Source organism: Quercus robur, chromosome 9 (assembly GCF_932294415.1).
Source record: "Quercus robur chromosome 9, dhQueRobu3.1, whole genome shotgun sequence".
Classification (NCBI taxonomy): Eukaryota; Viridiplantae; Streptophyta; class Magnoliopsida; order Fagales; family Fagaceae; genus Quercus; species Quercus robur.
The window spans coordinates 26,980,930-27,053,018 of NC_065542.1; the positions used below are offsets into that span (position 1 = coordinate 26,980,930).

General features: G+C 37.1%; 4 protein-coding genes, 1 long non-coding RNA gene and 1 pseudogene across 6 annotated transcripts; 3 read left to right on the top strand and 3 right to left on the bottom strand.

The window, feature by feature from the left end:
• Positions 1 to 25,025: 25,025 nt before the first annotated feature.
• LOC126700224 (protein MOR1-like) lies at positions 25,026 to 25,927 on the bottom strand. 2 transcript variants are annotated; one of them, XM_050398258.1, is made up of 3 exons: positions 25,599 to 25,923; positions 25,403 to 25,508; positions 25,026 to 25,316 (listed from the first exon to the last, which is right to left on the bottom strand). In XM_050398258.1, exons 1-3 carry the CDS (start codon positions 25,756 to 25,758, stop codon positions 25,313 to 25,315), a joined length of 270 nt encoding a protein of 89 aa, XP_050254215.1. In that variant the 5' UTR covers positions 25,759 to 25,923; the 3' UTR covers positions 25,026 to 25,312. The 2 variants fall into 2 exon arrangements, with proteins under 2 accessions (XP_050254215.1, XP_050254214.1); XM_050398257.1 differs by having other exon boundaries at positions 25,026 to 25,508; positions 25,599 to 25,927.
• Positions 25,928 to 26,696: 769 nt separating this feature from the next.
• Positions 26,697 to 27,872, bottom strand: LOC126700908 (aspartic proteinase CDR1-like). The gene has a single exon (XM_050399073.1). The coding sequence runs from the start codon at positions 27,870 to 27,872 to the stop codon at positions 26,697 to 26,699; it is 1,176 nt and encodes a 391-aa protein (XP_050255030.1).
• A 15,406-nt stretch (positions 27,873 to 43,278) lies between these two features.
• LOC126700909 (aspartic proteinase CDR1-like) lies at positions 43,279 to 44,090 on the bottom strand. Its single transcript, XM_050399074.1, has 2 exons — positions 43,703 to 44,090; positions 43,279 to 43,607 (listed from the first exon to the last, which is right to left on the bottom strand). Exons 1-2 carry the CDS (start codon positions 44,088 to 44,090, stop codon positions 43,279 to 43,281), a joined length of 717 nt encoding a protein of 238 aa, XP_050255031.1.
• Positions 44,091 to 47,753: 3,663 nt separating this feature from the next.
• On the top strand, positions 47,754 to 49,828 carry LOC126700910 (serine/threonine-protein phosphatase 7 long form homolog). Its single transcript, XM_050399075.1, has 6 exons — positions 47,754 to 47,852; positions 47,949 to 48,471; positions 48,586 to 48,722; positions 48,808 to 48,918; positions 49,092 to 49,463; positions 49,556 to 49,828. Exons 1-6 carry the CDS (start codon positions 47,754 to 47,756, stop codon positions 49,826 to 49,828), a joined length of 1,515 nt encoding a protein of 504 aa, XP_050255032.1.
• A 1,039-nt stretch (positions 49,829 to 50,867) lies between these two features.
• LOC126700911 (sialyltransferase-like protein 2) lies at positions 50,868 to 56,355 on the top strand (annotated as a pseudogene).
• Positions 56,356 to 63,647: 7,292 nt separating this feature from the next.
• LOC126700230 (uncharacterized) lies at positions 63,648 to 64,331 on the top strand. Its single transcript, XR_007647083.1, has 2 exons — positions 63,648 to 63,766; positions 63,845 to 64,331. It is a non-coding gene; the product is annotated as an uncharacterized LOC126700230 (long non-coding RNA).
• Positions 64,332 to 72,089: the final 7,758 nt, after the last annotated feature.

The following is a 72,089-nucleotide window of genomic DNA, read 5'->3' on the forward strand; positions in this document are numbered from 1 at the left end:
ACCCTATCATATGCCTTACTCATGTCTAGTTTCAACATCATCTCCCCAATTTTCCCAGTCCTTTTCTGACTAATATGGTGCATAGTCTCATAAGCTACTAGAATATTATCAGTTATGAACAAACCCTTAGTGAAAGCACTTTGGTTTCACTTACAATGCTAGACAAGACAATCTTAAGCCTATTAGCCACAGTCTTTGAAGCTAGTTTATAAATGACATTACAAAGGCTTATAGGTCTATACTCAATAATCTTACAGGGATTTTTAACCTTTGGTATAAGGACAACGTGGGTGTCATTAAAGTCTAGGGGGACTATCCCATGATTCAAAAAATCCAAAACTGCCTATGTTACACAATCACTAGAAAGAGACCAAAATTTTTTATAAAAGAGAAGGGGCATACCATTTGGGCTTGGTGCCGTTGTCGAGTGCATTTGTTTAAATACTTAATGCACTTCCAATGCTTGAAAGTCATGGCCTAGAAGATAATTCATGGGCTTAGAGACCATAGCTTGGACAATGTCAGTGACCCTCTCAATCTTAGCCGGGTTGGAAGTGGTGAAAAGCAACAAGAAGTACTCTGTAACAATAGCTTCAATTGTTTCCGGTGTTTCCTGCCAAGTACCAGTGCTATCCTCCATACCTTCTAGAAATTTTTATGGTTTCTATTTGAAGCTTTGACATGGAAAAACTGAGTATTTCGGTCACCAGCCACCAGATACATATTTCTAGAGTGTTGCTGCCACATAACCTCCTCGGTGTCCAGCCATGAACTCAACTCTTTTCGCACACTTCGAATTTCCTCACCATGTAATTCGGGGTGTTGTTCTAGCCGTTGGAGTTGGGTTCTTAAATTCGAAATATGGCGCCCCACATGGCCAAACTCCACCTTGTTCCAACGTTTTAATGCCTCCCTTCATGACTGTAAGCAATTTTGGATTGGAAAATTTGTTGAAAATGAAAGCCCAAACGAGCCCATACACTGTCTCCATTCTCAAAATGTCTTGTCCAAGTATACCTCCCACTCGAGTACCCCAAGTCCCTAAACTAGCATAAATCCACAATCTCACGAAACATGTACATTTGTCTTTCCGGTCTAAGCTGCCCTCCTAATTTTTCTGAGCTACTAAGAATTTCATTGTAGTCATTGATACAAAGCCAAAGCAATTTATCACAACGACCAAAAGCTTCTAGAATCTGCCAAGTTTCTTCTCATTTGCTAGTATCTTGTTGGCCATAAAAGCTTGTAAAATGCCAACTCCCTTGAATATTACTACTAACAACCTTGGTGTCAATATACCATTTTGAATAGCCCTCAATGTTAACAAAATTTTCTGGTTTCTAAAGAAGGGCTAGACCCCCACTTCTACTCTCACTTGGAACAATTAATCCTTGAGTAAAACCAATAGAGTTATGGATTTCTTTCATCTTATGTTGTCATTTTCTCGGAATCTTAGGCCCTGTTTGGATTAGGGGTGTTTTGAGTCATATGACTGAGTTCTCATAACTGAGTTTGAGAATTATGTGGGACCCACACAATTTTGAGTGTTTGGCTTGATTTTCTCTCCCTATTTTCATCACTCAAACTCAGTTTGGGTTGAGTGAGAGTGATGAAAATCGGAAACAACAAAATGTTGTTTTTTTGTTTCTGAGTTACATAACTCAGTGGCACTACGGTAAATTTTCGGACTCTGTGGGACCCATTTCTTCTATGTTGTCAAGTCAGTTCAGAGCTGCTATTTGATATTACCGTTGCTCCCTCAAAAACCATTTCTCACTTCCCTCAAAATATTTGTAAGGTTGAATTTAATCAACCACGTGTTGGCTTTATTTCGTGAAAAATTTACTTGTAATACAGCACTTAGAAACCCTGTATTTAGGTGGGAATCATGTAAGGGTAGTGTGTGAGAGAGTGTGAGGAAATGCTCAAGACAGTGCAATGAAGCAGAGACTCGCGGCTGGGACTCGCGGGAGGCTCGCGGCTTGCAAGCTGCCAAAAGTTGCACACGCGCAGAGCATGCAGGGGAGCTGAACAGTCATGCCACCTGGAGCACTACAAGACAAAAAATCCAGACTGGCCATTAAGTTAGCTCGCGGCTTGAACTCGCGACTCAGTCAAGTCGCGAGGTCAAGTCACCAACCAGCCCTGTTTTTGGAAAAACTGACTCTTCGCATTCCATTCTTACACCAGTATAAATACCCCTCATTCCCACAAAATATGTGTGGCTATGCAGAAAGAAAAACCCTAAGAGAGGTTTCTTCAAAACACCCACCCAATTAGAGAGAGCTACTCATTCTTAGAGAGAAACCTTCTCATTCCCTCTCTCATTGTCATACCTATTGAGAGGAGATTTCTATCCAAACACTACCCACACCAATTTAGAGTGTTGAGTGTTTTTGGAACTTTGGGAAGCATTGGAAGATGCCAAGGATGGTGAATGCTATGGTCTAGTAGCGGAATCCGGTAAGCTAGAAAAGAAAAAGGTTCGGCGCAACCTCATTGGAGCAAGAAGCTTGGAGGGCTTAGGTACATCGGGTAGATTAGGCTTGGAGGGTCTATTGCTGTTCATGTATCCCAACTACATTTTCTAGTGGATTATTGACCGCTTGGAGGGCGGCGGAGAGATTTTACGCCGAGGGCTTCGGTTTCCTCTTCGATAACACATCGTGTGTTGTCCTTGTGTTTACATCTCTCTTCCCTTTATCTTTGCCTTTTATTTTCTGCTGTGGATGTAATTTTAATTGGCATAGATTGTTTACCAATTCTATATTATAGCTTATGTTCATTTTCCGCACACTAGTTGTTTGACATAAAGCTTGAATTGGTTAAGTTGTAATTTGGGGGTCTAAACATTCAAGGGTGTTTATACACATATTTGAACTTTCAATATTTTAGCCAAAATTTTCCCCCTTTTTGCTTCCCTCTCTCCGTTTTCTCTCACATTTCATTACTCCATCAAATCTTAGCCTCCAGCAATCTAAACCGAAGCACGAAGTGGGTTTGAAGTCATTTCTTTGTCCGTTGCAAAAACCATTTGAAAGCATTTCTATGATCTTCTCCTAGGTGCGGTGTATATCTCTATCTCCCTCTCTATTGTCAATGACCATTGTATGATTTGGGCATTGTGGTATAATTTTTGTTTTATTGATTTCTGCCCGCGGGTATTTGCCTTATTGTTGTTGAAGTGGGTTTTTCTCCATGGACTTATCTTCGATCTTTCTTTCTTTTTATAATTTATGTTTTATTGATCTGCACCTGGGTCTTTCTTTTCATTATTTGTGTTTTATTGAAGTAGGTCTTTCTTTCCACAGCTGTGGTATGAAATTAATGTGACCTATTTGTTTAATTGATGAACAAATTTGGTGTTAAATTGCAAAAAAAAAAAAAAAAAAAAAAAAAAAAAAAACCATTTTGCTTCTGGATCAAAAAAAGAAAAAAAGAAAAACCATTTTGCTTCATAATTGGTTGTAAATTAAGTAAAAACTGCCCATTTTCCCCTTGCTTTGCCTCGTTGGTATATAGTTTTTACCTTCAGTCCACAAAGCACAGTCCTTTCTGGTGTGTGTGCATGTCGGCATGTGCTTTGCCAGAACAAACCACATTGCAAAGCACAGCCATGAGTCACCCATGCCTTGGCTCTCCATTCTCCCAACCATACCTTTGCTGCAATAGCTTAAGATTACGTTTCAAATTCATTTGGTTATATCAAACTGCCATTTGTTTAATTTATTTTCCTACCTTTAGAGATTCTTTCACCATCTACAACAAATAAGATATTAAACCTTGATTTGATGGCAACTCAAGTATGACAAAGCTTACTTAGCTCGCAGAAGTTTGTGGTTCTATTACTCTGATTGTGTCTAATGTGTATAGAAGACAAAAAGGATGAGGTTTTTCTCTCTCACATTTCAGATCATTAATTTGTGTTGTATATTGAAAAAATTGATATGCAATTTCATCAAGTGCAACCTTTATTCTTGTAGTATCTCTTGTTTCCTATTATTATAGTAACTTGTGAAGAACATCCTGGTTTTGGCAATTTAACAATTACCAAAATTTTGTTGGTTTCACTCACTTCATGTTTGGGTGGTCTTTTGATGGTTTGGTCTCTTGATTTTCATACACATATGATAAAAGGAAAATGTCTAAGTTTTAACTTAATTTTTGAGGTTTTGGATTAATTAGGAATATGGTTTTTTTCTTTGTTATTAAGAATACTGTTTTCATTCCTTTGTTTGGAATTAACTAATAAGTGATGACTTGATCTTAGATATTGACACTGTATGATAGTAAGCATTAAATAAATAAAAAACAGATAGAGCACTGCATATTGCACTATTTACATTTCTTAGCTTTATTTGTCCATCCATTAGTTTTCTGTTTTTCAAAGTAACATAAACATTTATCAAAATTACGTTAAGAAATGAAAACTTCAGTAAAATACTGTCTCGGTTCCTCTTCCAATAGAAATGAAGTGACCAATTCAAGGAACTATATATATATATATATATATATTAACATCTCCGCAATTGTGTTGGGATATTTGTATTAGATGGCACAAGAATCTCAAAATGCTGAGGAGCCAAAGTGGCCTTCCCACATTGAAAAAATCTTCATTGATATTATGGTGGATGAACAACAAAAAGGGAATATGGAACATGGTATTTTTAAGGTTACAACTTGGCTATCAATTACGAATGCCCTAAATGAGCAAACGGGAAGGAGTTTTCGCATTAAGCAAGTGCAACAAAAGCATAATAGGCTTAGGCAAAAGCAGAGAAAGTGGAGCCAGCTTTTGAGCCATATCGGGTTGGGGTGGGATGAGACAACCCAAATGGTTACTGCTTCTGAGGAGGTGTGGGCGAATGTGGTTGCGGTATGTTAGATTTACTACCCTAATTCCTTGGTAAAATGTTTGTAATTTTCTATTTTGTATTAGTATGATTTTGATGTACATCTTGTCATCTCAGGCTAATTCTAAAGCAAATGCATTACGGAAGAGTGGATGTCCTAGTTATGACAAACTACGACAACTATTTGCTTCTAATGCTGCAACCGATGCTTATCAAATTTCATCAAACACACCAGCCCCAGTAGTGATGAAGAGCGTGCCTAAGAGGAGGAAATTGCCAATGAGGCTCGTCATACCCAGTTAGGTATCGATGACTACTACAATCCTGACATGGAGGGCATAACCCAAGATGATCCCTTTGCTATGGAGCAAACCCAATGTGCGGACAAACATCCCATTGAAGAGCCTACTGGCAAAGGGAAGAAGGTTGCCAAGAAAGCGGATAAGGCTAATGAGATGACCATTGCTCTTCAAGAGTACACTACATTGGCAAGGGAACGGTTTAACAAGAAAATGGGCAAGTTTATGGGTAGCTCCGACCATGTTGCACAATCTGCTACTGGTGGTGATCCTTGCTCCCTTGAGAGGGCTTTAGATGTGCTGAACCAGTACAATGATCTTGATGATGACACCTATATCAACATCTCCGAGGTTCTCCAAAAAAAAGAGAGACGAGTGGTGTTCATGGGCATGCCAGAACATAGGAGGAGGAGGTGGATGGAGTGCTATGCTCACAACCCAGAAAATTAATGGAGACTTCTTATTTCTATTTTGTATGGATTATTGTGATTCGGATGTGAATCACTTATGTAGCTTGTGAGGACTTTATGTGTGTGCGTAGACGATCTTGGACTTTTGGTTGTATTTGCCTTGTTCAGCTGAACACTTTTACTTAAAGTTTTTTTTGTTGTAATGGTAATTGTTATGAACTATGCATGTGGATTAGACATGATTAGCATATGTTAGTATGTGAGCTTTCTCACTTGGTGATCTCTACTTGATGCAATTTACATTAGTATGTGGGTTTGGTAATTGATGTTATGTACTTGGTGTTTTTTTTTTAGTATTGTATCATTTTTATGGTAATTGTTTTTTAGTACTTACATTATAAGGAGAGTTGTGCTAACATTATTGCAGCATCTTCAATACCACTTATTATTCCTTTTGTTAGTTTACATATTGCAATGAATTGGTACTGATGCTTTGGTTTTTGTAGGGTATAGGGTAGAATGGTCTCTACCAATGATCCATTATGGACCTTCGATTTTGACAATGCTTACTTTGACTTTGACGATGATGACATGGAGAGTTCTGGATGCGGTGATAATATGGATGTCAATGACTGTGATCATGACATGGATGTCAATGACTGTGATGATAACATGGAAATTGGTGTAGACACAGATTCAGACTATGACAGCGAGGAGGAAGAGTTTTGGATTGTATTTCCATTTGTTGGTGAGATGGTGGCTTATTTCCAGCAGCATTATGACAAGTGCCCAATGCGTACTAGCATTTTGAGTGGGAAAGACTACATGGCTGAAGTGAGGGATGGCAATCCTACCAATTGTCATGACATGTTCCGCATGACATTGGACTTGTTCTATCATTTGGTGGATGAGCTGAAACAGCATGGGTACTTGAAGGAAGGGAAGGGGCGTGTGGACGTGCAGGAGGCTGTTGCCATATTCTTTTACATTGTCGGCCATAATACTCGGATGCGACCTATGGGTGACAGATTCCAACATTCCACTAAAGCTGTCAGCCGCAAGTTCCGTAGGGTGTTGTGGGCTGTCCACACCTATGGCCAACATTTAATTAAGCCCGATCCGAATGTGGTAGGCCTTCCAGAGCATATGCGGTCGAATAACAAATACTACCCTTGGTTTGAGGTAAATCAATTCATAATACAAGTTCTTTCAATGAGTATGTTCACACATATTACTATTTTGTATTCCTTCATTCACATATAGAGATGTTGTTTACAAATAATTGGCTCTCTTCAATATAGAGAAGCATAGGAGCTATTGATGGAACACATATTAGTGCTCGGCCTCCAAGTGAGAAAACCCAACCTTGTAGGAGTCGCAAGAGCTTGATTACAACCAACGTTATGTGCGCATGTGACCATGATATGAAGTTCACTTATGTACACTCTGGTTGGGAGGGAAGTGCCCACGACTCAAAGGTCTTCAAAGAAGCTATTAAAGATCCGAAGCATGGATTCCCATGGCCACCGGAAGGTATGCGTCTTCATGGTGATGATCTATTATGTTTTGATCTAATTCTAAATTCTGTTCATATTGCTGTTTTGTCCTAATTTTTTTTGTGCCGAATTCTGTTCTGTTCTAGTTTTATTTGCTGTTTGCTATTTTTTCATTCTGCTCTGTTGTAATTCTGAATTCTAGTATGTTTTCTATTCTGTTCTGATCTAATTTTGAATTTTGTTCATATTGCTGTTCTGTCCTAATTTTTTCTATGCTGAATTCTGTTCTGTTCTAGTTCTGAATTCTATTTGCTATTTTTTCATTCTGTTTTCTGTTTTTTTTTGTTCTAATTCTGCATTCTGTTCTGTTTTGTACTAATTCTGCATTCTGTTCTGTTTTGTACTAATTCTGCATTTTTACACATGTGCCTAATCTGCTCACAACAAATTTTGCATTCTGCATTCTGCACTATAATTCTATATTATAAGGTTTTGTTTACTAGTGTGTTTCTATTTTGCCTTTTGTTTTGTCCTAAATAATGAATAGCTTTTGATATAAAGTTTTATTTTTTTTATTTTTTCATATTCCTTTACCATCTGTCATTTAATTTATATGGGGATTTATTATTTCAATATGTCATTTACTCCAAATTCTTTCCTCCAGTTAAGCATTTCAGCCCACATATAGAGAGTTTTATCCATGTCAAACTTCCTTGCCTTTAGAAACCTTCAGCAAAATATCATTAAGTAGAATAAAAATGCGAAGAGAGTAATACAAACTCTCTATTAAAGGTAAAATTTCAGACATTCTTGTCACAGTCCTCACTATTCAATGAGAAATTTGGCCTTGTGATTAAAAAAAAAAGTCAAGTTTGTGTGTGTTATACAAATTCTATTACTGTTTTGGGAGTAATACAAACTCTCATTTGGAATTGAGTTCAAGTTGGTGGTGTTGTGTTCATAGATTGTTAATTTCTATTGACAGTCAAAGTCTGAGTACCAAAACCACTAGATTTATAGTTTAGCGGTTCTCTCCTTTATAAAAAGGGGTGTGTGAGGTATAATCGATACTGTATTAGTGAGAAAGAGAGGAGTTCCATGTATTTTAGAAGTACTCAATGACATTTGTCCTAAATTATAGCACGTAAGAAACTGTGTGAAATAGTTATCTAAAGCAATGACATTGTTGTCTTTAAAACAACCAAATAGTAGAGCTACTACAAATCTTGAAGTCTTTTGTGAGGATACGTGGGAGGCTAATCTTGCTATGCAGAATATTGGAATGCAGAGCACTATATGTTTGGCATCACATAGAATTGTGAGATTGCAGTTGAAGAGGGACGTTTCACATGATGTGGCTCGTTCCTCTTGGATATTGCATGTCACCTACTTTGCTTTAATATCTTTGTGTAATTCATTTGTTGCCTTTGCTGTGTCGGAGTTTATTCCTATTGTACAGTGCAAAATGCTTGAAGATTTTAATTTTTATTTGCCATCTTCAATTATGCTAGTTTTTAGTAAGCATGTTTTCAATTCAGGAATTTCCCCCTTGGTATAGCATATACTTGCTGATTTCTTGTTCTCCCTAAGCTTTTTTTTTTTTTTTTTTTTTTCCTTTTTAATTTTCAAGCATACTTGCTGATTCCATGTTCTCCCTGATGTGATCATGTTAGTATATTGGATTTTGTAGAAATTACCACAATGTGTGCTACTAGAATGTTTGTTTGGCTGTTTGCACTTGAAGTAGCAAAGTTGTTATTCCCATCACTGATTGAAGTTATTAGGATTAGAGAAATGGTACTTTTCTGTCCTGCATAATCTATGTATGTTGCTTTTGTTTATGCAGTTTTAGTAAAAGTTAGAACTTTCATAGATATTTGATAATGAGAATTAGTACAATACTGCACTCTATTTCGGTCTAGTTTATTGTCACGTTATTTGTTTCCTATTTTTCTGCAGAAGAAGTGATGTTAACTAGCCTTGTTTTGCCATAGGAAGTAAAGTTTTCATACAATTATGCATATCTAGGTTGATTACTGATATAAGGATTTATTTGTTGCTTCACTTTTTTAAACTGTGGTTTGATCGGTTCTGTCTTGATGTCCTAATATTATGTGCTATTTTGAATGTTGTTGCTATTGTCTTATTAAAATCAAATATTATGTGCTGGTTTTGAATGTAATGCTAATGCCATTTAGTAATTCCTGTATATGTATATAAAACATGCACCTATTACTAATTGAGATATGCTATTCTTGTAGGGTCCTATTACTTGGTTGATTCGGGGTACCCCATTGGTGCATCGTTTCTTCCACCACACAAGGCCACCCGATATCATGCTCAGGAATTCAGGAGGAGCAATAGGCAACCGGCATCGAGGAAAGAGTTGTTTAACTATAGACACTCTTCATTGCACATGGTAATTGAGAGGAGCTTTGGAGTCCTTAAGGCTCGCTTTCCCATCTTGAGTTGTATGGCAAACTATAAGGAATCTCGGCAACGTTTGGTTGTTTCTACTTGTTGTGCATTACACAATTTTATACGTATCAATAATTGTAGAGATGAAATGTTTAACTCATGGGAGAACCTTGACATTAATATAGATGATGTACAAGTTGGGAACAATGGGAATTCTCCTGAGTCAAGTGCAAGTGCTGAAATGAGGCATGTGAGGGAGATGTATGATGCGGTGAAGAGGGCAATGGGTGAGTTTAGGGATGATGTGACTGCTCGCATGTGGGAGGAGTACGCACGACAACGAGGTTGATGGTGGGCACGTATACAGATTCACTGCTTTTTGTTGGGACTTGTTGTATAGAGTTATTACCTCCGCCTATGACTTTTTGTGGCGACTTTTGTATAAAGTTAGGTACTGTGACTAGAAGTCCCTTAGATACATGATGCATTCTTTTAGATATTATGATGAATCTTTTTGTAAATTTACATTAATTATGAACAATCGTTACATGTTATGGCTTAATGTCAATAACCCATTGGCATTTCCGATGTAATTCCTTTTGGCAATGTAAAAATAGGTGTATCTAATACCTATTGGTAATGTAAGTATAGGTAAACATGCTTATATGCAATTGTATGTACTTCCTTTTCACAATATTTTGGAAAAGTTGGATTTCAAGAATCTCAACTATTAGCTACAAGGTCAATGAATATCATGTTAATTTTTTTATAAACAAATTTATTTATATTCAATGACACAAAAGATGACACAAAATAATTTATATTTAAATCTGTGCATGAGTGCATCTAAGATGAATGGATAATGCACATAATAAAATAATTTAAATCCTTCCTATCCCCTAAGCTTCTACTAGTCCCACTAAATAATTTCTCTTAATCTTCCCACCTGTAAGGCAGGGATGTTGCCATTGTTCTTCCCTGACTCACAGCAGTTAAAGTGATAAATTGAAATTTGCTACAGCTTATATCAGCCACCATCTGTTTTCAATTATCCAATCAAAAGCACTAAAACTACAGCTAAATGCATCCAAAATACAAAAAAAAAGGTAGGCAATAGAGAATCAATACAAGAATATATATATATATATATATATATAAATCAATGGATAAAAGCATTGTGAGACTTCCATGGCATAGGGTAAAATAATTGAGCATAGGAAAAACTTGGAAGGAAGATTTATAAAAGTACAATGTCATACATACCATAAATGTTTATACTTACAATACAAAAACTGGTACACGAAGTTGTACCATTATAATACAAATAATCTCCAATTTTCACAATACAATTCTAGCTTATTACGCACATAACCAACTCATCCAGGCAAATACATTTGCCTGCTTCTAACATCCTTAAACCTAGTAGACAAAATAAGCAGTACTCCAAACATCACCCATGATATTGGCTCTTTCAGCCTTTCGTTTTGCAGCTTCTCCCATTGCACATGCTTGCTTCAACTCTTCATTAGCAAGTTCCACCTCGTTCTCCAATCTTCGGAATTTTGCTAACACAATAGGTGCTGTTACTGCGCCACACATGCAAGTTTTGGTGTCCAACCATTTGAAGAACTTACATGCATGGTCATCACCTTGTACAATCAAATAAAGCAATTAAATAGGGTTTCAACAAATTGGTGACTTAATGCACATAATCAATGTTTTACTAATTTTGGATGTGGTACTTACTGGTGACCAGTAGTGACAGCCATAAAACCTCCTACCAAAAGTATGAAGTTTCAGGGATGTCCTAAGGGTGCAATGGTCTAGGTCACACAGATGCCCACTAGTACTGGAGTAATAATTACTTGTTTCCGACATTGGTAAGAACCTGCCACTATATCAATCACGAATACAAGAATACTTGAAACATTCTATACAAACATTCTATACAAGCATGAGTAAAGCAATCCAAATCCACAATAATAGGTTCTCCAAGTAGTTTATGTAAATCAAAAGAGAATGGGAGTTTGGGCTTAAGGAGGATAAAATATGTTAATAAAGACAATGTATATCCAAAAGACAATGTACATCCAAAATTACCACTCCATCCTCCTCCTCACCTCTCAAAATTCCTTTGGACAAAAAAAACAAGCTTGTTAGAGGATACATTGATCTCATTATATGCCAAATCAAATTTAACTCTTACAAGCTATTACTAAAATGAAATGCATATCACAGAACAATGCATAGAAATTTGATAGAAGATCCATCCAACTCACATTGCATATAACAGAACAATGCATTTCACAGAACAATGCATAGAAACAGACAATGGGTTCCCTTTTTTTGACAAAATACAAGATAGAAATTTAATTTGCTTGATATACATGATTCAATGATTTAACCATATATCAACAGTTCAACCCACCAACACAAAAAGGCGTAAAAAACAAAAAATCAAACCCATAGAACAAAAAGAGCATTTAACAAAATGGATTACCTGGTGTTTTACAAGCTTCTAAAAATTGTGGGTTTCAGTATGGGTAGCGGGATTTAGTGAGGCAGAGTGGCCGATGTGTTTGGGTGAGTGTGTGGATTTAGGGTTTGATTTAGGGGGAAGAACTGAGGGTGAATCTGTGGACGAGTTTGCGTATCAGACTAGTTCCAAATCATGGAAAAGTTTTAATATTAATAATATGTGCATAATTACCACTAGGTTGCTAGTAACACCTCTAACACCACTTGCAATTAGAGGAAGTAGATCTGTAACAGGCCAACAGAGGTTATCATACCATGGACTCTGCCCTTCCTTCTCATAGAGATCATGAAGAACTGTTCTCTTCACTGGAGTTCCATTTCCATCAGCATTGGAACACTTGACACTGTAAGAACAACTAATATATAAGAATCCAAAGTTTACAATTCAAGATTAAGAGGACTACCATGCAACAACCACAGATTAAAATTACATCAAAAAAAAAAAATTATAGCAATCTAAGATTTCAAAAACTAACGAACATAATATAGAATTAATGTCAAAATATTATGTAACGCTGAGTATCAATATTTGGATGATATCTAGTAATCAAGAACCATGAGCGCATACAGAATTAAGCCTTACAAATGATGCATTTATTTGAATGGTACATATTATGCATCGTAAGCAGGTAATCATTCACAATTCTCTCAGAACTTGAAAGGAAATCAATATTTATAAATTTTTTGAACCAAAAGAGCGACCAGTCCACAAATAGAGTGCACGTTGAAAGTTTGAGACATTAAACAAACAGATGGAGATTGTCACTCTTAGTATCTCTAAAAAATGTCACCTTTCAAGAGAATAACAAAGAACCCTCTTTTGTTCTAATAGTAAATCAAAGATCCCAACTCATTTTCCCTTGAAAAAATGAATTGAAAAAAATGGGTGATTGTTAAATTGCAAAATATGCACAATATGATTGTAAATCAGATCATTACCATAATAAAAGTTTCAAATCACAATCGCCACAAAGACATGCACAAAAAACTCACGATAACAATATTACCAGCTAAGAAAATAACAAGTAAAAGAGCAAACATACACCAAAGGGCCCCTCAAAGCTAGGTTGCTCTTCACGGCTAATTTGGAAGATGAAACTTTGGCATTGAAATCACTGCTCCTGTAGAAACCAATCAAGATCTTATTAAATCACTGGGCGTCAAGATTTGTTAGAGGAAATTTTTATTGGAAAGTTGTGTTAGGTATATGATTTGATATTATCCTTCAACTTACGAGAAGAGCTATAGTTTTTGTGTAAAAAGAAAAACAATCTCTCAAAAATTGACAAAAGCAAGAGACGATAAAATGGATCGAAACAGAGCAGGGGAGACAGAGAGACGAAGCGAAGAGCATTAGAGAAAATACCTGCTTTGATGTTGGCATGCATCGATGTAGGAGGCGAGAGGCAAGAGGCAAGAGGCAGAACACGATGACTCTTTCAGTCTGGAGAAGTAAAGAAGAAGAAGTGGGAGAAAGTAAAGTAGAACTGAGAAAAAGTAGAAGAAGTGGGGTTTTGCATTAATAACGAGACATGGGTAGCAACAAACGCAACATTGGGTAGTGTCAGTGGTGGGGCCCACGGGTTTGGGGAAAAGTGGTAGAAATAGGTAATTGAGAACTGAGTCCAAACATTATTTTGCAAATTTTGAGTGAAAATGGGGTTTGAAAATTGAGTTATAAGTTTTGGGTTTGAGTTATGAGAACTGAAAACTGAGAACTGAGAATTGAGTTAGCTCTAAACCAAACGGGGCCCTAGTCTCCATGAGAAAAACTAAGTTGGGAACTTCTTTCTCAACTACGCTTTGGAGAGACTAAACTATGCGGTGGTTCCCAACCTCCCAACAGTTCCAACTAAGAGTACTCATTGCTCTCGGCAGTGCTGCATTGTAGCCATTGCCGATCCAAATTCATTTTTCAAAAGGTTACTCACCTCAAGGACTTCAACTTCTCCCTGCCTCTTCCTTGTCTTTGTGTTCTCATTCAACTTAGGTGTTGGCTTATTTTTACGTCTGGAGCCCACCTCCACATCTTCCACGTTCTAGTACTCTACCTAGATAAAATAAGGTTGTCCCGTCCACTAATTGGTTGGCCCAAGCCCACTGTTTGTATCTATGTCCTCTGCCGATCCTTTCCCTCCCAACATGTTTGGCTAACTAGATGTCCTTCCTCCTTTTTCTTATTTGGAATTATCCTAGTTAAGTCCACCTCAGTTTGAGGTGAAGACCCCACCACATCCGAATTTGTGTTTACTAAGATTGACTCTTCCACCATAATTATTGCTTTACCCTGAATTTTGGCCCCACCCACTTTCGAAAAGTTTGATTCTGTTGTTCCCTTCACAGTGTTCGTGTGTCCCTCTAACTCCATATCAATTTCCTTTAAATGGTTTTGGGAAGCATCCTCATTCCTCAAAATTTTCGAGAGTTCCACAACTATTGGTGTAATTTCCCCCATTCCACACTTAGCTTCCAAATTTGCCTCAAACACCCTTTGCTCTCCCTATTGCACATCGGCATGGCTAGTCAACTCGATATTGGCTTCCCTGGCTTCTCTCTACCGACCCGACGCTACCTTAGGTGCACCTATTCCACACACCCGTACCACTTTTTTCCGACGCAGACTTGGAGGGTCAGCCCTCAACCATGACCCATATTCTTGGTCCTCCGTACTCAATTCTCCTTTACTTTGAAGCCACAGATCACACTCCTTAGAATCATGGTTCAGGATCCCACACCAATGGCAGAATATAGGTAATCGTTCATAGCGAAACGACACCCATCCCTCCTTGTTCGGACTGAATCTACTCGTTTGTCCTCTGCATAAAGGTTTGTGAACATCTATCTCCACCCTCACTCACATGAAATCACCACACTCCGTCTTATACCTATCATTGGAATGGATCACCCAACCAACAAACTTGCACAGACTTTCTGCCGTTTCCGTGACCATCTTCCGTAATGGTAAGTCATGCACTTGTACCCAAAACTTCACCGTGTCAAAACAAAGCCTCCTAAGGGAGCTATCACCCTCATACCAATGTAAAACAACTAGATATTTATCAAAGCACCATGGTTCCCCTAGCAAAACTTGGTTAGCATCTTGTTGAAGCTGGAACTGAATCACATAAAAGGGACAAAGCCAAACATCAAGTGCAAGGCAAAACGACACGCGTGAGGTTAAAAGATCAAAGCAAGCTGAAGAACAAAACGACTGCGTGTTGATTAATAAGATCACGTGCTTAGCATGTGAAGTAATTTAATTCCAGTTAATTGTATTAGTGGTCCACCTGTCGAGCATCTAATGGTTCAGTTGCTTTTCCGTTAGATTAGGGAGTTTGTTAATTTTCTGTTTTCAGTCTTAGCTCCTCTGTTGCTGTATGATAAGGGTAAAATTGTGAATGTGAATATTCATGAATATAGTATCATGAAGCGACATTCAAAATAGACCCGTCGGCCTCACTTGTCATAAATGGCAGTCAAACAACTTTAGGATGTCTACAGCTTTAGGAAGACGGGGTTAACTTGTCATAAATGGAAAGTTGACACTACTAAGCTGAAGGGAGTAGTGTCAGCTAACGACCCCGACGAGGGGGTAGACGAAGCTGACAACCCTGACGAGGCTGACGACTTCGACGAGGGAGTAGGCGAAGCTGACGACCCTGACGAGGCTGATGACCCTAACAAGGGAGTAGGCGAGGCTGACGACCCTGACAAGGGAGTAGGCAAAGCTGACGACCTTAACGAGGCTGACGACCTCGACGAGGGAGTAGACGAAGCTGACGACCTCGACGAGGGGGTAGGCGAAGCTGACGACCCTGACGAGGCTGACGACCCTAACGAGGGGGTAGGCGAAGCTGACGATTCTGACGAGGCTGACGACCTCGACGAGGGAGTAGGCGAAGCTGACGACCCTGACGAGGCTGACGACCCTAACAAGAGAGTAGGCGAAGCTGACGACCCTAACGAGACTGACGACCCCGATGAGGGAGTAGGCGAAGCTGACGACCCCGACGAGGGGGTAGGCGAAGCTGACGATCCTGACGTGGCCTTGCTTGGTCTCCACGTTTGCATATATAAAGAAATATCTTGCGCCCCACGCTTGGTGTTAAATAAAAAGACTCCTACAAGGAAATGATCTCGCAAAATACGTCTAAAGAGACTCCTATAAGGAAAAGACTTCTAATCCAATAAGGAGAGGTCAACCCTCTACCACTATAAAAACCCCAATACCCTCACCAACCAAGGTATGCATAATTTACCCTCTCTAACACTTTAGAGTTGTGAGAAGTTCTAACTTGACCTTCGGAGGGTATTTGGCTGGCACCACACCGGTGCTCTCTGCGAGGTCTTCTCTTTTTGTGTTGTGCAGGCGTTGTTTCGAGCACGTGAGTGCGGTGTAGCTCACTGACGATTTTTCGGCATCATCACTGTATATATAGAAACAGGGACTCATCTAATTACTTACTTTGTACATTTTCTGATTTTGATGAATGAGAAATATCTTCTCTCTCAAATATTTTCTCTCTAAACTTCTAGAAACCTCTTTCTCTAATATGGTATCAGAGCAAGATTCTTTTGATTTTCTTTCATCTGTTGCCAAACAGTTTTTAGTCTTCAAAGTTCCTTTCTTTTCTTCGTGATTCGCTTGAAATTCTAGTTGCGAAACAGTTTTGGTTTTCAAAGTTTCTTTCTTTTCTTCTTGATTCGCTTGAAATTCTAGGTTTTTTTTTTTTTTTCATGGCTTCTGATTCAACAGCCAATCAAGCACAATCTTCCACTCAATCTGTGCCTTCTTCGAGCACAACAATGGCAGATGAATTTGCTAACAATCCTTATTTTCTTCCAGCCACTGAGAGTCTAGGAATAGTTCTTACTTCGCAACCTTTAACCGGTCCAGAGAACTATTTGAGTTGGGCAAGATCAGTGTTCTTGGCTCTAAGTTCACGGAACAAGTTTGGTTTTGTGAATGGTTCTATTCCACAACCAGATCTTACCTCTCCACTGTACAATTCTTGGAGTAGGTGTAATACCACTGTGCTCTCATGGCTGACCAACTCTCTCAGCATGGATCTCAAGGCAAGTGTGATGTACATCAACACTGCAAGGGATTTATGGATTGACCTCAGAGACAGACTTTCACAGGGCAATACTCCAAGGCAATTTGAGCTGCAAAAGGAAATTGCTCGTCTTTCTCAAGGTACACTCACAGTAAGTTCATACTTCACTAGGTTTAAGACTCTGTGGGATGAGTTTATCAATTTTCAACCTTTCACTGTATGCAATTGTACTTGCACATGTGGTTCTAAGGCTTCTCAATTGGAAGCACAGCATAAGGAGCATGTTTTCCGTTTCTTGATGGGATTAAATGATAGTTATGGGAACATAATAGGTCAGATCTTATTGCTTGAACCTTTTCCATCTATTAGCAAGGTCTGCTCCTTGATTTTGCAAGAAGAAAAGAGAAGGAGTTTTGGGCATGGAGTCAATATAGTTTATCCTACTGAGGCTACTGCTATGTTTGCTAATCATGCTAAGGGTTTTAATGGCAATCAAGGACAGAATCAAGGCAATCGTGGTAACAAAGGTCATTTCAAGAAGGATAAACCCATTTGTACTTACTGTGGCCTTAGTGGTCATATTGCAGACAAGTGTTATAAGTTACATGGGTATCCTCCAGGCTATAAGCACAAGGGAAGCAATCAAGCTATGGCAAATCAAGTTTCAGCAATTTTGCCTTCTGGACATTTTGGCAATATGGATGGTTTTGCCTCAGCCAATCAAAATTTGATCCAAAATAATGCTGGTTTTCCTAATCACAACTTTCAATCTGAAGCTGGTTTTCTTCCATAGCCTTCCTTTGATGCTACGATTGCTTCTCCACAGACTTCTGTCCAAAGTTTTCAGCCTCAATGTCCCATCTCTCAGGTTCAATGTGAGCAACTCCTTAACTATTTGAAAGCAGTCACAGCTTCTGGTTCTGGTATTGGTACTTCTACTGCTCATCAAGTTGCTACTGTCATGGCATCTGCTCCCATTATTCAACCTGCCTTACCACCTAACTCTGCTTCTTCCTTTACTACTGATGCTTCCAACTTTTCAGGTAATCCTTTTTGGATTCCTCCCAATTTTACACATTCTGTTTTCTCTACCCATATTGTTGATAGACCTCATTTTAAGTCTAAAGCTTGGATTTTGGACACTGGTGCTACTGACCATATGGTCCACTCAGTGTCACAACTTACTACCATCACTTCCACTGTCCATTCCTATGTTTTCTTGCCAAATGGGGATCAGGCCTTAGTAACACATATAGGCATTGTGCAGATTTCACCCACTTTGACACTCACAAATGTTTTATGTGTTCCTACTTTCAGTTTCAATCTTATTTCCATTAGCAAACTTACACAACAATCTTCTTGTTGTCTTATTTTTCTTGGACATTGGTGTTTTATCCAGGACCTAGCTCAATGGAGCATGATTGGTCTGGGTAAAAAGTGTCAAGGGCTGTATCTGCTGCAAGCTCCTGCTTCTCAGATTGCTCCTACTGCCTTGGTTACTTTTGCTGGCCATACCTCTTCTACTTTATGGCACAGCAGATTGGGACACCCCTCTTTTTCAAAGCTTTCTTTGTTAAATAAGATTGTAAGTTCTGAAGCTTTCAATAATCTAGACTGTTGTGAAGTTTGTCACCTTTCTAAGCAAAAAAGGTTACCTTTTCCTTCTAGTAGTCATGTATTTGTTCAGCCTTTTGAGCTTGTTCATTGTGACTTGTGGGGTCCCTTTTCCACTTGTACTGTTGAAGGTTTTAGGTATTTCTTAACAATTGTTGATGATTTCTCTCGTTGTACTTGGGTTTATCTTCTCAAGAATAAATCTGATACTCAGTTTTTCATTCCTAATTTTGTTAAAATGGTTCATACTCAGTTTCATGCTTCTGTTAAGACTATTAGGAGTGACAATGGTACATAATTTTTCTTAAGGGAATTTTTTCATTCCAAAGGCATCTTGCATCAATTGTCATGTGTTGATACTCCACAACAAAATGCAATTGTTGAAAGAAAGCATCAACACATTCTCAATGTTGCAAGAGCACTAAAATTTCAATCCAATGTGCCTTTGTGTTTATGGGGTGATTGCATTCTCACTGCTGTCTATCTTATTAATCGATTGCCTTCCAAACTTCTAAATAACAAAAGTCCATATGAATTGCTTTTTAAGTCTTCTCCATCTTATAAGCATTTAAAGTGTTTTGGTTGTTTGTGTTACATATCCACTTTACCACATAATAGGCACAAATTTGCACCTAGGGCCAGAAAATGTGTCTTCTTAGGCTATCCTCATGGCATTAAAGGATACAAGGTTCTTGACCTTGAATCCAATTCTATTCATTTTTCCAGGGACATCATCTTCTATGAACATATTTTTCCTTTTGTCTCATCTGATCATCCTTCCACTTCTTATCTTGATTCTTTTGTGTTTCCCCATTGTGTTTCTAATGCACCTTATGTTTCTGATCCTCTTAACCTTCCTTTGGTTGATTCAATCTTGGCCACTTCCCAACCTGATTCACCCATTGATCCTACTCCTTCTACTTCTAATACTTCTCATTGTGATTACCAACCTGATGTGTCTTTACCTTTTGCTTTGGACCCTGTTGTTCCTCCTTCACCACCTTCCCTTGATCAATCTTTGCTTATTTCCTCATCCTCTTCCTTACCTGCCTTAAGGAGATCAACCAGAACCCATCACCCACCTTCTTACCTTGCTGATTATTCTTGTAAAGCAGTTAGTACCAAGCCTGCTTCTGGTTTGCCTTATGACATTTCAAATGTTCTCAGTTACTCACATCTTGGACCTCAATTTGCATCCTTTGTCATGGCTGTTAGTTCTGTCCCATCTGAACCTGTTTCATTTTCTCAGGCAGTTCAGTTTCCTGAGTGGAAAGCTGCCATGGACAAGGAAATTGCAGCTTTGGAGCTTAATAATACTTGGACACTAACCCCTTTACCTGCAGGTAAGTCTCCCATTGGCTGTAAATGGGTCTATAGGGTTAAGTATCACTCAGATGGTTCTATAGAGAGGTACAAAGCTCGTTTGGTTGCCAAGGGTTTTACCCAAAAGCTTGGTTTGGATTATTCCGAAACTTTTAGTCCTGTTGCTAAGTCCGTTTCAGTCAGGATTGTCTTATCTTTGGCTGCTGTGAATGGGTGGTTTCTTCACCAAATGGATGTCAATAATGCTTTTCTCCATGGTGAGTTGGTTGAGGATGTTTACATGTGTTTACCACCCGGTTTTCACAGCAAGGGGGAGCATCTGGTATGTAAATTGAATAAGAGCCTTTATGGATTGAAACAAGCCTCTAGAAAATGGTTTGAGAAGTTTTCATCCACCATTTTGCAAATGGGCTTCATTCAATCAAAATCAGATTATTCTTTGTTTACACACACACAAGGAGCTTCATTCACAGTGCTCTTGGTTTATGTAGATGATATACTGTTGACTGGTAATAATCCAACTTGTGTTCAACATTTGAAGAAGGTTCTTGATGATAGATTTGGTTTGAAGGATCTGGGGTCCTTAAGGTACTTCTTAGGGCTTGAAGTGGCTAGAACTGATGCAGGTATAAGCTTGAACCAGAGAAAGTATGCCTTGGAAATTTTGGAAGATACAGGTTTTCTAGGTTCCAAACCAGTCAAGTTTCCCATGGAGCAAAACTTAAAGTTGTCCAAGTATAAGGGAAAGCCATTGATAGATCCTTCTCAGTTTAGAAGGCTTATTGGGAGACTCTTATACCTTACTTTGACAAGACCAGACATCACATATGCTGTGCATAGGCTAAGTCAGTATGTATCACAGCCAAGAGAGCCCCATTTACTAGCTGCTAATAGAGTACTTCAATATATAAAAGGCTCACCAGGAAAAGGCATTTTTTTCCCAAGCCAATCTGATCTGCATATTAAGAGCTTTTGTGATGCGGATTGGGCTGGATGCCCTGACACTAGAAGATCCTTAACGGGTTATGCTGTTTTCTTAGGAGAATCATTAATTTCATGGAGGTCTAAAAAGCAAGGTGTTGTTTCAAGGTCCTCAGCTGAGGCTGAGTACAAAGAAATGGCAAGTGTAGCATGTGAGGTCACTTGGGTGCTGCAAATACTTAAAGATTTAAGGGTGAATCATACAAAAACAGCTATGTTATTCTGTGATAATCAAGCAGCCTTGCATATAGCTGCAAATCCAATCTTCCATGAAAGGACAAAGCATATTGAGGTGGACTGTCATTTGGTAAGGGATAAGATCATGGAGGGTATGATTAAAACATTTCATGTTGCTACTAATTCACAAGTGGCAGATATTTTTACCAAAGCACTTGGTTTCTCAGCTTTTACAAGACTTTCTGGAAAGTTGGGTTTGAAGGACATTTTTGTTCCCAGGATTGTAAAGGCACAAATCACAGATCAAGTTTCAGTTCAAGAAGGTCAAGTCTCAGAACTTGAGGTTCAGGACTTGAGGGGGAGTGTTGAAGCTGGAACTGAATCACATAAAAGGGACAAAGCCAAACATCAAGTGCAAGGCAAAATGACACGCGTGAGGTTAAAAGATCAAAGCAAGCTGAAGAACAAAACGACTGCGTGTTGATTAATAAGATCACGTGCTTAGCATGTGAAGTAATTTAATTCCAGTTAATTGTATTAGTGGTCCACCTGTCGAGCATCTAATGGTTCAGTTGCATTTCCGTTAGATTAGGGAGTTTGTTAATTTTCTGTTTTCAGTCTTAGCTCCTCTGTTGCTGTATATATAGAAACAGGGACTCATTTAATTACTTACTTTGTACATTTTCTGATTTTGATGAATGAGAAATATCTTCTCTCTCAAATATTTTCTCTCTAAACTTCCAGAAACCTCTTTCTCTAATACATCTACTTCATTCTCAAAAACAAATAACAAAATGTGGTTGCCCATGTCTTGAATCTCAAAGTCTTGCCTGGTACGCCATAAGGGTTTCAGGATGTGAGCGACTACCTCAATGTTTAGAGCGCGCTTCGTGAAAAACTTAGCAGCTAGCGTGTATTCTTTCCTGCACACTTGGTTTTCAAAGTTAAAAACTTCTCCTTCTTGTTTAGATAAAGATAATCGGGTCCACGCCTCTGCTAGGCTATCCATTGCAGACTTGCTTTTCCCCACCTCACAAAAACAACGAAAAAAAACCCTAGCCCTCGACGCAACCTAGTTACGTGAGGCGACGAAATTCCTTCAGGGTAGGAAACAGGATTGTACAGACCACAAGAGTCTAGCACCACCAGACCTAGGTCAGAGAAACTTCGGCTTTTTTTATTCTCTTATAAGATTACATGAAAATGACAATAAAATGTTTTAAAATTATGATTAATTTAACATCAATTTTTTTTTCTTGCTGAGAAACTAACACTCACACAAACTCACAACAGAGGGAACAGGTAGAGAAATATGATTTTATCTGTTTTCCGAAAAGAAAAAATCTCCCAACCAAAAGTGAAAAAAAAGAAAGATGGAATTGAAAAAATAAAATAAAATTATACGATAAGCCTCAGAGGGATGCTTGAAACCAATGGGTTGCATGCGCAGATCTAGAACAAATTGTTCGACAGCTTAATGTAGTGTGTGTGGTATTCTACTGTGTATTGGTTTGAATTTCGAATTTTGTTTAGTTTTAGTAAATTAGTTTCAGCTAAATTGAATAATGTTGTCTATCTGACTTGACTGTTTATGAAAGAAATCATAGGAACTAACGAAATAAGGAAAGGCCTAAGATAGTTTTCTGTTGACCAAAGATAGTTTTTCATTGACCATGTTTTTTGTGTGCTACCAAACACTGGAAAATGTGAAAAACTATCTTTATAGAAGGTTTTCCAGCGAAACAAACAGAGCATTAATCTTTTACATTGTATGTCAATTTGGTACCCGACCTTTCAAATGTATCAATTTATTGAGTCAAAATGGTATTTGTCATTAATTAAGTAGTGGATGGAAAATGCTTATATGGTTGACTATCAAATATACAAATTATTTTTATGCCACTTCAAATCAAATTACACATCCACTACCACATGAAATAAAAATTCAAAAAGATTCCCATGTTTGTTGAATTTTTTTATTTTCAAAAAAATCACTTCCCCTCATTTTCCTTTCTTTTCTTTTCTATCAAACACTTCCAAATATCATAAAATTTCCAATTAAATAAAAACTGACCCCAGAAACATGATTGCACCATTAATCCAACATGAAAAACTTTCACCAGACTATTTCAATTGAAAAAAAAGGGTCTCTCCCCTTTAAACACCAGTATAAACTTTAAACCACAAATCAACCATTGATATTGGAGAAGCCATCGAAAATGAAAAACAAGCCAAAAGGGTCTCTCCCCTCACATCAGTACTGTTTCCTTGAAAAAAAGCCACAACGGAAAATTTTAAATTCAACCAAAACAAAAAAGAGCTGTGGTAGGCAAAGATTTGACGTCCAACTCCGACCTTCCGGTACAAAACGTGTCCACCTTAATGCTCCAAGGGTTCAAGCATATCTGAAATCTGGAGATCAACTCCAATCCAGCAACCCCAACGTGCATGGTTGATGTCTATTCTATAGTGACTGATTTTGATTTGTTTGGTTGCTAGGAAAATAAATTAATTTTTTTTTTCATTGATGATCTAACACATTTGCAATATATATATATTTTTTATTTTGAAATATTTTAGGGGGGTTTCAATTGGGTTAAATTTCTATAAGTCTCCTATTTTCTAAGCCTTGTTTGAAAAAAAAAAAATACTAAAGGTATAACAAAATATTCACAATACGATGTAATAATGACTGCGATTGACAAACTTCAAAAACATAATTAATGAATATTTTCAATCAACCATGGGCTCTTTTTTTCCTCGGAGAAATTTTGTTTTTGTGGTGGGGCCACTTTGTTGCCAAGAAAATAAAGGATATGAGAGAGAGAGAGAGAGAGAGAGAGAGAGAGAGAGAGAGAGAGAGAGAGAGAGAGAGAGATTTTTTTTTTTTTTTTCATAGTTAGTCACATAATCATTTTCCATCCATCACTTATAGATTGAGATTATTTTGCCACAATAACAAAAACCTAAAGACTAAACTGACACATATAAATGTTGGGACCAAATTAACACATATTCTAAACGTTAGGGATCAAATACATATTTTACCCTTAAAACTTTGAATGGTTAATTCTTGAGATTTTATATAATTGATTATAGATTTGAAGTGTAGTGTTGTGTGCATATTTCTATTTTTAACAAAAATAATTAGTATCTTTTATAGATGATTATTAAATATAAAATAAGATGATAAAAAAAATAATTAGTATAGTTTTAATTATTAAATCTATGATTAAAAAAAATAGATTTTTTTTTTTTTTTTTTTTTTTTTTTGGTTTTTGTTTGTTTATACTTCATCCCCCTAAACCCCAAGTCCTATTTCCATCTATAGACATGAGTGATGATAGCTCTCTAGAATAATATATATTTGCTAGCTCCTTTTAGAAATCTTATTCATGATACCCAAGCTTAAGACGCATCTTTCCAACGATACAAACTTTCCCTTATCCGCAGAAAGGGTAACACCATATCTCATCTCCAAGCTTGCAAAGCTAAAGAAATAGCAGATATTGTTATTTGGTTGGATAGTATTCTTCCTGATGTTTCTGTTTCAGATCAGTTAGTGTTCCTTGTATTTTGTTTTATTCTTCATTGGCGAAAAGCACATTTTCGTCCTTATATTTTCACACGATTCCCACTTTGGTCCCTATATTTTATTTTTACCGCTTTTAGTCCCTATATTTTATTTTATTTCTGTTTTAGCCCTTTTCGTCAATGCCGTTAGGGCACTGACCTACGTGGCAAACAGAATTATTAAAATAATAATAAAAAATTTTATTTTGTCATTAAAAAATATTAAGTCAGCATTTAAATTTTAAAAAATAATTTATTAATTTTAACTAAATAAAAAAATAAAAAATAGAAATAAAAATAAAAAATTACATTAATTGAGATTGAAGTATGTCTTGAATAAGAACAACAAAAACACAAACTCAGATCTAAAAACACAAAATTAAAATCCAAAAATCACAAACCCAAAAATTAAGAACATCAAATTATACATAGAGAGAAAAAGAGAAAAAGCACCAAAAACTGGTCGACTGCCTCCAATTCAATCCAAAGCATGAATGCCACCTGAGCTTTCTCCACTGTCTTCGTCCTTCCAATGAGGCATTTCGCCACAATTGCATCGCATACTTCCTTGGCTTACCTTCAACATTACCAAATACCAATCCAAATTACGAAGTTTCAACAACAAGCAAACCAAAATGAAAGAAAGAGAAAAGGCAAACAGACCTAGCACCATCGGAATCAGCAGCTCGTAAAAACGCAATCAAAGCGTCGAGCGCCTTCTCTTGCACCGGCGCATTGGAATCCGCAACTGTCTTCTTGAAAAGCAGACCTAAATTACAGATCGAGCATTAAGAAACGAAGAAACGCAGATCTGAGTCCAAACCCTTAAAAAGACCAACCAAAAGAGTCATAAACATACCGAAATCGCGAAGGCGAGAGTCCTTGGGATCTGCGATGGAATCACATAGCGCGGCCAAGTCGATATTGGCTTCGTTCCTGACCTTCCAGTTCTTGTGTAGCAATCGATCTTCCCAAGGCAATTTCTTCGCCTCCTTCAACAATTTCTCTTCCTCAGACATTTTTGTTTTCTCGCTTTTTGGCTTATTTTACTGTGTTGGTTGTACTGACCAATACTAATCGATCTATGGAAAATGCAGAGAGAGAAAGAGAGGAAGGTATGAGGAATGAGAAACTCGCTTTCCTAAAATTTCTCTCTTTTTTTGTTGTTGTTATTTTCTGTGTTGGTGATTTTTGAATTTTAATTTTGTATTTTTAGATCTGAGTTTGTGTTCTTGATGTTCTTGTTCAAGACACACTTCGATCTCAATTAATGTGATTTTTTATTTTTATTTCTGTTTTTTATTTTTTTTATTTAGTTAAAATTAATAAATTATTTTTTTTAAATTTAAATGCTGACTTAACATTTTTTAATGACAAAATAAAATTTTTTATTATTATTTTAATAATTCCGTCTGCCACGTAGGTCAGTGCCCTAACGGCACTGACGGAAAGGACTAAAACAGAAGGCGTTTTTCTAAATAGGGACTAAAAGCGGTAAAAATAAAATATAGGGACCAAAGTGGGAATCGTGTGAAAATGTAGGGACGAAAATGTGCTTTTCGCCTTCTTCATTTGATTAATACAAATTCTTGACAGTTTCTAAAAGTTAAATAAATAAATGAAGCGATTTATTTGTAAAAGAGACCCCCTTCCCTTTCCAGTGGTCTTTAAACCGGGCTGATATTCCTAGATGCATTCCTTTCCTTCATCGAAAAATGATCATGAAAATAGACGTGTGGGTGCAACTAAATAAATTTCTACACTTTTTTAGCAGTTGCGAAAGACAAACTGTAAAAGTAAAAAAATTTCTTTAAATTGCTGGAAATATGATTAGATCGCAATGAAAATAAAACCTTTTTTTTAATTAAAAAAAAAAGATAATTAAGCTATATTTTATAAAGTATAAGTTGGTAGGAGTATATTGATCGTATAGGTTACATGAAAGTGGCCGCAAACTCTACAGTTTGGTGCAATCGGTCGGCTTGAAGGAGACTATCCTTGTTTCCAAGTCATACCCAATCAAAAAATTTGCTTGAACATAGTTGCCATATACTCCTGTGCTATCCGAAAATTCATTATCTGTACCTCCAATATTTGTAATTCCAAAGCAATAATATTCAAATCTTTTAATCGGTCGATTGAAAGTTTGTATAGGTTTTAACTCCACATCTGCACCTTCAAAATGGACAGTCAATATTGGTCCATTTTCATTAGTAATTTCAGTTCTATAGCAAAGCCGTGTCCCCAATAAAGTGTCATTCTTAATGGGATCAATTGAAATCTGCTTCTTCACTTCCACCTCTAAGCGATCGTAAAAATCTGGTGGCAAAGACAATGCTGGTGATCCTGAATCGATTAACATGTTGCCCTTAGAAACCTTACCTGAAGAGTTAAAGGGCACATATGTGTCTCCAACACTAATTCCTTCTAGTGTCACATAATATTCATGTCCAGATTCTCGATCTACAATTGGTGTTGAAACCACACCATCACCCACAACTTCACTGCCATTGCCAAAACTTATCTTGCTTGTAATACTAGGATCAGTTGATTCAGTACCAAAAGGCAACAAGCAATAAGAAAATCTCTTGCTACCAATTTGTGAAACAAAGGACAAAGGCCCTGATCCTAACCCAATAGTTGCTTGGACATCGGAATCGAGGGTATTGTTGTGTCCACATCCTAAAGCAATGTCAAAAGAAACCGCTTGCCCAGAGGTAGAAGTGATGGTGGCTTTTTCTTTAGCCAGAACACCTTGGGATAAACCACTTACATATCCAATGCTGTAAATGCAACTATTTTGAGGAGAACAATGGCTGTCGTCCCATACTTGACATTTTTCTGAATGACAATAAATTTCACTATATGTGGAGGACTTTTTAGGATCAAACAGGGGATGAATCTGTTTGAAGCAGTAATCATTACAAGGTACACATGGTGTCCACACAAGGTTACTAGCTGTATCGGCAACGCCATAGATGTCTACTGGTGGAGTGCCAATTGAGGCCTTCATGAGATGCTGACCTTGGTATGGTATTAATTGTGCTTGGGGGACATTATGAGCAGTAACCAAAAGGCCTATAAGATAATATGAGAGAAGGAAGCATGGATGAAATATGACACCGCTTGCCATTGAATTTGGAGAGATGAAACAGTACTGGCCATACTAAAGGCTTTTATATACATGATTAAACCGAATTTTCCATGTCTGACCTAACGATTACTTGATTGTACCATTAAGTTAACCTAACAAAAAAACAGAAAGAAGAGAATTCTCCGTCCATGAATGGCATCAAATGTACTATATAAACTAGAAATTTTAATAAGCATCAAATGGCATCAAATGTTTTTAACAATATTTAAAACAGAGATTGTAACGATTCATAACAAATCTCTTGTTTCACTAAAGAATAAGTCATCAATCCTTATTTAGTTTTCCCAAACAAAAAACCTTATTTAAGAATAAATTTGGTTATCTAGGCCCCTCGGTTTTGCATGGCAAATGCACCTTTTTTTATTTTTATTTTTTTTTATAATGAAAATAGGAATTATTTTTTTGCTTGGCTTTGCGATTTAAAAGGAACTGCTTTTCTTTTAAGACGAAGACAAGATTTTGTAAATAGTAGGATGCAACTTAGCCTAAAGGCATTCCCAAGGTATGATATAAATTTAAACTTTTACCAAAGCTTCTGTGACTGCTTTCTTAATGCTCATCCAATTACTCTAGCTACATCGAGAGGAAAATAAATAAATAAGAGTTCTTTGGTGCTAAACAATAATAATTGAATAGGAAAAGTAAATATAAGGAGTCATATTTGTTGCTCAACTTCACTTAAATCTAAAAAGTTTATTTCTTAATCTCATTATATTAGAGGGAGAAATATTGTGCCTCTCTACTCAGATATGGGACAGGAACCTAGAGTCAGGGACAAAGCCATTCTTTGATCTTAGGGGGGGTTTCCCGTCCCCTCCCCCTGCCCCCTCCCTAAAAAATATGAAAAAATAAATACTAATATATAATAACTAATTAATTTTAGTAAGTTTGTGCAATAAAATTATACTTGGCCCCCCTAACAACATCCTAGATCATCTAAAACAAAAGCAAAATGCTCATATAAAAAATTACTAATATAAAATCTCGAAAAAAAAAAAAAAAAAAAAAAAAAAAAAAAAAAAAAAAAAGAAGAAGATTGGCACAACCACAAAATCACGAACAGAAAAGCTAAAGAAAATCTAGCCCAATCATTCAACCAATTAGACCATGCCCTTAAAAAATTTAACTAAAACCAGTCTGATCATACACGGCAAATTCCAAAATCTATTCCATCAAAATAAATAAATATAAAAAAAAATTATAAAAACACATAAATAAGATATTAATCAAAGGCACTTGCTCCTTGTGAGGAAGGCTGACCAACAACGGTAGTGAGGTATGAGTCGTGAGGGATAACCATAGTTCACTTTTCTGTCCATATAACATTACAAATTTAGACTTCTTCATTTGGAAAAATTAAATTATGCATATAATTTTTACTTTAATGATCTAAGAAATCAATCCTAACAAAAGATGACACTGAAAAGGAAACAAAGGGGAAATTATTCATACTGATAAGCTAAGTAATTAAAATTAATAATTACTTTTAAAAGAGCATGATATAAGTGCTTGGACTCATTTATAGAAGTAATACATAGAACAGAATACGCAATGAATTTTAATTATTTAATAAACCCATTCATAAAGGATTTGTCTTTGGTTACACCCCGGAATAGAAGGGTAGGTTCTTAGTTACTGATAAATGGGGTAGATTTTTATCAAGAAATTCAGTTCAGTCCTTTAAGATAGTTTCAAAATTAACCCACCAAAACAAAACAATTGAATGGTATGGTTATAGATTTTTCACAACAGAAAAATCACATACCCAAAGACACTAAAAACCCTCAAATATTCGCAGCCATAAAACCCAGCTAGGAAAACACCCAAAGATGAAAGAACCCATGGAATCCTACTGAAATTGAACCCACACACCCAAACAACACAAACATAAATAACAAAGAAGTGAGACAGCACCGGAGTGAATGAATGAAATACAGGGAGATTTCAATAAAACGACACAAAATGCAAGAAGAAGATTGAGGATTCCTCCCCACCCACCTTGTACACAATACCCACAATATCAAAATTGATTATGATCCTTTAATGAAACCTTCACCTGAGAACGCAAGAAGAGTTATTTCCCATTTGGTGAGCTATTAAAACTTAAAATAGACGTATGTCAAAAATTTCGAAGAGAAATCTAAGAATCAGTACCTACCTACCTACCATATTTAAGTTTTGCCCTTATTTTAACAATTGGGCTTAATTGTGTAATAAAGTAAAATTGGTCATAAGCTACATTTGCTAAACTGTGTTTTACACGTTTTGCAAAGCTTGTGATTCAAATTTCAAAATCTCACCTTCCATCCACTCTATGCAGAACAAAATTGTTGTTTGAAAAATACCATCTAACTTTGAATGATTTTGTCAATTTTCTATAATAATACCATCTAAGTTCAGTGTACCAGTACCCTTCAGCTATTGGCAACAAGTGTTCATGGGATCCAATGAATGATGACTTTGTCTGATTTTGCAAATCTTTCTAAGAAAGCAAAATCGAATGCTGCTCATTGCTAATAGTAATAGGAATCACTGTGTAACTAATTAAGGACAACTCAAAGGACTTCTATGTATGAAGAAAGACTATATATACCTTAACAAAACATTATCTTGCTATGAGATTATACACCATTTTCAGAAAAACTCCACAAACCTCAAACTAATTTGCATTAGTGAAGAGATTGGCCTACTTACATATTCAAATGTGTAGTCCTAGCATGACAATGATAGGGAAACCAAAATTCAAAAAGTGTTGAAATGAAGCAAATGCATGCAAAGAAAAAGATAGATTGTGATAGTAAAGATTAATACATCCATTGAACAAGCAATATCTTTCTCACTGATAATTTTTGTTGTTACACTAGTGTTAAAAGCAATTTGAGACAAATCCAAGTACGTTAAACATGCTAGGTAGGTTGGTCTCCACTCCTCTTCTACATCATCCAAATCTAAACTACATATAGATTTAATCAAGCAAAGTTATCTTTCTATGCATTCATATAGGAACATAGTGTCATGGTCGTTCGAATGGGATATGATATGTGTGCATACCCAAAATATGGTTGTTGGACTAAACCTCTAACTGGGCTCACAATCTATTTGTATTGTGGGTTTTGAGTTTCCTACAATGGGTGATTCTTTGCTCAACAGCCCAAATGCACTCCTACTTCCTTAAGCTTTTCTCACTTCCTCACAGAATTGCTCTTTTGCTCTCTTTGGGTTCTCGCTCACTTCTCTTAGTGTTCTTCCCAACCTTGCCAACCCCCTTTCCTTATTCTCATCTCTTATTTATAACTCAAGATTAGTGGATGGGTTATGATTACTTTAGGTCATTAGAGGGTTTGAAGGTCCAATTCCATTGTCTCTGAGTGGTTGTTTAGTTGGGAATGGGAGTAGTGGCCTTGGAACTAGTTCCCACCCTAAGAGGGACGTTCAGCAGCGATCTTCCCCAAGGTAATACCAAGCATCTAGAGACTCACCTTCCTGGAAAATTGCATTTCCCAACCAAGCAAGGTCTCACCTTTGCCGGTTGCCTCATAATGGCTTAATTACGGTTTTTGGGCTTCGGATGAGCGTCAAGGCTTGCTTGGGCCTAGTTCATAGGCCCAATAGTACACATAACCATGCACAATGTCCCAAGGCCCGAGGTTCAACAAGTCCAAGGCCTTGTGCACGTGGCATAATCGTGATGGGTTTCATGAACAATGGGCTTGAGGGAAGTAGCACCCCGTACAATATGTTATCTTAGTTTATCTTAAATCCTTGTTATTTGTGAGTTCTAGTTAATTCAATCAATGAAGACAATAATTGAGGATTTAATTTTGCATACACACACCCAAATATATATATATATATATATATATTTGGAGTTTTATTATGATAATAAAGATAATTATCAAAGTAAATACAATATATTCAAATCAAATTGTATCTATCAAAAAAAAAAAAAATCCACATTATTTTCATGTAATGTGAACACAATTCCATTACCCAACCCAAAGATTAAAAAAGAGAAAAGGAAATTAAAAAATAACAAAGCAAGTTCAATAATGAAAAGCACATTTACACATAGCATGACCTACTTGTACCTAAATGAGCATTATAATATTTTGCTATCTAGTGCTTAACCAATCTAAAAAATTTAGATTGAATTAAATAAATCCCAACCATTATTGAATGTATATCATTTTCATTGATAAAATGAGAAATTAGAACAAGAATAGAGGATCACCAAATACGACTCCCTATTCAACGAAGGTGATACAAAATGAGAAAAGAAAATAGTTAGGATCATAAGATTAGATCTTGTAAATTTGGACCTAAACTTGTTAACCCATTCGAATTCAAACCAAAAATTAGGGTATGGGTAACAAAACTTTAATCTAATTAATTAATTTTTTACCCATATATACCCAATGTCACCAGACCCAACCCAACCAATGAGCCTATTAGCTTTCCAGGCTTCTTTGATCACTTCTTTGCATTTTGGGTGGATGGGCCATTTAACCTTCTTCTTCTTTTTTTTTTTTTTTTTTTTTGGATAAGAAAGGCCTTCTAAAGTACACAATGTGGGAGAGAATGGACCCATTGTATGTTGCCTAATGCTCTATCTAGTTTCTCCATAACAAAATCATTTCCCTTCCTTTTGTTCATCACGTGCCCTTTGGCTTCTAATGTTGCCTAATCCAAAGACTTAATTCTATAAAAAACAATTGGTCATGATATTCCTTATACTTGAGCTACTTTTGTTCTTTTTTCTGTAAACATCTTTTTTATTTACTTTGTGGGTAGGAATAGGATCTTAAACTTAAAGACATCTCATCTCATTGAAGCTGTCAGCTATGCTACTCTAGGCAGTCCCCAAAGTCTGAGTGGCCCATTTCCTTCATTCCCAAGGGGATAAAATTAGTAGATTTCCAAATTCCTTTTTTTTTTTTTTTTTTTTTTTTTTTTTTTTTTTTTTTGGAAAGGGAAATAAGATGGCATTAATAACCAAACAAAGAGTACAACAAAGAGAGTTTAGATACAGGCTAGACAACATAGCTATACAGTACACATCTCAGATTGAATTAAATAAGCAACCATTGGGGGTGTGACTCCACTCCAGATGTGTGAACTTGCACTCCTCCAAGCATATTGGGCCAACTCGTGGGCAACCTTGTTAAGGTCACAGCTTGAATGCTTGAAAGAGCATGATTCAAATAGATTCCGAGCTTGGAGAAAATCCTGAATGAAATGGCCAAAACTGCTCCCTATAGCGTTTTCATTAATGGCTTGGATGGCATTGAGTGCATCTGATTCGAAAATAACTCTAGGCAGCTGCAAATCCTTAGCTAGCAGGATTCCTTGCTCCAAAGCCATTATCTCCACGAGTTCTGTAGAATAACTGGATTGAAGAAACTTGCATAGACTAGATATTAGGTGACCCTTGCTGTCTCTTACAATGACCCCAACACTAGAGTACCTGTTTTGGTCCAAAGCTCCATCAAAATTTATTTTGTAGACTCCAGGTGAAGGGGGTTCCCATCTGGTGGGGGAGATTCTAATATAGGAAAGGTTCGTATCAGCAGCACTTGAGTAGTCTTCCATTAAGCTTTTTTCCATATGCCAAGTCTGTTGTGGGGAAAGGTTGCTTTTATTGTGGACCACCTTATTTTTGTTATAGAAAATGGCCTAGGCTACAACAAAGAAGGTTTCTAGATCTTGGGTAGACTTTTGAGTGAGGATATGCATGGCTGAGTCCTAGAAATTCAAGTTGTTTTGACTGGCTCTTAATGGATTTTCAGCCCATAAATCCCAAACCTAAGAGGTGAAATCACATCTTAGGATGGCATGGGTGATATTTTCGGGTTCAAAACCACAAATTGGGCATGTTTTACTATTGGTAATGCCTCTGATATTCATGTTTTCCATTGTAGGCAGTCCATTAACACAAGCTCTCCAAGCAAAAATCTTCATCTTGGTTGGGAAGTTTAGGTGCCAAAGCTTCTTGCATAGCAGCCTATAGTATCCCCCGAGGAGCCTTCCCCTTTTTCCCCTACGTCCATTATGCACTTTTGACTATAAACTCATCACGGCTATTCTCCAACCATATTATTTTATCTTCAGGCAGATTGTAGCTCAAAGGGATTCTGAGAATTGTTTCAGCTTCGAAGGGAAGGAACGTCGCTTAAACCAAATCAACTTTCCACCATTTTATGGTGGGTTTATGAGCGAGGAAACCATTGGGAATTCTGGATTGCTATTTGGAGGGCTGATGACTTTATAAGTGGATGGATTTGGCATCCATCTATCATCCCATATATGGATCCTTTTTTCATTACCTACCCTCCATTGAGTTCCTTCCTTTAAGTCTTTGAGACTGTTGTAAATTCTTCTCCAAGAGTATGATGGGGAATTGCCAAGCTTGGCATTGAGAACACCACCTGTGGGGAAGTATTTGGCCCTATGTACACGGGCAACAAGGGAACTTGGATTTGTGAGGATATGCCATGCTTGCTTAGCTAACATAGCAACTAGCAAGGTTGAAAGCTTGCAAGTTTCTAAACCCTATGCCTCCGCTAGCTTTCGAATTGCACATCCTTTTCCAGCTGATCCATCACATTTTGGATTCTTGTTGCTTCTGACCCCACCAAAAATTTCTCATCATACTTTCTAAATTTTCACATAAACTTTGAGGTAGTTGGAAGCAACTCATTGTATACGTTGGGATTGCTTGAGCAACTGCCTTAATGTGTATTTCCTTACCACCAATAGAGAGTAGTTTACCCTTCCAACCAGCAAGTTTCTACCCCACCCTCTCCTTCAAGGTAGCAAATACCTATTTCTTGGATCTTCCAATAAACGATGGGAGACCCAAGTATTTGGAATAACTTGAGTCTTGCATGGGGCCAAGGATGGCAAAAATCTTTTCTTTGATTGATTGAGGCGTATTTGGGCTAAAGATCACCGAAGATTTGTCTGTGTTAATTTTTTGGCTAGATGCTTCTTCATATTTTTAAAGGATTTGTTTTAATTTTTGACTCTCTTCGGTGTTTACCTTGCTAAAGAGAATGCTATCATCCACAAAGAAGAGGTGGGTGATTCTTAGGCAACCTCTACAAATTGAGATGCCCATCCATTGCTGATTTTGTGCAGCCTCATGTATGAGAGCAGAGAGGCCTTTGGCATAAAGGAGGAAGAGGCTTGGGTCCTTGGCGAAGTCCTCTAGTTGGGGGGATATTTCCCCATGCTACCCCATTTATAATAACTAAGTATGAGACTATGGTGATGCACTGCATTACCCAATTTATCCACCTAGTGTTGAAACCCAATCTTTCCATAACCCTTTGGATGAAGCACCATTCAACTCTATCAAAGGCCTTGCTCATGTCGAGCTTGGCTGCCATGAAATTGTCATTACCTACATTTTTATGATTTAAGAAATGCATTAATTCAAAGGCCACTAGCACATTGTCAGTAATGAGTCGGTCCAAGATGAAGGTGCTCTGGTTTTCAGTTATAATGTGAGGGAGGAGGGTTTTAAGTTTGTTAGTAAGGGCTTTAGAAATGAGTTTAAACACTACATTATAGAGACTGATTGGGCAGAACTCAGACATTCTCTTGGGATTATTTGTTTTCGGGATGAGGGTTATGTTTGTTTTATTCAGCTCTGTCATGGATAAATTGTTATTGAGAACATTTAGAACCATATTAGTAATACTACAACCCACAATATTCCAATATTTTTTATAAAATATGGCAGACATACCGTCGGGGCCAAATGCCTTGGTAGGGTGGATTTGCTTGAGAGCTATGGCTACCTCCTCCTTGGTGAAGTCCCGAGTGAGATTTGTATTCATTTCATCAGTCACCCTAGAGGGGATAGCTGCAGTTACTTCTTCAATCCATGTTGGATGGGCTGTTGTGTAAATGTTCTCAAAATAGTTAATGGCTGCCTGGGCAATGCTTTCCTATTCATCACACCACCTACCTTGCTCATCCCAGATTCCTAGAATTGTGTCTTACTTACGCCTTTCAGAAGCTTGAACATGGAAGAACTTAGTATTCTTGTCCCCCTCCTTAAGCCAGTTAGCTTTAGCTCTTTGCCCCCAATAGATTTCCTCATCATCCAAAAGCTCGTTGATTTCTTTCCTTAGGCTATTAATCTCAGTGCTCATGTCTCCTGCCTTATCTTGTTTGGTTAGGCTATTTAGGGGTTTCCTTTTGGCCTGAATTTTTTTTTTGGAATTTGCCCATAAACCTCTGAATTCCATTTAGTTAGCTCGGTAGCACAAGATTTTAAGTTCTCCATTATTCCTTCTAGGGTACTAAGATCAACCCCAATCCCCCATGATGCCTCAATAATAGCTTTGCAATCAGCATTTTTAGTCCATAATGCCTCGAAATGAAACCGCTTTGCTTGGGAGTGGCGAATGGATGTTCAGTTCGAGATTACTAGTGCACAATGATTAGAAGTGGAATCAACTATATGGAGTACTTTCTTCCCCCCAAAATTTCTGATCCATTCTGGAGTTGCAAAAGCTCTGTCAAGCCGCAAGTATTTTCTGTTTTCCCCCTTTTGCATGTTGCACCAAGTAAAATCAGACCCAATATAGCCCAAGTCTTGAAAACCACAATAGTCCAGTACTTTTCTGAAGCCATCCATTTGCTGTTGGGGCCTAGGAGCTCCACCCAATTTTCCTCCGCTGATAAAATTTCATTAAAATCTCCTAAACAAAGCCAAAGAAGTTGGAACTGATTATGAAGAAAAGCTAGAAGCTGCCACGATTCATACCTTCGGTGAGTCTTCGAGTGACCATAAAAGCCGGTTAGCCTCCATTTGAAGTTGTTGCTAGGCTCTGTGATAGTTGCATTTATGTGGTTCTTTGAGAAGCTTTTAATTTCCAAGTCAACTTCTCTTGCCCATAAGAGAGCAAGTCCTCCACTTCGGCCTATACAAGGAACAATGAGGTCGTTTGCCATCCCAATTCTATTCTTTATCCTTTCCATACGTCTGGTTTTTGATTTGGTCTCCATAAGGAAGACCACTTTGGGATCCCAACGCCGCACTAAGTCATGCAACGCTTTGATTGACTGAGGGTTCCCAAGCCCTTGACATTTCCAACTTAAGGGATTCATGGCTCCCGGCAATGCTGCCTTGCAGCCATCGTCGATCCCTCTTTAGTTTCAAAATGATTGGTATTAGAAATTGTGCATCTCCTTTTTTACAATGATTCTAACCCTTCTTCAAATATAAGCTTTCCCACCCTTTTAATCCCAGCAACTAGTAGTTGGAATTTAGCTTTTGGGCTTTTTTTTTTCCCCTTTTTCTCTTGCCATTTTCTTCAATTGGGTCTTTGTTTTCACTTTCCTTTCTATTTCTGAGCCCTTAGATCCCTTATTTCTTTCATTAGTTTCAGTTGGGTCTGCCAATAGCTTGAGTGGGCTAGAGACTTCCATGAACTATGTTCCCGTTTGTGTCTGTTGGCCCATTGGAGAGAGGGCATCCAATGCTTCTTTGTCTTTTTTCAAATCTCTTGGTGGACCATTGGAGGGAGCAGCTGCCTCATCACATACCCCTGGCAATTACGTGGTGTAGTGTTCCACCCGCATAGAGTAGCCCATCCATTCTGATTTCTTGCGGACTAATTTTCCTCGAAGCCTGGGACATCACACATCTCCATATTTTTTGAATTTTCCTTTCCTCGGTTGCCGCTACTACCTAAGCTACCTTCACCCCTATCCGCCGCTAAGGCATAGGAGATTTTTGCCACTGTTTGAATATTTTCCTCTACTCTATCTTCATTACCATCACTCCAACCCCCACTGCTAGTAGATCTTGATTTTTCCATCCCTTATTTCGAATTTCCCTGTGCTTGGAGCCAGTCGCCATATTGTTTGGACGAGCTTTGTTGGTACGTGATCTCTAGACAATGCTTGTCATCGTGCCCCAGTCTATCACAGTGGAAGCAGAAGGTAGGAAGCCTTTCATACTTGAAGTTTACCCAGAATTTTTCACCATCTGCACTAGCTACCTTACCCCCACGCCTAAGAGGTTTATCAAGTTGTAAATCTACTCTGATTCGCATAAATTTTGCTTGATCTGTCTGTCTTGCTCCTCTGTCTAACTCAATAAATTTCCCCAAACTGTTTCCAAGTTCTCTACCTACCTCATCTGACATGTGCTCAAAGGGGAGTCCCCAAATCTAGACCCAAAAAGAGGAGTGGGTGAAAGTGATGTTTGTAGCTGAGAAACCTTTTTTCCATCTGCACAACAATAGAAGATTATTGTCAAAATTTCATGGCCCATTTTTTTCAACCCACTTCAGTTGGTACTCAAAGTTGAATTTGAACTGTAGTGTATTGTTTTCCACGTTGATCTCAACATGTTCTTCAAAGCCCTTTGGTTTTGATGTCGGTCTTATAGCAGTCTACCAAAGAGGCTCAACGCACATTCCTCTAGAAGCTCCAATTTACTCTTTGTTGTAATTGAGATTTCTCCTTCTTCCTCCTTTGTGAGATGAAGGTTGAGTAATCCTTCTACCATCACTTGTTCCATGGCGGAGTTAGGAGGGGGTGATGGGTAAAGCCAAGGAAAAACCCAATCAGAGAAAGAGGGAGGGGGTGCTTGACACTAAAAGACGAGAGGGAGAGAGCTCCTTTTCTAAGAGGAGAGGGAGAGAACTCCTACCTGGGAGAGAAAAGTTTTAGCTTTGTAAATAATATGTACATTTCCAAATTCTAACGTGTATATATATACACACAAATTTCAGTTAAGTTAGAAAAAATTAAAGGAAGTGTCCATATAATAAATATAAATTATCATTCTCATAGTTTATACTTATCAAAATAATATTATCTTATCGATCACATATATGTATCGCCTTTTCACTATATATATATATATATATATATAAACCGTATAATTAAAGGGACAAACATGCTATGAGTATGAGAGAGAAAATATATATACAAATCTAATTATATGTACAACCTAATTAAGGAGCTGAAGTTAGGTACATTAAAGAAGAGGGCAAATTACCACCGCACACCCTTGGTGCGATAGTCACTCCACAAGTATAAGTGTTTATGTAATGTGGGGGGTAAAGGTCGAGGTTCAAGTCTCTAGGAGGGAGCTTCATAGACATATACACTTAGGGCACGTTTAGTAGACTGTAATGATTATTATATGAGAATAAGAATAAGTATTACAAGGAATATATTAAGTTGGAATGTAATAAGTATTACTATTTATTAGTTTGGTGACCATTTAGGAATAGAATCCTGAATATGCATCCACAATTTAGTAGAGTATAAAAAGAACGTATCATTAAAACATTTTTAAGTCAAATTTCTTCCTAAAATACACTTATTTTAGGGTGTTCAAAATAGAGCTAATAATTAACAAGAAGGAAAATTTACTTTCTTTTCTTTTGAAGGTGTGGTAACTAATGGCTTTTTAGGAAAAAATTTAAAAAAGTTATTACATAAGGTGAAGGAATAGATATTCAGTACTTTTGATAAGGAATAACTATTCATTGTAATAATAACATAATCAAACAACTGAATAGTTATACCATAGGAATATCTATTACATTATAGTGTCTATTACAGTCTACCAAATGTGTCCTTAAATGAGGTTAGAGTAGAATTCTATTTTGAAAAAAAAAAAAAAGGGCAAACCATAGTGATCCAAAACTCCCGAGTCCAAGATCAATGATGTATTGTCCAAAATTAAAGAATTCAAGATATACAAATCACGTAAGAAATCAAACTAGCCTCGCCTTCTTTGATAACTAGACATGAATTTCTCTCTCTCTCTCTCTCTCTCTCTCTAATTTTAATATATATATATATATATATATGAATTTCTTTTTTAGGCGAAGACAAAGGTACCCAAACCACCATAAAGTGCAGGATTGCCACGTAACCTAAAGTCATTCACAAAACATGAATTTTTTTTTTTTTTTTTAATTTTTTAGAAGAGAACATGATTTGAATTAAACTTTTTCTAAAACTTCGGTGACGGCTTTCTTAGATGATAATCCAATAAGTCTTCCATAGAGAGGAAAAATAAATATTATAGTTCCCAAGGTCCAATCCAAAACAATTAATGAATAGGAAAAGAACATGTAAAGCTTGCTTTATATTTTTTTGAACAGCAAAAGATGAGCGATCAGTAAAAACATTTCTTTAAATTGCTGGAAATGTGATTAGATCGCAACGAAAATATAGCCTTTTTTTAATTTAAAAAAAAAAGGATAATTAAGCTATATTTATGAAGTATAAGTAGGTATATATCTTAATTCTATTGATCGTATAGGTTCCATGAAAGTGGCGAACTCTACAGTTTGGTGCAATTAGTTGGCTTGAAGGAGACCATCTTTGTTTCCAAGTCATACCCAATCAAAAAATTTGCTTGAACATTGCTGCCATATAATCCTGCGCCATCCTTAAAATCCAACTTAGTATTTGCAATATTTGTAATTGCAAAGCAGTAATATTCATATTCTTTAATTGGTCGATTGAAAGTTTGTATGGGCTTTAACTCCACATCTGCTCCTTCAAAATGGACAGTCAATATTGGTCCATTTTCATTAGTAACTAGTCGCATACCCGCGCATTGCGCGCGGTAATTTTTTTAGGATGGTCTCATTAAATATTTTATTAATGCTATAATTTTAGTTATTAACCATTTAATTTTCATTAGTTTTTAAGTTAACAAAAACCTTAAATATACCTTCTTCTTTTTTTGTTTTTTTTTTTTTACCTTTACACACACACATATAGTGAATCTTTATACATACCTTTAAAAAAACTCTATATATTCCACTTTTTTAGATGCGTAAAATTATAGACTACTACTCCATAATGATAGTGGCTAATTAATTTTATATATTTTTTTTTAATGATCTCATTTGTAACGCTTCTTACCATTATCATATATTTACTAACTGATGATTTGCATAACAAAGACGATAAATGAGAGGTAGCATTGTTCATTAGATTTTCGAAAGTAATAGTGCATGAAAATTATATACATATATATATATATATATATATATTATAAATAAGGTTAAATGAAATGTCAAAAAAATGGATTTTTAAATTTTCTAACTTTATTTCCTACTCAATTTCTACTACTATCAGAGTACATCTCTTTTTTAGTTATGATTAATATGGTTTCCATAGTTAGAATTTGATTAGTTTTAAATTTAAATTTAGTACTATGATTGTATTTAATTATTGATTGTTGATTTAATTTTTTTTTTTTTAAAATAATGTTGATTTAATTTTTTAAGTGAATTAAACGGTTTATGATACTACATTGTAAAGTTTTTAATGTTCTCCACACGGTAATCTCTATTTTATTTTTTACTTCTCCTAACAACCTCTTTGTTTTCCAATTAACGATTACTAATTGACGTTTTTTTTTTTTCTTTTTATTTTTTATTTTTTTTTATCTACTCTTTATTACTTTGTATTGGTTTTTTTTCTATACCATCTCTCTCTCTCTCTCTCTCTCTCTCTCTCTCTCTCTCTCTCTCTCCATTGGCAACCTATCATTTTCCAAAATTTGATGATGATTCTATGACATTAAATATGCATTATTAGTTTTTTTTTTTTTTTTTTTTAATTTAGTGTTTCTAACTTGATTTGTTTTGTATTTCATTCTTCCTTTGATGCATTGGGTGTGAGAATGAGTGTTTCCCTAGCATTACTCCACTTAATGTGGACAATTTTATTTATTTAATTTAGGCAAAATATTATATTTAAAATTTTTAAAAATAAAAAAGGAGTGGAAATATAAATAATTTAATGATATATATGGGGGATGTGGTTGAATTTAAATGTTAAATAAAATGATATGAGAAAAAAAATAAAAATAAAATACATAACAATAAACACTAACTTATCCAAATAATTCTATGTAATATAATAATAGTACATTCTTATATACTATTTTTAATTATTTATAATGAAATATGATAATATTTAACAATCAAAGACATAAAAAATAAATAAAAAAACTTAACACAAAGCTAAATCCCATAAACCAAAATAGAGCTCTAAAGAATACAAAACTTTATCAGGCTAAAATAGAGATGTAAGAAAAATAAAAATAAAAATCTACCAAAAAATTGAGGGAGAAAGAGTGGGAAATAACCACTTTTCTGTGAGATAAAATTATGTAAAGAATAGAAGAGTGAATGATAAATTTATATTAAGAGGATGATAATATAAAAAAACAAAATAAAGGAAGATAAAAGGAAAGAGGAAGAATGATATCAAGGTAGAATTTTTGGGGAGATGAAAAGGTAAAGAGAATGAGAAAGGTTGAAGAAAGTGTAAATGTAAAAAAAAAATGAGTACAATTTGATGAACACAATTTTCTTTTATTTGAATTTAAGTAAAATATTACATTTTTTATTTTTTAAAACAAAAAGAGAGAGAAAATATAAATAATTTAATTATAAGGAGGATGTGGTTGAATTTCAATATTGAGTAAGATGGAAGAGAAGAAAAAAATAAGAAAAATTAAAAGATATAACAATAAACACTAAATTATCCAAATTATGCTATGTAATGGAATACTATTTTATTTTTATCTACTATCTTTAATTTTTTATAATGTAATCGGATAAAATTTAACAATCAAAGAGTAAAATAATAATAATAACTTAAAACACAAAACTAAATCGTATCAACATAAATTAGAGTTCTTAAAAATACAAAATTTTATCAACCTAAAGCGGAGATGCAATAAAAAATAAAAATCCACCAAAACATTGAGAGAGATAAAGATCGACCAAAACATTGAGAGAGAGAGAGAGAGAGAGAGAGAGAGAGAGAGAGAGAGAGAGATAGAAAAAAAAAAATTTTTGTGAGAGAAAACTATGCAAAGAATAGAAAAGAGTGACAAATTTATAGTAAGAGGGAAGGGATAAGAAGAGACAAATAAAGGAAGATGAAGAGAAGGATGAATAGCAATATTTAAGTAGAGGGTAGTGGGGAGATGAAAAGGTGAGGGAAGAAGAAAGGTTAAAGAAAATGTAAATATTTTTAAAAAAAAGTGAATGTAAAAAAAAAAAATTATAGGAAAATTGGAAATAAAAAAGAAATATATATAGATGTTAAAATCGACAAAGATGAATATGTAAAGTCAATAATCTATTTATATATATATATATATATATATTTGTAAAAAAAATAGGAATAAATATTAATTATATATAGATATTAAAACCGACAAAGATGAATATGTAAAGTCAATAATCTATATATATATATATATATATATATATATATTTGTAAAAAAAATATGAATAAATATTAATTATGTGGTGAATGATGTGGTGATGAGGTGGCGCAACAAGAGCTCAGCGGCTATAAATGCCACGCTTCAACTTTTAGTAATATATTGATTGATTTCAGTTCTATAGCAAAGCCGTGTCCCCAAAAGAGTGTCATTTTTAATGGGATCAATTGAAATCTGCTTCTTCACTTCCACCACTAAGCGATCATAAAAATCTGGTGGCAAGGTCAATGGTGGTGATCCTGAATCCATACAAATGTTGCCCTTAGAAACCTTACCTGAAGAGTTAAAGGGTACATATGTGTCTCCAACACTAATTCCTTCTAGTGTCAAATAATATTGATCTCCACCTACATATGGTGTTGAAACCACACCATCACCCACAACTTCACAGCCATTGCCGAAACTTATCTTGCCTGTAATACTAGGATCAGTACCATATGGTACCAAGCAATAAGAAAACCTCTTGCTACCAATTTGTGAAACAAAGGACAAAGGCCCTGCTCCTAACCCAATGGTTCCCGTTGCATGGCCTTCGTAATGGAAGCCGCCTGTGTTGTGTGCACATCCAAAAGTAATGTCAAAGGATTCCGCTTGCCCTGAGGTAGAATTAATGGTAACTTTTTCTTTGGCCCAAACACCTTTGGACAAACCAGTAGCATATCCAGTCTTGTAATTGCAAATATTTTGAGGAGAACAGTGGCTTCATCCAATAGTATACGATATTCTTCTGATTGACAAGAAATTTCACGGTATGTGGAGGACTTTTTAAAATCGAACATGGGATGAATCTGTTTGAAGCAGGCATCAAAAGGTAGACATTGTGTCCACACGAGGTTACTGCCTGCATCTGCAGAGCCATAGATGTCAACTGGTGGAGTGCCATTTGAGAACTTCATGATATGTTGATCTTTGTGTAGTGTTAATTGTGTTTGGGGGACATTATGAGCTGTAGCCAAAAGGCCTGTAACATAATATGAGAGAATAGAGGCAACAAGGAAGCATGGATAAAATCTGACACTGCTTGCCACTGAATTTCAGGCTTTGGGAGAGAGTCACAGAATGACACAATAATGGCCACCAAGGGCTTTTATTTACCCATATGATTAAACCAAACCTATAACAATTACCCTTTTTTTTAGCTTTAACAGTTACTGGAAAATTTCATATCCACCCAAATTTGCTTCTTTATAACAAAATTTAAAACAAATAACAAAAAAGAGTGCAATAATATCATAACATATCTCTTGTTTCTTGGAAAAATAGGTCATTGATCCTTATTTAATTCTTCCAAACTAAAAAAACCTTATTTAAGAATAAATTTGGTTACTTAGACCCTCGGTTCAGCATGAAAAATCCGCCCTTTTTATTTTATGAAAATAGACAAAATTTTGTTTGGCTTTGCAATTCTAAAAAACTAGTCTGGTCTTACGGCCAAAATGTCCAAATACCATCAATTCTTGAAATATTTTGCCCAGAAACACTGTTTCAGAAAAATATAGTGATCTACCACTTTTTGTGGTACTCGAGCTTGGTAAGCTCGAGTACCATTTTTTTTTTAATCCAACGTGGCCCACTGACATTGAAAGTTTAATTAAAAAAATTTGGCCATTTAGTACTCGAGCTTGGTGCACTCGAGTACTATTCATGATACCTGAGTCCATCAAGCTCGAGTACCATTCTGCTTATGGACTTAAGTCCTAAAAAATTGGCCCCTTAGTACTCGAGCTTTGTGGGCTCGAGTACTATGCGTGGTACCCGAGTCCAGCAATCTCGGGTACCATTCTGTACTGGCAACTTATTTTATAATAATATCAAAACTTCCTCTCTCAATTTTCTGAAACCCAGCTTATAAACTTCATTCCCACAGCTACTCTCTCATCACTGACTCTCTCAATCTCCTTCTCAACTCTCTCTGACTTTCTCAATCTCGCTATCAAACTCTCCCACACGCTCTCAATCTCCCTTTCAGTCTCGCTCTCATTCTCCGTCTCCCTCTCGCTCTGTTGCTCGGTCTCCCTCTCGCTCTCGGTCTCCCTCTCACAAGGTAGGTCTCACTCAACTTGCACCTTCAGTTTGAGCATTGGGTATTTGTGGGTATTTGTGTTTGTAAATTTTGTATTTTTATGCATAATTTGTGGGTATTTGTGGGTATTTTTATGCATGTAGAAGATGGCAAGATGCTTTAGTAAATTTCCGCACAATCTTAGTGCTTAACAGGTCTTATGCTATCATCAGACAATTTTCAAGGCCGTAAAACTCATTTTAAGACTGTCTAAAATTTCTTCTTCTCTTTCAATTTTTTATTTATAAGTAGTAAGATTTTAATGTGAAAGGGGAGATACTCTATGCACACTGGATGTGTGTAGAAGATACTCATAAAAAATGAAAACACTAATCATTGCCTATGAATAGAGAGTGAATCAATGAAATCTAAGAATAGAAATTTACTCATTATTGCCTATGATCAGGACCACTCGAACAATGATCTTAAAAAGCCAGATTTTATCTCTAGAACTGTTGACTCCTTTTCATTAAACATTCACTTCCTTCTCCCTCCATATGGTCCACATTAAACAAAGGTGGTGCCATTATAAGTAAGAGAGCTTCTATGTTTGCTAGACCAGCTATAAAAACCAAATAAATCATCTATCACTCTCTTCAGTATCACCAGTCACCACTGTTCTCTGTACATAGGGGAAAAAAAAATGAGAGCCCTTAACTTAGGAGCAACTTTGCAATGAAGAAGCAAATGGTCTACTTTTTCACTATTACGTTTGCAAATACAATATTGATTTACAAAGTGATACTCTTTTAGTTAGAATTTTCCCCAAGGCTGCTGTTAATGAATATTTAGATGGTTGTTCTATTTCTGCAATATCTTTGTGGTTATCTGCAATATTTAGATGGTTGTTCTATTTCTTAATGTCCCACTCCCACAACTATGAGTTAAATTATTTTTGGTCCGTCTCTAATTTTATTTTGGCTTTTGTCTCCAATATTTTTTTCAGCATACTGGGTTAATGCAAATGTGAATATGCAAGTTTATTTGTAGGGGTGTGCAGAAAACCCACCGACCCGCTAAACCCGACCCAACCCAACCCAACCCACCGGGTTGGGTTGGTTTTTAAGACTTGGTGGGTTGGGTTGGGTTACCAAAAAAATTTTTATAGCGAGTCGGGTTGGGTTTGGGTCATAAAATTCCAAACCGCCAAACCTGACCCGACCCACCCATATTTAATATATATTTAAAATATATTTTATATTTAATAATTTAAAAAAAATCAATTGTAGGGCACTTTTATATATATATATATATATATTTAAATATATATTATATATTTAATAATTTAAAAAAAAAAAACAGTTGTAGAGTAGCATTTCCTCAATTCCTCCTACTAATACTAATTTAATATATATATAATATATTATATAATTAATAAATTTTTTTAAATAACCAATTCTTCCTATCTTATATAAAAGCCAATTAGTTCACACAAATCCTAATAAATTACTATTGTTGTTTAGTCATTAGTGTTAAGCCTTTAAGGAGTTACATTGATATTAATCTTTAGATTTTTTTTAATATATTACTATTTATGTTTTTTTTCTACTCAATTTAATAATAAAAAAAAATTGTCAAACCCATGAGTTCAACTCGACCCATGTGGGTTGGGTTGGGTTGGGTTGGACTTATGTGATGGGTTGGGTTGGGTTGAATTTTTTTTGACCCACCATGGTGGGTTGGGTCAAAAAATCCCCTTAACCCAACCCAACCCAACCCATGCACACCCCTATTTATTTGAATATTTAAGATTTATTAAAAAGAGAATTTATGCAATTTGTATTGTGAAGAATGTTACTGCACCCCACAATCGCATACTCATTTTTTATTTTGTAATTCATTTTATTCAAGTCAATTAAGCCATTAAAACTCTATATTTGAGAAGAAAATTGAACTACCCATGATGCGCTTACATTTTTGGCATTTTTTGGGTATGATTGGTATTTAAATAAGTTCGTGGGTTTCCTATATTGAAAACTTATCCTCAAAGTTATTTATGCATTTTCTTTATGATAGTACAATGTAATACAAAGACATCTTAATGTTTAATCCTAGAATTGTTTCAATCTACAATTTGATTGCCATGTGCAGTAAGGATGAAGGACTGCATTAGGAAAAATGAGTGTTTGATTCAAGTTAGGGGCACTAGGAGTAGGGGGGCATGTCAAACCAAATGAAAACTTGTTATTGAGATTGTGGGAAAGACATGATGGCCTATGTTTGACATTGGAGAACACCTTAACTTGAGTTGAATAATGGGAGTACTGTTCTAGTCTATTCCCATTAAACTCTAAGAACCCCTGTTACCCACAATTTAAACTCTCATCCCTCACTTTCTGAGTCTCCCTCTCACTCTCTCAAGTTTAATTCATTTTTTTTTTTTATGAAATCAGTGAAGGCTGCATTAGATATATATTATTGCCATTTTCAGTCAAATATGTTTATAATTAAAAATAAATAAATAAGACTATCTTGCTATTGTCACCAAATGCCAAATATGGACCCATATGGAGCAGGACCCTCTATACAGACTTTGTTGATGGGGCAGGATGAGCATCGTTCAAGTTTGCTTTGGGATGCTCATTTGGAAGGTGAGGTATGCACTTGTTCAATATATGTAGTAGAAAGATTTTTGGAATTTAACTTTGAAGCGTAATTATTATGTGGTACTCTAATCATTATTAATACTAAGCTGCTTTATTTGCAAGAAGTGCCAGGTGTACTGACTTGTCGTCACCGGGAGAAAGGTCTGCTTGAAGGTGGGTTAGATGGGTTAGATCCACGAATTGCCGCTTATATCACTGATGCGGGGTTAGATGGGCTACTTCGGGTCCCACATATGGACCTTGACCACACATTGATCATAGCGTTGGTGGAGAGATGGCGGCTGGAGACACACTCATTCCACTTGCCCCACGGTGAGATGACCATCACACTACAAGATATGGAGGTTATAATGGGGGTACCTGTAGATGGCTTGCCGGTGGTGGTATATACATCCCCGAAAACCAATTGGCGCGAACTCTGCGGTGGCTGGCTAGGGCATAGGCCGCTAGATAGAGAACTTGGTGGTAATAAGAACACTGCAGTGATGGAAGGGCCGAGGGTAAAAGCCAAATGGCTTGAGGATCGGTTTAGTAACCCTCTCCCGGTTGACGGCCCTGAGGTGCTTGTGCAGAAGTATGCTCGGTTTTACATACTGGAGATGTTAGGTGGTACACTGTTTATGGACAAGTCTGGCGATCGGATCTCAATTATGTAACTGCAATGAAAAGAAGTATAGTTGGGGTAGTGCAGCACTAAGTTGGCTCTATAGACACCTCTGTAAGGCATCAGAGAAGACAGCCAAGCAGATCGGCAGTGCACTGCTATTGGTGCAGTTGTGGGCGTGGGCGAGATTTCCACACATATGTCCTGTGATGAGACATCCACACCAGGCACTGCCTCTAGGTCCACTTGCTATCAGGTATGTAGCATCTTAGATAGTTACCGTTTTACATTTCCGCATTAACTTTGTTCGCATGGGAATTATGTAAGTAACTAATATGAAGGTTATGTCTGTGTTGTTTGGTAGATGGAAAGGGGCTAAGATAACAACTGAACATTCAATGCACGTCCTGTGTGCCTATTGTGTGTCGCTTACTTCGCTACGGCCAAATCAGGTATCTTGTCTTACAAGTGGGAACTGCTTTGGCATGTACTTTTTGTACTTACAATTCACTTTGGAATGAATAAACATTTTTTATTTCAGAGTTACATGTATTGTTCACATTCGTTACACATTTTTTCTAATTATATTGTTAATATGGTTGTTGCATCTGTTGGATCATTGCAGATTGTCTGGGAGCCGTACACAAATTATTTGGCAGGCCAACACATATGGAGGTCTATCGTGCCGCTCATACATTTTTGGGTGGTTAAAGGCCATCATCCCGAACGTGTTCTCCGACAATTTGGGATGAAGCAAGGCATACCAGTCGATGTTGATACTTCAACTGAACTGCACAAGATAACCCTCCAGGGCAAGCAGCATCAAAATTGGGCCCAAGTACATGCCCTGCATATTGGTAAATGGGCTGCGCATGCCACAATTGCCGATGCACCGCCCTTTCATGGGGAGATGAGCTACAATGATGAGTATATGGTGTGGTTTCGTCCCCGCACTGTTCGCCATATTACAAAAGAGATTTCGTACTGGGACACTTTGGTAAGTTTACAAAGACTGTTTTATTATAAATGTACCTTGCTTCGCATAGTTTAGTTCAACCTACTAACACTACTCTTGTATATTTGTGACAGGTTGAATCACAGTTGAGGATTATGGCAAAGTGCGAACCAGGGTATGAGATCTACACCGACTATATTATTGCCTTGCAATCTATTGAAGAGATCGGTCGGTTAACCTTGGACCATGCACGCAATGTGGGCAACACAAGTGAACTAGCTGTAGGGCGTGGTCGGCAAGCAGGTGGACGTCAAGGGCATGGAGGCTGTCAATCTAGTCAGCGTCGTACATCTAGTTGGCCTCTCACATCTGGTCAGCATCACACACCCGTGCCCACATCTAGTTGACGTCCCACATCTGGTCAGCGTTCTACATCTGGTCCACATCAGACACCCGTGCCCACATCTAGTCGACGTCAGACACCCGTGCCCACATCCAGTTGGCATCAGACACCCGTGCCCACATCTACTCGACGTCACACACCCATGCCCACATCTAGTCGGCGCCACACACCCGTGCATGACCACACCATGGAGGAAGCAAGTCAGACAACAGATGAGATGTGTTTGGACACTGCTTATGACATAGGCTCCATGGCACACGATAATGCGGGTCCATCCCATACGTTTGCCCATGCCCACACATCTCGGTCCCCATCCATGAGGAGCAATGGTACCTGCCCACCCACATCCCCTAGTACATCTCCGTTGCCCACCACTCGTACGTCTCTCCCACTGACTACTGGCACTGCCCCCGCAGTTGTACATGGTAGAGATGAGATGAGATTCATGCCTACTCCTGGGCGACCCACCCCTGGTGCTGTCCCCCTTGAGGGCATGCATACCGAGTTCATCCAGACACAGATACCCACCCCCCCACCAGAGCCTTCACACATTGAGGATCGGCCACGAAGGCCATAACGGACACGAACACATCCTCCTGACTGTGGGACTGGACATGGTACTATAGTTTGATTTGATACCGATTACATATACATCTCTTTATAGTTAAATGATTTGCATATTAGTATTTGCTTGTGTTGTGTTCTTTTCAGGCAAGGTGAGACCAGTCAAGGAACCGGTGAGGAGAAGAAAACGAGGATGATTCAAGAATGGTCAAGAATCAGTGCTACTTTGGGTTTGTAATGGTATAGGATCTTTTTGTCATGTATGGGATCTTCTTGTCCTTTGGTGATATATTTTTTGTAGCACATATATTTTGGCAATGAACTTGAAGATTTGGGCTTACAAGCTGATATATTTTTTGTTCGTAACTTGCAAAATTCTGGCAATGAACTTCAGAAATTTCCATTTTAGACCTATAGAATAACTTATGTTCGTTATTTTTCAGTTGCACAACTGTTTTTTTGCTAGTAAATTTAGGAAAATGTGGTATTTGGCCATTTTGGCTAGTAGTCAGGTCTATAATAAAAACTGAGATACACTTCAACTCAAGAAAATAACCCCTTCATATAACATTCTTTTTGGATTGGTTCATTTGCTATATTAATTTTTTTAATTTTGACATCAATTTGAGCCTAAATTTTGAGGGGGCAGGACTTGTTATTAGTAATTGGGAATTGAGTTTAGAAAGTTTGGTGGTGGATAAGCTTCCTTAGAAAGGTGAATTCTCAGAAATTATTTGCTCTATAGGTTCACAATTGTTCTATGGTGTGGGAATAGAAGTATTTAAACAATTAGGGGTGGAAATGATAGCTTAGAAAATGGCTGGTGGTATAAGAAAGAAGATGCATTTACACAGATTCCGTCCCTTCAACCTGAACACTCACTGATTAGAGGAGCTGGCTTCTCAAGGGTAGTATATTGCAACAATACAGAAAGTCAAAAGGTCCTAACTTATGGCAACAATTATCTTAGAAGTACAAAGGTTAGTGTCTTGCACTTAGATCCTCTTGCTTTTACATTTTCTGCTGTAAAAAATCCTGTACTTTGCTACAGAAAACATCGCAGTTCACTCATAGCATGGTGATATTTTTGAGCTCTTCTGAGAAAGGTAATAATGCAAGTTTTTGAGAGATATATGGCTGAAGTGACATATTTTCATTTTACAGATCTTATAAACTTTTGAATATTTTGGAGTTTAGTAGTGATCAAGCCTTGTGGTTTTATTGGTTTGAACTGAAATTGTTTAGTAGTATTGTTAGATTGGATTAATTGAGGCTACATTGTGAGAATTAGGGTAGCTTAAAACCCGAATGGTTGATTCGGGTATTTGTGAATGTTAAAATAATGGTTAAATGATAAAATTCACCATTTTCTAAAACAGGTTGTCTTGAGTTCGATGCTTGTCTCTACTCTATATCTCATTTAAAATTTACGCAAGGGGGAGTGTTTGAATAATGGTTACTATTTCCTAACTACATAAGCTTTTAGGACAAGTGGTAATTTATCAATGAAATTTGAGTTGGGTTTTTAGTTACGATGTCTATGTGAGATACACGAGTTGCGTGTAGGGAAAGTTATGGTTTTTATGTACTTGCTGAATTTGATTTTTTTGGTGCAGACTGCAAATGTATTAGGTTTACAAGCTTTGAGTGGTGAAGATTATTGCAAAGTCACAATAAAATTCCACGGCGACACCATCCCCAAATGGGTATGTTTCTCTTTGATTTTCGCAATTTTTGAGGCTTGTGTTATTGTGATTCTTGAAAATATATCAATTATGATATGGGGAAATGTGATTTGATTAATTTCATGTTGCTATTATACTCTGACTTAGTTCCTTGGAAATTTTTAGTTGTGAACAGAAAGATCCTAAAACTGGTGAACTAGAAGGCCTATCCTTTGATTTTGATCTCTGTGAAGCTGTGGCTACATGGGAACAGGTGAGCAGGCTGTTCTACCTTCCTTTACTATTCAACTGCATGCATTAATTTTGGAGACAAAGACATGTTGACATTAGAGAATATTTTTTTTAGCTGACACCTTAGTGCAATAATGTTAAATTTGTTTTCTCTCTGTCTTGTTTATTGTCAGATTCATTGTGATCCTTTTATACTTAATTTGTTTGTTAGGATTTCCTTGTATGCTTTACAGTTGATTTGTTATATAGTGAGTTGATTACTCAGGTGCGCAATAGTTCTAGAATACTCACCAAGGAGTTCATTGATGCTTTACCAAATGGATGGGAGGATTATGCATGGCGCAGGATCAATAAGGGAGTACTTCTGTAAGTAGTTGTACTAGTGACTGGTACTAGTTATCTTATTCAATGTATTGAATCAAAGATAAGAAGAAAATGTAGAAAGGAAATTATCAACTCATCTTATGAAGTATAAGTCCTGAGAAGTCAAAAATAATACAGAAGAAAAACTTTTCTAGAAAGTTCTCAAGAGGCTTGGACTTTGTTTAGATTTTTGGTTTTTAGTTTAATATGAAATTAGGTTCTTAAAGGTGCTGAGAAATTCACAGCCATGTGCTAGCTGATGTAGTTCATTTCTCTTTTGCAGCAACCAATGTAAGAATAAGACTCTATGCATGGAGAAACTTTCACTGGTACTTCCCGAAACGCCACCATATCTTCCACGGCAGTTTGGCCGATGTGCTGTTATTGGTAACTCAGGAGATCTTCTGAAAACAAAGTTTGGAAGGGACATCAGTCTGGTTATGATGTTGTTATCAGAGAAAATGGTGCTCCAATTCAGGTTAAGCTGCTACAATGTTGATGTTAGAAACTCTGTTCTTTGCTTTATTTAATAAATGTTCTACCTCTCCTTAGTCTCCTATCATTTGATTTATTGCAGAATTATTCAGACTATGTGGGCAAGAAAAGTACATTCCGTCTTCTTAATAGGGGATCTGCTAAAGCTCTTGATAAAGTTGTGGAGTTAGATGGTATGAGCACCATAATTTTTTTTTTTTAACTTGTGAAGCCTGTGACATGTTACTAGAAGTAAACTAAAGATATGGGTTATGCAGAAAGAAGGAAGAAGGTCTTGATCGTAAAAACAACAATTCATGACATTATGAACAAAATGATACGGGTTGGTATCTTGTTTTAGTTTTGCTTGTACCCTCAACAAATGAATTTGGTCTCCTTTAATATTTTGCATAAGTCTGATCTTCTCCCCTAGCATTTACTTGTTGCCAAAAATCATCCAAGTGCAAATTTAATTAACTAACTAATTATTCTTGTGATTTTAAAATGTATTAATTTGTAAATTCATTTCCTTAACAATGTCCTAATAGATATATATGTTCATGCATATATCGCTTTATTATAGGACCATGCTTTTAATTTCTGGGTTTGAGCCAGAGCAAAAAAGAAAGAAAGAAAAGTTTCTTGCTGAATCTAAACATTTTTTGAAATTTCTTCTCCCAGTTACTTGTCTTGGCTCGTTTGTATTCCCTCTTAAATAGATGGCCACTCAGGCATTTGCTTGATTAGACTATGGCAAATTACTTGCTTTTGGGGATAATTATCTTACTGATTTTTTTTCTTTTTCCTGGGGATGCTTGTTATGCAGGAAGTTCCAATAACAAATCATGTATATCTTATGCTAGGTGGATCCTTTGGTTCAGCAGCAAAAGGAACTGGGCTCAAGGCTCTTGAATTTGCTCTCTCTATTTGTGAATCAGTAGATATGTATGGTTTCACTGTGGATCCCGGTTATAAAGAATGGTATAGAATTTATTTATATATTTTCCAGCACTCAGTAGTTCCAAATAAAGTATTTTTATGTAATCTGATTATGTTTACCTGATCAGAGAGCCTTATGATACTTTTTCAGGACTAGATATTTCTCCGAATCTCGACAAGGTCATACTCCTTGCATGGTAGAGCATACTATCAAATGATGGAGTGTTTGGGAGTAAGTCAACAACTTTTCTTTTATTAATATGCTGATTCTATAGTTTTATTAATCTTAACCTCATGAAAATGGTTTTAATATAAGCTTTCCTTCCTTGAGAGAGGAAAGATTACCAATGCTCAATCCCTGTTATGGGGGGGGGGGGGGGGGGGGTGTTGATGTTGCATACTCAAATTACAAGGTCATGTAGCACTGGTAGAGGTTTATTTCTTCCATTTATGTGGTGTATGAACATCACCCCCCCCCCCCCTTCCCACCCCCATTGTTTTCCTAATTTATATGGCACTATGCTGGGAAAATGTTGTAATTCAATATTAAAATATAAATCATGGCAATTGTTAATTATCTAGAATTAGATTATGATATCATAAACTTTTCTCATTGCAACTTGTATAAACATTTCCATCATTCTTCCTTACGTGAGTGAATTCCTCTCATAGGTTGTTATTTTCTATCATTAGCATTGTTTGATATATTTTACTTCTGCTTGTTAAGCTTATCAAAATTCATTCTCCCATGCGGGCTGATCCAAACCGTGTTGTAAAATGGGTACCAAGCCGTGGCACAATTAGAGCAGCTAGAATTGCATCAGAGAAATTATTGAAGTGAGTAAGCTTTATTTTATTTTTCTAGTCTTGAAAACATATTAATTTAGAATAGGCAGGTATAATTGTTTGTCTTGATGTTTAATCATTAATGAATTCTTCATCTTCTATTTACTATCACAATTTCCTTTGCCATTCTTGGTCCTGCTTTTGCAAGCTTTGGCCCTCAATTTGATGAGTGGAATATATATCCAATTATTAGTCGGACAACCTTGCAGAAATGGCATGGTTAAGTAATTATGGCATGTTTGTGTATGGAGATGTTTTTTGTTTGAAATGGTCTCATCAACTAGAGAAACACTTACAACAGTCAATGATCTCAACCCGATCTGAGATTATTAATGCTCTCGTGAATGAGCTGATTCTTATATTAATAATCAATATAAGAAAGAAGGATTTATTTTTATTTTTATTTTTTATAATTAAAGATCCATTTCATGGGTAATTACTGACTGATGGAAGATCTACCTTTCCTTGCCTCCTCTTTATAGCTCAAACCTATGGTTCTGTCAATCTTAACATAGTATTCAAAGTAAAATTTTGGTTGTGACATTCCTACTTCCATATCTTTATCGTAAAATGTTAATTGAGTCCTTTTTTGCATTATCTTTTTTCTAAGTAACTTGAAAAAAGGGAGAGGGGTGGATAAGGCCTATTAAGCATAATCCAAAAGCTCACTCCAGGAGTACTCTAGTTCTTTATTTTATTATGAGTAGATCAATTTTCAATATCTGGAGACCACTTCAGTATTAGTTGAAAACTATTGTCTTGCGTGTCTAGTGAATGGTATTTTTATCCTCTTTGTTTATGATTGCCTACAGGAGGGTTGGAGCAGGGTCTAGTGACCCATTAGCTGCATGTTCAATTACTAAGAAGCAAGTTGAGAGAGAGCCTGTAGCATTGTCAAACCTTAGAAAGGTGGCTAGTGACCATCAAAAATATGTGGTGAATTTGTCCTACATCACTGGTTGTGGTTTATTTAGGGTTTTCATTTGAAAGAGGAGCTTGATTTGGGATTATAAGGAAGAAGGAAGACAAATAAACACACATCCTCATTAGCACAAGATAGAAAAGCAGTATATAGAGAAGAGAGAGGGAGAAAAGAACACATGAAGGCCAACATGCCTCTGTGCTCAAATACTTTATTTATTAATCAACTCCACCTATTCTTTGATTACATTGAGAACATATATATATATATATATATATATATATATTATAAGTACTCATTCTTGTACTAGTAGTACTAGGATTCCCAAGTTTGACTAGTAAACTAAAAACCTAATAAAGTAATATATAAAAGACCAACTTGGATGCAAAACTATATAAACCCGAGATACTTATGCTCTGTTTGTTTTGATAGATAACGTTTTCTACAAAATGATTCGTTTTCCAAAGAACATTTTCTGGAAAACAGACTTGTTTCCCTATGTTTGTTTGCAACATTGATTTTGGATTTGGTCCTCACTTCAATAATGCTTGTGCCTTTTTGGTGCCTCATGTCTCAGGTAGAAGGCCTTGGTGCCGTAAGTCACCTTTTTTCCTTTGACATGCCATTCTTGTCTGAATCTAAAAATGGTTCAATAAGTTGTCTGCCTTCTTCTGTCTCTAGTATTTTCATGTTTGTTGCTTTTATGTATTCACTTTTGATATGTGTGTAATGCAGGGTGAGGGCATTGGAGGTGGAACAAATCAACAAGCTTGGGATAAGTGGTCAAATGATGGCACAGAACAGCAAGTAGCAAAGCTGATGGAAGAAGATGTAGGAGCTGCCATGCAATTCCTTCAGTCCAAGGCTCTCTGCATCATGCCCATATGTAGGAGCTTGGGATAACTGTTCATTCTTTTTCCCAGTTTCGTCAAACTAGGAGTGCTTCTCATGCCTGGAAGAAAAAACCCGAGGCACTTGATGTCCTTGCCATAGTCAAGTCCAGGAAGGAATTTTCCAAAGCTGAATGGATGTGCTCCTCTTCTAGTATCAGTGGTGGGGTTAATGGTTGATGACCAAAATATTTGGTGGTAATTATTTCTTTTTTGGATAATGGGTTGTGGGGCATTTAAAAGGGACAGATGGGTATGTGTATGATGTATTTAGAGATTTTTAATGCAAGTTGAAATAGATTTGGTTGATTGTGCTCATAAATAACAGGATTGGAAGCTTCTGGTTTCAAAAGTTTCCTATATCAAAAACATAAACAAAACAATAGAATAATAGTTTTAAACATGTCCTAAGTTGTATTGACAAAAACAAAGAGGGAATTCGATTATTAATTCCATCATTATATTATAATTGCCCATGATGACAATGAGTAGTAATTTATTCAATAGCAAATATTTGGAAAATAATGACAAACCACCCAAAAAAAAAAAGGATAACTTTTTTTCCCCAATAATTTTGATAGACACACCAAAAGTGTAAACGAGTTAAATTATAAGACTTTTGTCTTCGAAAATACCGAAAAAAAAAAAAAAAAAAAAAATGACCAAGCATTCATTAATTCTCATCAATCCCAAAAAAAAAAAAAAAAAAAAAAAGAAATTTTTATTTTTCGATGGGAAATACTGAACTTTATTGAAAATAAATCAAACGGTTACATTTCTGTCTTGCATGCATGCATTTGCTATCAGAGTGGGACATTCCTCTAGCCATGTAGAGTAGTCCTCAACAATCCTAGCGTGTTGGGCTAGTAAATGAGCAGGGACATTTCCCTGTCTTTTAATGTGGGTGAACTTCCATTGCCTGAAGGATGAGACCCAGTTCCTAACTCCAGCAAGTACGTTCACTATTGAAGAGGGCGGTGACACCAGTCCGTGTAGAGTATTACAAATAATCAACGAGTCCATTTCAAACTCTGCTTCTCTAATACCAATCTCCCATGTGAAGTTAACCCCTGCTTCCAATGCTTTTGCTTCAGCTTCTATAGCACCCAATGGACACTTCCACTTCTTGCTCAGCGCTGCAATCACTTCCCCGGCGCCATCCCTGATGATAACACCAGCTCTTGCTTGTTTCCTGTTCGTGAAGACTGCACCATCCATATTTACTTTATAGCACCCTTGACTTGGCGGTTGCCAAGTGACCAGAGGAATTGGGTCCGCCTGGGCCTCTGTTTTTTCCTCATTAGCCAGCCAAAATTCCTCCACCAGGTGTGTGGCACTCCGCACGATTGTTCTACCCATTTTACCTTTCCCACCCATCCGGAGATCGTTCCTATCCTTCCAAATACTCCAACAAACCGAGATGAATTTCTCCAATTGTCTAGGCCGATAATGTTCGCACTCCTGTAGGTTCGCCACCACATCCAAAAAGTGCCATTGCGTCGAGATTTCAAACGGTAGAACAATTTTGCTATTCTTCCAGACTTCTTTAGCGTGACCACAGCCCCACAACAGGTGATAGACCGTTTCCTCGTTGTGTCCACATAGATCGCACATTCCGTTCGGTGTGATTCGCCGCTTAGCCAAGTTGGATTTTGTGGCCAGAATGTCTCGTCCTGCCCTCCATGCAAAGTGCTTTATTTTCTGTGGGATTCCCAGTTTCCAAATTGTCTTCCATATTTTCCTCCTTGCTGATTCGTCTGAGCAGTCAGCTCTGGTGTTATGCGCCTTCTCTTCCAAAGCTAGCACATAAGCACTTTTAACGGTGAATTTCCCGCTTCTATTCTCGGCCCAAACTATTCGATCATTAGTGTTGCTGGAGCTTAATGGAATGCCCAAGATAGCTTCCTTATCTTCGGGTAAAAACCAACTGTTTAGCTTGTCAATATTCCACTCCCCAGTTCCTCTGTTTATGAGCTCACAAACCAGAGCATTAGAGGAGTTAGGCTTTTCTGTTGAAATAACCTTATAAGTGCACGGCCTAGGAATCCATTTATCATGCCACACCCTAATCTTGTCTCCATTCCCTACTTGCCACCTCATACCCCTTTGTACAATGTTTTGTGCCGCCATTAAGCTTCTCCATGCATAGAATGGATTCCGACCCAATGTCGCCTCTGCAAAGCTACAATGTGGGAAGTACTTTGCTTTATACACACGGCTAAAGAGAGAGTTGAGATTAGTCAGAAGCCGCCACCCCTGTTTGGCTAAGAGAGCTAAATTAAAGCTTCTCAAGTCTCGAAAACCCAGCCCTCCTCTGTCTTTTGGCACGCACATCGCATCCCAGCTCAGCCATGCGGTTTTCTTCTCATTTCCAATTTGACCCCACCAAAACTGTTTGATCACACTAGTGAGCTCATCGCACAAATTTTTGGGTAGGAGAAAGCAACTCATGGTATATGAGGGCACGGCTTGGGCCACAGATTTAATCAAAAAGTATTATTTTTTGATCTTCCCACGAGTGAAGGTAAACCCAGGTAGGCTTCATGAGGTTTAATAACCTGTGCACCAAACATAGATTTCACCCTTTCTTTTACATCATTATCGGTGTTTGGGCTGAAAAATAGAGAGGTTTTGTGGCAGTTTAATTGTTGACCAGAGGAGGATTCATAGACTTTGAGTATCTGTTTGATTTCCGTGGCTTCATTCACTGTTGCTCTTCCAAACACTAAGCTGTCATCGGCGAACAAGAAATGAGATACTCGAGGACCATTAGCTGAGGCAGCCACCCCTTTTATCACTTTCCTCTGTGCCGCATGGTTTAGCAAGGCAGACAAGCCCTCTGAGCAGATAAGGAAGAGGTAGGGCGACAAAGGGTCACCTTACCTCAATCCTCGAGTTGGGTGGATTAATCCATATGGCTACCCATTAATCCTTACTGCATATTTCACAGATGAAACACACTGCATCACAGTGTCAATCCATTTATGATGAAAGCCCAGCTTCTTCATGATCTGCTTCAAGCATTCCCATTCAACTCGATCGTATGCTTTGCTCATGTCCAGCTTTATGGCCATCTCGCCGCATTTGCCTTTCTTCTTCTTGCTTATATGGTTCATCATCTCATGTGCCACCAAGACATTGTCCGTGATGAGACATCCTGCCACAAAAGCACTTTGGTTCTCTCCAATAATTTCCTGCAACACCAATTTCAACCTGTTCACCACCACTTTTGAAGCTACTTTGTAAGCCACATTACATAAGGAAATCGGTCTATAATCAGTCACTTTTTCCGGATTCTTTACTTTGGGAATAAGTACAATATGAGTGTCATGGAATTTTGGGGGGGATACACCATGGTTAAGAAAGTCAAGTGCAGTGAGAATTACAATAGATTTAACAATAGGCCAAAAATGATGGTAAAATAAAGGTGGCATACCGTCTGGTCCAGGAGCCGTTAAAGGATGCATTTGTTTCAGGGCCTTCTCCACCTCCATAGCATGAAAGTCTTGTGTGAGAGTAGAGTTCATCCTTTCGGTGACCTTGGGTTGGATTGCATCAAGCATCTCTTGCTCCACCTTCGGCCATGAAGTAGTGAAAAGTTCCTCAAAGTAGCTCACGAACTTCTGACCAATCTGATCTCCATCCTCTATCCATCCATTGTCTGCATCCAAAATTCTGCTAATAGTATTCCTCTGGAACCGGTTCGAGGCTTTTGTGTGAAAAAATGTGGTATTTCTATCCCCTGCCTTCAGCCAATTATTCCTGCTTCTTTGGCGCCACATTTCCTCCTCAAGTCCAAGCCACCTGTTAAGCTCCACTTTTGTTGCATGGATTTCTTCCATATTCACAGCATTACACTTCATGGCTTCAAGCATTTGGAGTTTTTTCTGTAAGTCAATAGCATGCTTCCCCACGTGCCCAAAGGTATTTTTATTCCAATCCCTTAATGACTTTTGACACTCCTCCAGACAAGCTTCCAAAGGCCATTGTGAGTGACTGGTATAACCCCTCTCCCAAGCCTCCCTTACCACATTTTTACAACCATCATCTGCTAGCCATATGGACTCAAACCGGAACAGCTTTGATTGCCGCCTTTGCTGCCTTGGAAAGCTGGTTTCCTTGAGCACTAGAATGCTACGATCAGAAACTGAATTGGACAAGTGGTGGAGCTTCACCAAAGGAAAAACACCTGCCCAATCAGTGGACACCAATGCCCGGTCAAGCCTTTCTCGCACCCACCCTCGCTTACCAAGATGTCTACTCCAAGTGTAATCTGAGCCCACATATCCCAAGTCTCTCAATCTGCATTTATTAATTGCCTCTCTAAAGCATCTCATCTGCCCCTCTAGTCTAACTCCACCACCAATTTTTTCCTTGGCAAACATTATTTCATTGAAGTCTCCCATGCATACCCACGGCAAGTGACTTCAGTGACTGAGATCCTCCAACAAAGTCCATGATTCACTTCTCTTTCTTGTTTCCGGGTGGCCATAGAATCCGATGAACCACCATTTTTTCATCCCCTGCTCTTCAGACACAATTGCATCAATATGCCCCGGAGAATATGATAATATGTCAACCTGCAGTGAGTTCTTCCACAATAGTGCTAACCCTCCTGCCCTACTTATACTTGGAACCACCAGTCCTTGCTGCCTTTCCACCTTCTGTTTAACTCTGTCCATCTCCGTAACATCGAACTTAGTCTCCATTAGAAATACTAAGGTGGGATCTTTCTCCAACACCACTCTTTGGAGCGCATTAACTGTTAGGGGGTTCCCAAGCCCCCTACAGTTCCAACTGATGGCACTTATTGTGCCCGGCGGGGCTGCACAGCAGCCGCTGCCGATCCCAACTGTTGTACGAAGAGCTTACTGAGTTCCTTAATCTCACCAGCCACTTTAATTCTTTTCCCATTGTCTTCTTTATTTTCTAGTTCAGCTAAGGGTACTCTTGTTCTTCTTTTTGTTCCTGTAACAGCCATCTCAATCTCCATGGCTCCGTCTACAGTGTACTTCTCTTCATGAGGTTGTGTTTCCTCATCCGGTTTCTCCTCTGCTCCACGAACCTCTCTGTTTTCTTTCATCTTCCTTTGGTTACCACCTTTTGTTTTCTTCATACTTTGGGCCTTATTAAGTTTTGGAGAAGGCAGCCCCAAATTAAAATTAATCCCAGGATGAAAAAGGCTCACGTTCCCTATTTGTTCCTGCATGGGCTTAAGAGCAATGCTCTGAGGCCCAACATTGGTTGGTTGGGCTTGGGATTCCTCATTTGGCCTAAATGCATGGCTCTTCCTACTCTGTTTCAGCGCGTTTTCCTCCAAGACGTGCGCACTTTCCTCCCTTCCCAAATATGCTTCCTGAATTGTTACTAACTCCATACTGGGAATGTTACCATTAATGGCGGCATCTAATTCCCGGATTTGCTGCTCAAAATTTGAAACATACAGAAAATTCGGATTTTTAATGCAATCATGATTTAGTGAACCTGTTCTCTCCTCCACGTCAGCCCTAGGGATCACCGTCCTTCCCATCTCGTCTGGCCTGGTTTCACCGTCGTTCATTCTTGCCGACGTTGAAACCACCTGGCCATCCGATCTCCTTTCCATGTTCTTCTTTGCACCCACGCCAGGTCTGGTTTCTCCATCTTTCTCTGCCGTAACTAGCTGGGATTTTTGGGTTTTGTCTTGCGATGCTCTTAACCATGGACCAAACTGTTTCTCTTCTGGCCATAATGTATCCTTACTTCGAATCCATTGCAGGCGGTCCTTTTCATCATGGTCTACCTTCCCGCATAGATAGCAGAATACTGGAGTCTCTCATATCTGAAATCCACCCATTTTAGCCCGTAATCACCAAGTCGCACCTTACGGCCTCTACATAACGGCAAGGAAACGTCCATAAGAACCCTTATATGCAGAAAGCTCCCCAAGCAAAAACCTTTCCCATTGGCATCCACCTTCTCCACCTCCCCCAAGGTTGCACCGATACTCATACCCACTTCCTTGGTTTGACACATCGTGGGCAATCCATGTAGTTGGACCCAAAATGGCGACCTGTCAAACTTGGTATCCTTCACTGCCTCTCCGTGCACCAACTTATGGAGGATTAGTAGGTACTTATCAAATGACCATGGACTAAGAAGCAGCACCTTCTCCATATCTTCTTTCTTTTGGAATAGAACAATTACCTTATTCTCTCCCAGGTCGCTAACCTCGAAATCATGCTCCGTCCTCCAAACCGATCTCATCACTCAGACCACGGAATCCAGATTTATTCTGCGCTTCATGCAAAACTTCCTGATAAGGACAGGTCCATCCTCCATCAATGGTGCTTGTATTGCAACTTCAACATCTTCTCTCACCGACAACTTTAGCCTTGCACACCTATCTGTTAACTCTTCCATGTTAGCTTTGGAAATAAACGATTCTACCATTTGCACAGAGAGAAAGTTTGCCTAAAGGCAACCCTTATGCTATGCTAGCCACCTTTTTCACCCCTAGGGTTTCCAGAGAAAACCTAGAGAGAAAACCCAAAAAAAAAAAAACAAAAAGAATTTACCCAATGTAAATCTGCCTGTTTTTAACATATTAGGCAGATTGGTACCCGAGCCCACCAAACTTGGGTACCAATCTGCCTATTTTTAAAATAGGCACATTGGTACCCGAGTTTGGTGGACTCGGGTACTTCACAAAGTACCTAAGTCCACCAAACTCGAGTACCAATCAGCCTGTTTCAAAAAATTAGGTAGATTGTACCCGAGCTTGGTGGGCTCAGGTACTTCACAAAGTACCCGAGTCCACCAAACTCGGGTACCAATCTGCCTAATTTCAAAAAATTAGGCAGATTATACAGCTTGTACATGGTACCCGAGTCCATCAAGCTCGAGTACCATTCTGTACTGGCAGCTTATTTTATCCGAACGTCACTCCTTTCTCTCTCAATTTTCTGAAACCCAACTTACCCACATTCCCATAGCTACTCTCTCATCACTCACTTTCTCAATCTCCCTCTCAATCTTGATTTAAAATGGTATGTTTTTTCCAATATGAATACCTATTTGCCTGCATAAGTTCAGTGGATTACAACTGAAATCTATTTTTTCCTTAGGCTACGAAGACCAGTTGAAACTGCCTTGAAAGATGCAAATCTTTCCTTCAAAGATTTAGATGAAGTAATCATTGTTGGTGGTTCTACTCACATCCCAACTGTTCAGGAGCTTATGAGGAAGATGACCGGAAAAGAGCCCGATGTGACTGTAAATCCTGATGAAGTTGTTGCTCTTGGGGCTGCTGTTCAGGTTTGTCCTTATCTTGTTGAGATAAATTACTCTGGTCTTTGTAGGGTCCCTTGTCCTACCTGTGAACTAAGTGAATGGTTTAATTCAGGTTTGGTCAGAAGCAAACCGGTGTACTTGATGGAATATATATTATATAGATTTTTTTTTTTTGAAATTTTGAATATTGATTGATTTTGTATTGGGGGTAGGCTGAATTGTGACTTCTATTCTATGGAAGGCATACCATGATGCAGGATTAACTTGTGGTACTGTTGATTTGTTGAGTCTTTATAGTATAGTATGTAATTAAAGATTGAATATTACCTTGTCCATGAGACACATCAACTGGAACAGATTGGGAAAATCAATACCTCTATGAACTGTGATGTCAAAAGGTCAAATTTCATCATAAGAATGAGGAATTTGATTCTTATCATAAATGCTGGTGTTATTATATATAATTTGTACAAATTCATTGTTATTACTTGTCAGGGGAAATTATACATTGTTCTTTTTGCACCTAATTTATATAGTCCTCATGAACCATACATCTTTAGTTTGATGCTTAATATTATCATTCCACATTGGAATGATAGAGGTGAATCACCAAAAAAAAATCGTTTTCTAATGTAGAGCAAGTTAATCTGTTCACTTTAAAATCTCAATATCAAATGCTGCATTTTTGTCCCGTGCATTTATCTTTAATGGAAGAAGAGCAGATGGGTATAAACTACCAAGAATTGGTGATAATCATTTATATCACTCTCGAGGTGCCACTACACATAAGTTCAACTCATGTCCCCAACCAAAAACACACGAAAAAAAATATAATATTTGTTCATAACTGATATTTTCCATCCCAAGCAAAGGCAGAAGCTTATATGAGAAACCAAGAACATTGCATTCTGAAAGAGTAAAATATCATCAACTTAAAGTGTACACATGATAAGAGTCAAAGATCAAGAGCAGTAACCATTGAAAGTACAGACTACAATTTCAAACAAAATGGCATTTTCGCAGGTAAATTGGTACAGGAATATAACATTGCCAGCACAGGAACAAGCTGATGCAGAACTCTATCTGCAAGAAACATGGAAATTAATTTATGTCTGGTCAATATGAGAAAGTGGGAAAATAACAAATCAATTTTGGGATTCCAAATTCATTATATGGAACTTAAGAAGAGAAACACTTGGGCATTAACCAAACTGTTGGGAACAATGAGAAAGAGAACATAGGACTAAGGCCCTTGTTCTCTTTTGTTCTCCACCATTATCTCAACCAAATAAAGAATTATAAAAAAGCAAAGAGTAAAAGGGTAAAGGGAGGGGTGGGGGAGGAGAATTGAGCTTCATTTGGTTACTAAAAGATAGAGGGGAAGAAATATAAATTAGGATTTTGAAGCATCATTTACACTTGAAGAAACAAAAATTTTGATCAATTAAAAACCTAAATTTAAGAAATGCATTGACTAAATCTTCACTCACTCAGCCAACTAAACACATGTGAATTATTCCAGTTATATTCATTAATCATGTGCACCTGATTGATCAAACAAAAAAGTTGTTCTTTAGCAAATGACTTAACATGTGCATCCAGTATTTACACTCTAGTATTTGCTGTAAATCACTATTAATCCCACTACCTGTACCTTAACAAAAGCATACTCATTTCTTTTCACCCACACAACAGTCACTCACAGGAACATAGGAAAGTAAAATTCAAACAAAACTGGGGAGAGAGAGATAAAAAGTGATATGCCATTGCAACTATGACCGAAAGAAACCCCAAAAAGGTTCAAAATTTGGCATTAGATTTCATTGCAATAAGCTCTCCACATTAACTTTAGATATTCGTTGAAAAAATTAAGATCTAAGACTTAATATCATCCGTATGCAACCACAGCTTGTCTTAAACAAACAAACACATTTCTAATGTCATTTTGAAAGAAAGAGAGAGAACTATGCATAGCTGATGCACTTTCTTCTGCATAATGGGCAAAACTTAGGTTCCCCAATTGAATATAACCACATGATTATACTTAATTGATTAATTTAGTGTTATCTTTCCCAAAGACAATTAAACTCAACCATGTATGCATCCTATAGGGAAAGTAGCTTATAGTATATATGTCATATTTGGTCCTTAAAATTTTTTTCAATATTTCTTAAGTTATAAAAATACATAATTGAATGGCATATAGCATGCATTTTGTTTCAAGTTGCATTTAGAAGAATGCCATGGTTCAAACTTAGCGTACCTAGTCTGCGAGACCATCACTCGTCAGTACCTCATTCCGTTTAGGGCATGTTCTTCGGTTATGCCCCTCTTGGTCACACAACCCGCATTGCACCTTCCTCCCCCTCTCCTTCCATGGTGTGGTTCTCGGTCGTTTCCCGCCCTCGTCCATCTCATTCCTGATTCGTGTTGAGACAGGGCGACCTTTCTCTCAAATCAATCAGGGGTTAGGGAGGACCTTCGAGTTTCTTCAGGATCTGGCCATGATAATCTATCTTTCAATGCAGGGAAAACGGGAGCATAGCTCCGGAACAGTGCATCCACGCTATAGCATGGGTCAATGTACTGCTCTGCATCATGTTGATACCTAATACAAACTGTAATGACATGTGAACATGGTATCTTGTACAGCTTCCATTTCTGATATGTGCAAGTTCTTCGCAACAAATTAACTCCATGTGTGTGATCCCCATGTCCATCACTTGCATAAGTATGTGGTGTATCTACTTGATATGATTGTTGTTGCGCGCTCAATCTCGTCACCCTGTGATGCTCCGCCTTCGCCTTATTTCTCATGAATATATCCAAGGCATATTTAGTCCATTTTTGTCCCGAATTTAACTGTGCTATGCTCTTATTGCGATGATCATCGAAGTAAGAATTCAATTTGAACCATGTGTATTTCACCATTGCCGTAATAGGCAGGCTACAAGCACCCTTTAGAACACCATTGAAGCACTCGGAGACATTTGTAGTCATCGCCCCATAACGATAACCCTTGTCAAAAGTTAGAGCCCATTTCTCTTTGGGCACATCCTTCAGATATTGGTGCGCATCCCGGTTGACATTCTCAATTAACTCAAAAGTGGCATTGAACTTTCGCTCCTGGGTAGCACTTGCTGCCCTCCATACTAGATTCTTTAAAGTTTCATTGTTCCATCTAGTGTTGACGTTACTACATAGATGACGAAGGCAGTAACGATGTTATGTCATGGGAGGCCACAGGGAAAAGTCTCGATTAATGTCTCTAAAGATAGCTTGTATCCCAGGGTGTCTATCAGATATGACATACAGGTGTCTCCGATCGGTAACATACGTTCTTATACAACCCAAGAACCAACCCCAAGTCTCTATGCTCTCGCTCTCGACAACGGCGAAGGCTACTGGATAAATCTTATTATTAGCATCTGTCGCCATTGCAATCATCAATTTCCCTTTATATTTTTCATAGAGGTGGGTTGCACCAATGCTAATCACAGGCCTACACTTCTTGAACCCAACAATACATGGACGAAACGCCCAAAATATGGACTTGAATGTACAAGTTCCCCGTTCATAATTATCGTCCACTAGTAACTTATACTTTGTACCCAGACTTGCATCCTTAAGTCCTGCCAAAAAACGCGGCAATACTGCATAAGACTCCTTAAAATCCCTGTATATAGCTGCAACGGCCTTTTGTTTGGCATCCCATACCCTGTATGTGAACCATAATGATTACGTTAGAAATGAATACAAGTTAAATAAAAAAAACTTGAAGAAAACAAATCAAGACTTGTAAGGCTATAATATTTCTTAGCTCCGCATTCCTTTTTTTCTTTTCTTTTTTCAATTTCAATTTTCATAATATAAATTATTCATGGGTTTTGGGAAAAAAAATATCATGATTATACTTCCCAAAAGACTGATGTCTCTACGTTGTATTGAAAATAGAATGCAAGTTAAAGAATAGAATACCTTGTAGTGAGATACTTCGTGTTTTAAGTCTGCCAAAGCAACGTGGCGTAAGTTCTTTATCTTATACGCAGGGTCTTCTCGTATATAGCGCTTAAGTACATATACTAGGAACACCGAATCAATCATCTGACCACCATGAGCATTCTGAATTTTGTCGCACGTGTGGGGGCCCTTGCATTTTGCAATCTTCCAGACATTGTCTCCCTTGCAACATATCGCACGGATTGACCATGGACAGGAATCATCCTCGCAACTCACCATAGGCCTCTCTGAGTCTGAATGCTCAGTTTTGAAGCTAAAATTCTCTCGCACTGTGTACCAAGTCAACGCATGTCGCACCGCCAATTTAGTCGCGAATACCATCCCTTTAATTGGCTGCTCCCCAGGCGTCGATGGTAATACTTCCGCTTGCATAACCAGTGATGGATCAAACATATTATCCCAAGTGTTTTTGGTGAACCATTCCGACGTAGGATCGGGACCGGGGCATGTCTCTCTATTCTTTTCTACAACCACATCTTCAATATGATCAACATCCTCATGTTCACCCATGGTATCTAGGAGCTCCTCGAAGTCATCCCTAGTACCATCGATATGGGTTGCATCATCACCAAGTCCGTGATCATTTTCATTTTCGGATGTGCCCCTATGCAGCTCATCATCAACTAAATGCTCTCCTTCATGCACTTGCTGGGGCCCTTCCTCCTCCTCAATCAAGTCCACATGGGCAAATGTCTGCCACGGTTCACTGCCATACCCATCTCCTGTGTTCTCTACACACCCTTGATAAGATCTTTCTGGTATTGAGTCGATATGCTCATCTACTCTTCCATCCAAAACAGTATGTTGTGAACCCTCTCCAGCCTCTACTGTGGCAGGATCAACAGTGACATAGAGATCCGAAGCAATGAATCCTCGAGCCACCATTTGTGCAACCATTTCCCACATCATCTTCACTTTGGTGCCACCTGATAATTGTAGTGAATTGTAGAAAACCTGCATATCTACAACCCGTTGAGGTGCTCGATACACGATGGAAATGTTATGCCTAGAGTGGTCTAACCCCATCGCCTTCAATATTCTTCGTTGCAAGTTCGTAAGCCCTATCCCACGTTTCACTCTACATATTTTTGCTTTTGGTTCGAGCCTTGGTATAACAACCCATGCAACTCATGATAATACATCTCCCTGTCGTAGTACACATAGAAAAAGTGAAAATCCATCACCGACCTGTTATTAACAATATAAAAGTTGTTATCATCAATAACCACTTAAATAAATATGGCCTATGATAAAAACAATTTATATTCAAACTCAACCTCTTCAACTTTGTGTATAGAGATATAAATAATTTTCAATCGTTTTAACCACATATCTATAATTTATAATAGATTTAATCAAAATACTTGGCTGCCAGCAAATTGTTAAAAAAAAAACTGTGTTTTATTTAATATTTAGATAACTTGTAAATTATAGAATAAATAATATACAATGACATAGTATTCTTTTACATCTAAATAAATAAATACATAGAAACATAAAATATAAAATGAATTCTTCAAAGCATGGGCAAATATAATGACAATGATACGAATTTTTTTCTTCTTCTTGAGTTTTTTGTTATTTAGATATATGGTTTATGTTAATTGTGGCCCCCCCAAATGAATTTTGATATTGTATACATGCTCATTTTTTTACCAATATCACTATTCACAGCACTTGCCTTTCTTGCTTATCTCATAAATAGCTTAACCCATAAATGAATGATGAAATCCTGTTATTTCTTAATTTTTTTACAATTTTAAAATCTGAATTTTTGTTATAAACTTAAATTTTAAATATTTAAAAGGATAGAGAAGTAAATGCTGAATGGGGCATATTTTAAGAAGCCATCAGACAGTAAGATATATACACAACTTTACAAGTATTTGCTATATTTTTAATATTTTTAGATTTCACAAAATAAAATAAAAAACTTATAGATGATTTTTTTTTCTTAATTTATTTTAAGGAATCAAAGTACATGTCTAAACTTTATGTATTATTCTTCTAAATCATATAATAATTTATGGATTTACTATCTCTCTTTCAACTATTAGTAATTATGAATTGGTTTTTTTTTTTTTTTCTTTCTTTTAACAAAAAAAAAAAAATGCTTTTAATTGCAATTGTTTCTTTACAATTTATTTTGTTACAATATAGTTGTGCTCCATTTGTTTTGACAAAAAAGTTATATATATCAGCAGTTGTAAATGGACTTTAAACTTGCAAAAAACTCAACTCATGAATTGTGGTCATGCAAAAAAAATCTCATACGAACCACACATGTAAACACAATCTAACAAAACATTTAACTATATTACCTCTATGTACACCGCAGGCAGGACCCAAAGGTTAAATGGTTTGTCTTCAATGGAAAAACACTGACACTGAGATCCGCAGATGGTGACCCAACAGTAGCTTTTGCTTCAGTATTCTTTCACATGGGCATTTTGACTCTTCACATGGACTTGGCAAGTGCAAGAGTCATCTCATAAATTCTACAAGTAAGCTGGTGAGGGTGGTTGTTAAGGTACACCATTCATTGTGCATTAAGTTAATAGTTGGCGTCAGAAAAGTGGGCAAGAGGTTTCAAAAGAAGAAATATTAAGAAATAATTATTTCCTATAACAAATATTTCCAACTCTAACAAATAGAATAAGTGTTTGTAGATTGTAAGTGTCACTCTATCATAAATTTATATTAGAGTAATGTTACAACCACAAACTATTTTACAATTTTTACAAAATGTTGATGTGGCCAACTTCTTATTGGTTTTATTTAGGCCTACCATTAATATCCATTTTTTCATTTACCAATAATCACTCACCACATCAGCAGTTTGTAAAAATTTTTGAAAAATAGTTTGTATCTCTAGCATTATTCTTTATATTAATAATATGTGTGGAAGTTTGTGTGTACAATATAAATATAAGAGAAATGTTTTGTCACTACTTTTATGGAAAATATAACAATTGCTTTAAGGGTATCCGTTAACATGACCCTAAATATAATATAACTTTATATGATTTAGTAATTAGGAAATAAAGAAGGTTTGTTGCATGTGTGTTTATTGTTACCATGTTATAATAATTTTTTGTTATAAAGTCAGAAAAATTCAAGAAAAAAAAATTTGTAAAGTCAGTGATTGTTCAAGTATTTTATTGGTTAAGTAGACACAAAATGTGTTATTTATGTATGAATGACTGTGGTTGTGTGCATCAATAATTAATACAAAACCAATAAGTTCAGTTTATCCATTCAGTTTAAAACATTTTTATAAAAACAAAGACAAATAAATAATAACAACTGCATAAAAATAAAAATGTTAGACAAACTTAACAAAATAAAATGGTCATAGCTACCCACAATGACAATTAATACTCATAATGAACTATCATATAACAATTCAAAATTTTAAAACTTGTAGAAGGAAATTGTAAAATTTCAATTTTTTTTTTTTGGTAAATTACACACATATTCAAGTAAATTTTTTATTAATTCTCAAATTCTCGTCAATCCAAAAAAAAAAAGAAAAAAAAAAAGAATTTACCCAATGTACGGGTTTGGTGGACCCGTACTTTGTGAAGTACCCGAGCCCACCAAGCTCAGGTACAATCTGCCTAATTTTTTGAAACAGGCTGATTGGTACCCGAGCTTGGTGGACTCGGGTGCCACGCACAGTACTCGAGCCCACAAAACTCGAGTACTAAGGGGCCAATTTTTTAGGAGTTAAGTCCATAAGCAGAATGGTACCCGAGCTTGATGGACTCAGGTATCATGAACAGTACTCGAGTGCACCAAGCTCGAGTACTAAATGGCCAAATTTTTTTTTAAATTTTTTTAATTAAACTTTCCATGTTAGCGGGCCACGTTGGATTAAAAAAATATGGTACTCGAGCTCACCAAGCTCAAGTACCACAAAAAGTAGTAGATCGCAATATTTTTCCGAAACAGTGTTTCTGGGCAAAATATTTCAAGAATTGATAGTATTTGGCCATTTTGGCCCTAATCTTACACACCAAATTCCCAAAAACATTCCATCAAAATAAATAATTATAA

Bases quoted from the DNA above. Each gene is read 5' to 3' on its own strand.
- LOC126700910 (XM_050399075.1), top strand. From the start codon at position 47,754: ATGGACCCATATGGAGCAGGACCCTCTATACAGACTTTGTTGATGGGG. The intron at 48,472-48,585 runs GTACACTGTTTA...CACCTCTGTAAG, and splicing joins CATACTGGAGATGTTAGGTG to GCATCAGAGAAGACAGCCAA. The intron at 48,723-48,807 runs GTATGTAGCATC...ACTAATATGAAG, and splicing joins CTAGGTCCACTTGCTATCAG to GTTATGTCTGTGTTGTTTGG.
- LOC126700224 (XM_050398257.1), bottom strand. From the start codon at position 25,758: ATGTCTGAGGAAGAGAAATTGTTGAAGGAGGCGAAGAAATTGCCTTGG. The intron at 25,509-25,598 runs GTATGTTTATGA...TCTGTAATTTAG, and splicing joins CTCTCGCCTTCGCGATTTCG to GTCTGCTTTTCAAGAAGACA.
- LOC126700908 (XM_050399073.1), bottom strand. From the start codon at position 27,872: ATGGCAAGCGGTGTCATATTTCATCCATGCTTCCTTCTCTCATATTAT.
- LOC126700909 (XM_050399074.1), bottom strand. From the start codon at position 44,090: ATGAAGTTCTCAAATGGCACTCCACCAGTTGACATCTATGGCTCTGCA. The intron at 43,608-43,702 runs GTTAGGAGCAGG...CTAGTATTACAG, and splicing joins CATGCAACGGGAACCATTGG to GCAAGATAAGTTTCGGCAAT.